Consider the following 69932-nt stretch of genomic DNA (forward strand, 5'->3'; position numbering starts at 1 on the left):
GCGCTAACGAACCCCGCGAGACCGTACGCTATGGAGAAGCTGTTGACGTTCACTTAGGCTGGCGAGAAAGCTCCCATAGTCCCAGAACGTAAACAATAACCTTACCACGGTGCTTTACAGAAGATTTTCAAATCCCTATGGATCTGAGGACTTTTAACCCTTCGAACTCGAAACTATTCTAACTCCAGAAGTTGCATCGAGAAATGAAGAGCACAATTTTTAGCAATTTATTGGACAGAAACAGTAACGGGAAAGTTGTTCCGAATTGCGGTATGGTACTGAGGAACGATTAGGTCAAAAATCGAGGAGCTCGAAATCGCTCTGCGAGCGTCGCGACCGGAAGAGGCGTACCTCCGCGTGAATTCCGATAAACGAACATTAATTCGGCGGATTCAGAACCAGCTGGGGGACAGAGGGAATCAGAGAGACATTCCGATTTCAGTGAATAGCGGCGGAAGTGCAGCAGCAGCGTGAAAACGACATGGAAGGTGGGACGAAGATTTATACTGCGCCAGACCCGGTTATTGCACCGGTTTTCCCTCGGTTAATGCACTCGGAAAATTGAACCGAACGATTCCCCAAACCTCGCGACGATCTTCCTAAACGAGTGTAAAGAGAAGAAATAGAGGGCACTCGCGGGTCCATCCATCGACACCCACGCATCTTGCCTCGATCTCCCAGAACAGAAGAAGGGAAAGTCTAGGGGAGATGTCCTCGATCGTGATTCATCGTCGCAATCCTACCCGAGCGCGTTTCATTCGGGCCCGATTCATCAGGCTGTCCACCGGAGCTAGGAACGTTTTTCAGTTCGTTTCGCCCGTTAATGTAATATTCTGTATTTCCCCCCCCCCCCCCCCCCCGGCTCGACGCGCGCTCTCGAAACGAGAAAATAAATAAATGTCGAGGGAGAACGTTCGCGCGCCACTAATTCCCGCGTCATCGACGGTGGTGCACGGGGGGTGGATCGCCGGGGATGGAACGCGTTCCAACCCCCCGGTCAAGCAGAAAAATCGAGACGATCGTAGATGCGCGCAAATGAGACAAAAGGCTTGCCAAATGCAGCGAGAAACGACTGTTAACGTCAGACATCGATAAAAATTAAGTGTGCGGTTTACGGGTCGCCGAATTCGTGCTCGAGCACATCGAGTACGAGTTTAATGGGTCGTTGAATTTTTACACAACTGCGCCAACCTGTAATCTTACTGCAAATCGTTCGCGCGATTCGTCACAAGGATTCTGATTCGAGGAAAACGGTAATACAACGACGCGCAAACAATACGCCCACGTCCAAAGCCGAAAGTGCCCGATCGCAGCTGCTTGCCTTGAATGGGGGAAACACGGCTCCACGAGTAAATAAATAAATAATTCAGGGGCCCGGAGAATGTATCGAGGTTAAGGAGAAGTACACCGATAAGGAGGAACAATGTGCCGTAGTGTTTCGCGTTCTCCGGACTTTCGCGAACTTGCTGACCCTCCGTCGCTAGGTTGGGATCCGCGTCGCCTCGGTTTTGGCCGAAAGTCGGGCGACTCCGAAGAAAATACAGGATCGACCCCGTGACCCGGTTAACTCGAACGACGGTCGTGGCAGTCAGCTGTTCGAAAATGTTCGTGTCGGAATTATATGGGGCCGCGGATGCACGTGCGCGCCATAAGGCCCGATGAAACCGAGAGCCGTGTACATGATCGTTCGCGCATCTGGAGCCGTCCGGATAATTCCGTAAATATTGGCCGCGAGACGTTGAAGAAACGGTGTACACGGTTCGGCAAGTGCATGGCTTCTCCATTGTTCCCTCGTGTTTTCCACCGTGATGTGTTTGCTGGATTTCGCGCGACGACGAAGAGAATTCTCTTGACGATGTCTTCTATTTTAGAATTTCATTCATTCGTAACTTCATTTATTTCTTTATCGTATTAACAAAGGGCAAAGATGCAGAGTTCGTTTGCTGTTCGGTAACGCTGCTGTTGATCTTAACACTTCGTCTACCGTCAGCCAATCGGCTATTAATAAATAAAATCTTCAATAAATCACGCTGCAACAGAAGGAAGCTTGAAAATATTCTTTCGCACAATAATACCGAACTATAAATTCTTACTGGGGGTGACTTGGTATACGATAGAAGTTGCCATTGTCGGTCGGAACGTAGAACATAAACGCCAGTAAACCGGGCGCAGCCTTAGCAGACTTGGGGAAATAGTGAAGTTCGATAACGACGATCGTAAACAGGGTATCACCGTTTTGTTTAATTTAAGGGCTCGCGAAAGGCCGCGGGTATGCGTTATCCAGGATGTATGGCATGTAGATAAAACGATAACCAGAAGGTGGAAAAGGGGGTCAGAGCGATACGAGCGGATTGCCGTGGAATCCCGGTAAACACGGTAATCTCGTCGGGATTAGATGGTCGTTGATCGTTAAGAGCGGCACGGAGGCGTAATGAGGCGTGGTCTCTTCATTAATAAAGTTTAAATGAAGCGACGCGGCCGGGAAAAATTGTTAGCCAGTTAATTACCGGCGTGATAAAGGGGTAGAGTCGCGTCCAGCGAGATTGAGAAACTTCCCTCACAATGCCGAGGATTTTCGTTTCACCCCTCGTTTCCCTGGATGATCTTCGACGAGGCTTCCGTGCCGGAGACACCTGCGGAAGCTCGTGAACGTAAAATCATCCTTCGGGAGCTCCTTCGACCGAACCCACCGAATTCGACGAACGACGGTCTAAAGTGCTCGATTATGGGAACGACCGGCGATCTTAGACAATGTGTGAACTGTCAACAGATTGGCACCACTGGCATTTCAACCATTCGCGGTTAAATTGCACAGGATTCGCAATTTGCCAAAATTGTAGACAATTGGTTCAAACAATTTGCAGAATGTCGACCGAGAAAGTCTGATAAAGATTCGACCGAACGAGCTGCTAGAAAACACGCGTGTTTATAACACGTAAAAGTTTGATTGCATGAACGAACCGTTTCTTTAGCTTTTGAAATGTCATTTGGTCAACGTAGAGAGAAATGTCATTTTGCTCAAAATTGGAGAACGAGATGAGGGAGACAGAGAGTAAACCCACCCTTCTTGCAAGGGTTGTTTTGTTTTATCACGAACAGGAACCGATCGCTTCCTCTAGCAATGATCCAAGGACCTGGCCTAGATCCTTGGCACCCTGCTGAGAACCACGCTATCGAGAGTGTTCGAGATTCGAGGAGGGTGCACGTGCGCAAGACTCTATTCCGTCTGCGGGAAACGTTTCGGTTGGCTCCAGGGACGGTCCCGTTCGTCCCTCGGCTGACGTCAACGGGGTGCATTCATTAGAGCCTCTATGCAGAAGCTAGACAAAGAAACGCTGATTGATCCTCGACCTCGAGAATCTTCATTATCACTTCAAATATTACACCGTCACTATTTATTTCGATTATATTTTCTTTCTAGAATGCAGAATCAAAATCTGTTTCGCTGATTACCTTTTTGCGTTTGTGCACCACGGGGGTGGGATTTTGGTGATCGACAGGATCACGCGTGCACTCGCGCGCGCGGCGTGCACGCAGGCGCAGAGTCGCCTCGCGATCGACCGGACCGCGACCAAATCGGCACGCGAATTTATCGCGGGGGCAAAAAGCGCGAACACATTGTTGGAAAGGCGCCAGGTAACGCCACCATCCCAAAGTCGCATTCCGCGGGACCGAATGCTGCGTCCTGTTCCAGCCAACACGATAAATCCTCCTTTCTTTCCTTATCCAGAATTTGCGGGACCCGATTTGCGACCGCCTAGCTGCTGCTGCACGCGTCAAATTTTTTTTTCCATGTTCGGATCCGCCCCTCTTCCTCCCACTTGGCTCTGTCATGTAAATGAGAGAGAGATTTTCTTGACCATCGGTAGGACACGTAGCAGAGCGTCTTTCATCGATTACCGGCACTGTTGCAGGCTTACTTTACCTCTGTTTTTTTTTCTTTGTTCCACTGGTCGGATCTTAAGCTACCCCTGCTACACCCTCCCTCTTGTACAAGATTACAAATTTTGTTTTTATTTAGGAAACCTGCTTAACCACCATGATTTATTTCACAGGTACAGTAATTAAAATTTCTTTATCGTTTAGAACTAACTAGAAGAAGAATAATTACATTTATGCCCTCTTTTATTCACATCATCCCCCTCTAACTCAAAAAATCCAACAACAACCAATTTTCCCATTCATCCCTCTGTTAAAAACGCTCCCGGTTCCCAAAGCCTCTTTTCAAATTATTCGTGGAATAATTCATCCCCTGTTTCATTCGCATCAACCCCCTCAGAATTAGAAAATCGTGCAGTAACAACAGCAAATCAACGATTTCCCTTTATTCCGACGTAAGCCACGTATTTAGGAGATTATTATTCGGCGTTCCAGCATTCCTCCAGTCCTCCACGGAGCTTGAGCTACGTAGCGTGAGGGAATCTTTCACCCTCGGTCGCCAATATTATGCCAGGGCGTCGCGTTCTCGAAAACTGGAGCGTTTTCGAATGGCCCGACGGGGGTAGCTTTCTCCGGAGCCAGCCGACAATGGCCGGTCGCCTCGGGAACCTCGCGTCTGATACACGGTCTTTCAAATATTGGACCGTCGATTCCGGCAGAATCGGGGATTATTTCCCGGCTCTGTAAATATTGATCGGGCTTAATCGGCAGGCTGTCCCGGCCGAGTCTTCGTCAATGTTTGAACGGTCCCAGAGTGGAGCAGGGTTACCGAAGCGCTTCAAACTCGCGGAGAGCCTCGAAAATTATTTCACGGATGGTGGGCGGGTGCCTCTGCCAGAACTGCGGCGTGGGCGGACCTCGGGAGGGAAAAAAGAGACCGGAACCTACGAATAAATACGGACAAACGCCAGTCTGAGGTGTGCAGGAATGTTGGCGGAATCGATTGGTAAAATCGATGGTTCCTTTTCAGTTGGGTTGCTTTGTTGCAGTTGTTGATGTGCAGACTGATTCTTTCTCCAGGTGATCTTGGTCACACCGGTGAGCTGTTTGAGAGGAGAACGTTTTGGGGAACATCTAAAGAAATTAATGGTTCCTTTTTGCCTGGACTACTTTGTTATAGTTCCATAATAACGCTTTCTGCAATGAAGTCTAGACATAATCATAAATAATTTAAAAGAAAAAAATTGTCGGAATATTCAACATGGTTAAAGTTTCGGAGCGATGAAGATAATCCTAGTGGAGAGCGCAGCTTGTAAACTAGGGTGTAGGATGTGCATAATTGCTGGTAAACCAATTTTCGCGGAGCAGAATGCTTTAGGGTGAGTAATCTCTATACGGAAAACTAGAGAATGGACCGCGTTAGGCGAATTTAGACAAATTTCGTGGGAAGTGTACACAAAATAATGGTGCGCTAACTCATAAATTAGACTAAACTCATAAATTTTCACCAGTTCTGACCCTGTCCACCCTCTCCTGTACACTCGGTTGCATTCAGCCCTACAACTTGCGCAATTATTTAAATATCTTGATAAAATTTGGCTCGAAATGTCCACAAAGAATGGAACTTTCAACACCAGTACTGAAAAGTTCGATTTTCTAAAATCTCGACGACCCCTTCAAGAACGAAGAGAAGAGTCAAACGAGTCCCGCAGAGTTCGTTCCGGTGACGAACAATATTTTAGTCCGAGTTCCTCCGGGACTTCGAGATAAAAGGAAAACGAGGCAGTCAATCGAGTACGTTCCTTTCCCCGCTGGTCCACCGGCCCGGAAAATTCGGCGACGTCGGATTAACCCTGGAGCCGGGGATTAGCGGGCAGATCCACCCCCTAGATCACCGGGTCCGGCGTAACTGTCCCCTTCGTAGGTACCTGCTGCCGCTTTAGTAACGACGTTTTGTAAAGCGGACACGAGCGATCGCGATAGTCCACCTCATAATACACGAGGTAATGCATCTCCCTTATCGCCAAGACAATATTCTTTCCGTCCCCGTCGTCGTTTAACCACCCACGCTTCTGAACTCGCGATTCGTCCCTCTGTTTTCCCCAGGAACTGGGCAACTGGATTCCTGCAAGACAAAAGGGGACGCACAGAAAAATTGCTACCGCAAGATGCAAATCAGAGTGCAGCTGGTTCAAATCAGTGTTCTGGTAGTTGTCTAATATTTATTTGTCTTAGTCAGTAGACGTTTAGATAGATATGCATTTTTCTTGGAGGAGTCCCTTTTTGTAGATCTTTACCAAATATTTTAAGACCTTGGAAAAAATCGTACAGCGATTTTTGAGGTCTTATTTTAATGGACAAGCTTCGATCTTGAAATCCATGTCGGATTCAGACCGGAAAAAAATTTTCTCACTCTTGTAGAAAAGTTTGAATGTATAAAACTATCGACGAAGGTAACCTGCGCTCTTCTCCCTTGCCATATATTGTACAAAAATCATAAAAAGAAATTAAAGAGGGGTTCTGAAAGTAGAATCGTCACGCTTTAAAACGAGCTCAGGTAGGTTATTGTACGATATTTTTTCACGAAGTTATAATAGTTCGAGTATCTAATAGACGTGAGTGTGTACATCACAGTATGTCGCACAGCGCGTATCCTCGAAGAGTGTAGCTTCCGGGTGTCTTTACCGAGGCTAATTTCTCGCAGCGAGCGGGTGGAAAAAATTCAGATTGCGCAGAAATAGTGCAGGTCTTCTGGGTGGAAGGCATGAGAAGTTGAAACGCGAGAGTGACAAGGGGCCGCGGCGAGTGTCGCATCATTATCGTCCGTCGTTCGCCACCCTTCCCTTATTTAGCGTCCGCGCTTTTCTCCGTACTTTTGCCACTTATGCGCCGCTCATCAGCATCGCCTTCTCTCCCTCTTTGTCGTGCCCCTCTCTGGTAACTGCAGAGAGAGAGAGAGAGAGAGAGAGAGAGAGAGAGAGAGAGAGAGAGATGAGAGCTACACTTTCTCAACCCTTGCACTTTCTCCTACGCGTTCTGCTCTCTCACCTCCGTGTTATTCGCACACAAGCCCGTCCCAACAGCCCCCTCCTACCCCTCCGAGCCGCCACAGTCCCTCGCACTGCCCTGTTTTCCGGCGCAGAGATTGTTTTAATACCCCGATGGGCAGAAACTGTGACCCAGTTCCGTGTCGGTGAACACAGACACAACCTCACCGTATTCAGAAGTCGGCCGGAGGCACGCGCGACGGCCGTCCCGTCTGCGAAACACCTACAACGAACCTAATCCTCGGCCACCGGGCCATAAGCTGCCCGAACGCAGCCCCGGAAGTCGCCCGTGAAACATCTTTCCCGCAGAAACATCGAGCAATTCGATATTCTCATCAGCGGACCACGAAACTTGGAATCTACATTTTCTCAAGAAATCGCGTGCAGAATTGCTTTTTGCACTATTGTTGATATTACTTCTTCGTTTCGCGTTATATTTTTGGGAAACCCTCGCCGGAGTATTGCTGACATTTTTCTGATTAAAATGATACCAAGCACGGCACAGCTGGGATTCTGTCTGCTTCTTTAACCCACGATATAGTAGAACCTCTAATTTTGTCTCGACTGTAAATTATGCACATATACATTTTCCGTAGGACAGTACTGTACACTGTTCTTTATACAGCAGTGCCTTTTTGCACAACATTATGAATATTTGAACAAGTATAAACAATGTTCAAAGACAGCTAGACGCTCTGGTAGCACGTTTGGTACCGTTTTAATCCCTCTCTATCCCTTCTGCACTCAAAGTCATTTTTCTCTTACTAAACATTTTATTTCACACAATACCTCACTATTACCGACAATTATGCCAAACATACTTTGATTCCTACAAACGAAGTGTGTTTCATGACAGAGAACATCCTGAATATTTCTGTACTGCACGATTACCCGACATCAGCTCGTCCTTCTGTTTTCCCAGGGATCGAGGGAACTGGTCACAGAAGACACTTCTGGATCTGAACTGCTAGTCCTAGAGGAACGGAACGCTCTGCAGGATCTGTAACGCGAGAGTAGATGAAGAGGAAGCTAGCGGTTTCCGGGAATGAAAGACAGCACTCACCTCCGGATGAGATTTCACATAACACTTGGCCATCTGAAAGGCCTTGTCGCAAGGTTCGGTTCTGTCTGTAAACAAACGGCTCGGTTAAAATGCATATCCGCGCGGTATCCGCAGCCGCTCGGACGATACACCGGCCAAATGCACTCACCGGAGGATTTGCATTTATTAAACAATTGTTTCGAGGATGCCTGCAAGCTCCGGGGGATGTGTCTGAGCGCTCGTTGCACGTCTATGTCCGCGGTGCTGTTCATGATCCCGTTCTTCACCATGAAACACTTCACGTAGCACTTCAGCGTCTGGTCCTCCTGCTCGAAGTCGCCGGCTTTTAATTTCCTTAGCGCGGCTGGAACAAAACGCAACGTTTTCAAACGAAATATTCCAGATTTCGTTATCCTCCCAACAGCAAACTTCATTGTAAATTACAACATCTGGATTAATCATTGCAAGCTAGATCATTGCTCTATTCAAATCATTATGCACTAATTTTTTCAATGAAAAATTCAAGATCCTATGTCCTTTGCTTCGCTATCTGAGGGTTAAGCAACTTATCTTATTGATATTTATTTTTGACTTTTGAATCGGGTGTCAGACGCGGGTCGGATAAATCAGTTAACCGCCGCGAGACCCTCATGACTGTTTATAGAATAAGACCGTGTGAAGTCGCTGCGGGAACAATGAGCCTTTTGACTCCGGCATCAGTCAGACGAGAGAGTTTTCGAGAGAGTCAGTTCCGGCGGAGCCGCAGACCACAGTCGAAGATCGGATTTTCAAACAAACATAAGTACACACAACACCCTGTCCCCTTAAAAAAGCAAAACCGATTTTTCTTCAATGTTAAGTGACGGTCAATAATTTTTTTAGACACTCTAGACCAAAAGAACAATAAAACAGGCCGCCTGATCGTCTTTCCCATCTGTGATGATGCGAGAAGTGTTTCCGAAACCTGGAATTTCATTCGAATCGAGTTTCATAATAATTTAAAACTCGTAAAGTCCATAGATTAAAATGATACCATTGAAATTGGAAACTATGTTTTCAAATAATTCAAACGTCTCGTAGTATGAGATCATTTGGTGGTCAAGCTGCTATACATAAACGAGTGTAGAACAGTGTTAGCTGTGACAGAAAATAGACAAAACTACGTCCGTCTGAATAAAAAGTTCCGAATAGAAGGTCCTGGAGTGGAAGATAGATAAGATTCCGAAAAAGAAACGTTTCTCACGTCACGACAGAAGACAATTAGTTGGCCCGTTTTAGATGGAGCTCCGGCAACTTCTCTCAGCATTTCTATGGTTAATTTACGACCATAGATTGAACTGGACTGTTTCTCGCGAAGAATCCTACGAGCCCAGACAAAAGTGAAATCTTTCCAGACTCTCCCTCGAACTTCCAAAGCAGATTCGGCGCTTTCGCAAACTCTCGTCTGCCGAACTTTCGAATGCCTGATAGATTACCCCAGGAAACCTTCGACTCCTTTCGACAGTCTTTCCTGATGTCGCCCCGGATGGAATCCTGGAACAGAAGCAGCCTCATTGTGAAACTTCGAACTACCAACAGGACGAAAACTAAAACCTCACCAGCGAAATTAGGACGACAATTAGGAACAGCGGTAACAAACGATATCCAAACATGTTGCACCACGCGTCTAGAATCCTGAAGATCGTGTGAGCCTCGTCCGCAAGAAACTGGGAATTGGAGGAAACTCGAAACGAACCAGCAGAGACTTTATCGAATCGATAATCGGCTTTGTTGTTCGGTGCAGATCGCATAAACGTCGAGATTATCGAGCAAAAAGAGGCTGCCGGACGTTTTTTTCTTTTCGCAATCAATCACGAAATGCTAAAGGCGATTCGATAACGAGGCAGGCCTCGAGCAAACCGGAAGTCCTCGCGTTTTAGGCAGCCATTTCGAAATAATCGGAAATCGGTGTGCGCTATCGCTTATCGCGCTATTCGATGATCGGATAAGTTACAGGCTGTCGTCCTTCCTGATCGGATTAAGAAAATCAGCATTTCCCGACCACACGGTCTTATCGAGCCCGGACATTAATCATAATCCTGTCAGGGGCTATCGCTGATAATCGAGATGCACTAAATTGCGAAGGCGTGGCGTGTTATGCCGAGGAAGCTTCCGGTTCACCGACACTGATGAAAGTGGAACGCTTTTTCGCCCACGGAGAAAGAAACAGGCCATTTTTTCGCGGATTAAATCGAGTTTGATTCGCACGGAGAAGGGGAATCTGTTTTTGCGAACTGGGAACGCGGAGGCTTTGAAAATTGCTCGTGCTGGTTTTCTTTGACCTTGCTTCGCGCGAGCAATCTTTATACTTTGCGGGAAGTAGCCGAGATGCGTGCTGTTCTTCTGGAAATTTCTTTTAGGTATAAATACGTGTAGGAACTTGGCAATGTAATGTAGAATCTGCCAGGTGTTGTACATTATTTGAGCAAATATATCTTCCTGTACTAGATGCATTGCTAACTAGGAAATAGGTTTAAAGAAATAGTTATATGCTACGGAGGAACGGTAAAATAATACGCCAAATTCTACCAGAGAAAAATAATAATATAAGGCTTGCGAGAATCAAATAACAGTCACAGCATCATAAAGCTATCAATAAATTAATTGATTTCAACCAAGTGTACGAACGTTTCTGTGGTCTACTGTGCCCATTATAATGCATGCTGTCATGGTCATGTAACCAGTGACCATGCATATCGAAACTCTCGGGTGAAGAATTATTGAAAAAGGCACGTAGACGATTACAAATGCAAAACAGTAAAGCACTGCTGACTCGAAGAGGATACAACGTATCACCGAGTCCCAGATGAAACCCGAGAAGAGAAGTTCGTCCACTCACATATACATATACAATGTATGTATCCCCATCCGGCTGATCTTCAGTCGGTTTTCGTCGGTCGATCCGGTCGCGATCCACGGTTCACTCAGTCTTTCATCGAACGCGATCACGTGTTCCTCGCCGATAACCATGAAAAAGAAGTCGCGGAAGCAACAGTCCAATTGTTGCAATCTTTTGCACGATATTATTCACGGGTTTCGAGAGCGGGTGACAGTGCATGGTACAGACTTTGTGAAAAAACAAGCGCAATTGCTACCTAAAAACGGATTTGTTTGCAACGTTTGTCGGCCGTTGATTCTGGGTATCAAGGAGGTTGAAACCGTCGTCTCAAGGTTCAACTGCTGTGCATCTGGAAAGGAATTTCGTAGTGACGGTACGGTGAATTGCTGTTCGATTAGTATTGTACCGCAGAAAGATAAGAAACGTTATAAGAAGAAGCGGTCAAGGAAAAGTAAGCATCTTGGACATTTTTATATTTTCTGACTATTTTAGACATTTCTTCCGTTCGCGTACTCATGGAAAATGCTGGAAATTAATTGAATATGGCCTGTAAACATTTTTTGAAAGTGGTTTGATCCTTAGATAGATAAATATAGACGTTTTATAGAATTTTTTTTAACTGTTTACCATGCCATTTTACCATAATTTTAGAAAGTTAAAGACGTTATAGATGTATAAAAATCCACGGTTTGATAATTAGATAAATACTATTTATTTAACGGTATTTGTTAAAAATGTTGACAAGTGTCTGAAGATGTACACAAAAATCATTTTTAACACTAGGTTTACGGGACCCGTCAAAATGACGGATTCTAATATTTTTAATTCACGAATATTGCGATTGCAAACATGGATCCGTGAGGAATTATTTAGCAAATTGATTTCTCTAGGTATATATTATTTAAAAAATGGTTACAGGTTTTGATAGATATATTCATGTTATTTTTATAAGGAAATGTAAAATAGTCATTTTTAGTGCTCCGTAAACCTACATAGTGTTAATAGCCTTTGTGGGCACAATTACTTTGTTCGTTTTGTCAATGTTGTATTTTTCTGTGATTAGTTGCCACAGTTTTCTTAAATAGTAAAAAAATATACCCAGGCAAATTAAAGCGTAAACCGGAAGTATTTGTAGGGATCGTACGAGCGTTACAAAACTGCTAACTTATTTTTAATCAGTGCTGGATTAACCAATAAGCAAACTAAGAACGTGCTTAGGGCATCAAGAGAAAGGGGGCACCACGGAAATTTTCTGAATTGTACATCTTTTACATGGTAATAATATTTCTAAGTGTTTATGTGCATGTGTCGTCGAGTGGAAATTACTGAAGTGTTAATCCGGCACTGTTTATAATATTGACTGCGTGAATATCTCGCTAAGCTTCTAAGTTGATCCATGTTCATTCTACCACACCAATTGTCGAAAATTGAGCCTGAAATGTTCATTTTCAACGAGAACGGCCTAGGAGACAATTACAATTATTATGGAGAATTCCGGAAAAGGCCGTGGGAAAGGGTGGGGGTAGGTACGCATCGCGGCAGCCGTTGATAACCGCGGGAAACTATTTCTGGCGTTCCCCGAGGAGGATTGTAGGCATGAAAACAAGACGTGGTATATATGAAGGTGACGGTGTGTCTCCGTCTTCGTTGCACCTGAAACTTTTTGCGCATCGTTAGCCCGATTCTCAGAGAAGAGCGCTTTCCGCTGGACTAGAGGCTTTCAAATCGACTGTAGCCGCGCCACAGTTTTCCTTGTCGCGTGCGCGGTGCTCTGCGCAGATAGTGGTTCCGCGTTCGGCACGCTGGATTGATCAACGAACAATCCCGTATTCGATCGAATCCTGTGTATTTTCGTTTCTCGGCCGATCGGAAATCGGCCGGGGCGGCTCTCTCGTCGTTCCCCCGGTGTTCTCTCGTCTCTCCTCGGCTCTCCCGTTTCGTCGACGACGATGCTCGTCGAGGCCGTCGTCGCCCGGAATTAGGTTATGTCGGTCGTCGTCGGAGTCGGTGGAAGCAGCAGTGGCGCTGCGTGCATCGCCACACGAGTATAATTAAAATCAATGTAACGGTGCAGTGTTTCGGGACGGACATTCCTTGGCCGCGGTTTTCCACCGTTCTGCCTCTGAAAAGGAGAAATGTCGAACGGCCTGGCGATGCTGAACAATGACAAAGGAACCACGGAGACAAGTATGAGATCCGCACAGCGTATTCTTTAATTCATCGTTAACGAGTTGCCTCTATGCGGCCCCCGTTCCGAACCTCGTGTCTCTCTTGTTTAGAGTACAACCCGTCCATCGTCGATACGAACGCGATACCGTTCCCGGCGGATCGGTCGCAGGAGTCACACATGATGGGGGTGAGCACTTTTTTTCATTAATTGTTGTTATTTATGGACCGGATACCCGTCCCCCTTGAGCGTTATTAACCGAAGCTCGGTGTCCTATTCACAGATGGAGCAACCAAATATGTCAAGGCCCCTGCTGAAGAGGCCCGCTGACTCTGAACTCGAAGGTCAGTGGCTGGTCCCACTACCCTTTACATTCCTATAGACCGACCCTTAGTTGTCCTGCATGCATGTACGCGAACTGTGTACTTTTCGATAGAAAAAAACTGAACACGGATCACCTTAGAAGTATTCCAGATTCTAGATCTTTGGTCCTAAAGGAAATATAACACAGATTGTGTAATTTGATTTGTATATTTTCTATTTCGCCAGGTACCATCAGTACAAAGAAAAGGCACAAGAATCCACAGCCCAAGAACGCTGTATGCGCTTTGAACGAGTTGAAGACCGGTGCTATATACAAGGTAGTGGATCAGACTGGCCCCACGCATGCTCCCATTTTCACGATCGCCGTGCAGATAGATGGACAGACCTATGAAGGGAAAGGGCGCACCAAGAAGATGGCCAAGCACGCTGCGGCAGAACTGGCTCTGAGGAACATCGTTCAGTTTAGGAATACGCCGGAGGTACACCAAGCGATCAACACCTGCCAGCCCTCCATGCCTCTGGAGCCTGACTTCACGAGCGACGTCACAGAACGCGACAATCACTTAGTAAATGCTTTTAAAACATTGACACAGGAACCGAAGAGCCCGAACAAGTTTCTAGAGAAAGGACCCGTGGCGTTGATCAACGAACTGTACCCAGGCGTCGTCTACAAATGCGTGTCCGACAACGGGGAGAGTTATGCGAAGTTCACGATATCGGTGACCATCGACGGTGAGACCTTCGAGGGTACCGGGCCAAGTAAAAAGCTGGCGAAAGCTGCGGCGAGCAAGGCGGCGTTGGCCAAGTTGAGAAACGTGCATAGCTCCTCGTTCTGCATACCGCTTCCCGTTCGCGTTCTGCCGAACTTCTCGAGCAGCGGTCACTGGCAAGACCAGATGCAGCTGCCGCAGATGCTGGCCGACAAAATCGGGAAAATGGTAAATCAGAAGTTCAGCGAACTCATACAGTCCAAACCGCAGCATGCTCGCCGCAAGGTCTTGGCCGGCATCGTACAGACCAAGGGCTCGGACGCCGAGCTCATTTGCGTGACGACTGGTAAGATTCTTCTTCTACAACACAGTCAAAAGGTGCCGATACACAAGCAAGTAAGGGTGCGAATACACTACAAGAAATGTCAAAGTTACTTGCTAGTGTACCTGCACCTTTACAAAGGATCTATCTACATAAACCTTTGTTCCGCTTCTTTCAAACAAAAAGGTACCAAATGCGTATCCGGAGAGCACTTGAGCGTCAGCGGAGGTGCTCTAAATGACTGCCATGCGGAGGTGGTGGCACGAAGGTGTCTGTGCGAGTACTTGTACAAGCAGCTGGAGCTTCACACAGAGGAAAGAATCATTGAGTCCATCCTGGAACCCGCAAAGAAGGGTTTCAAACTGAAACAGGGCATCCAGTTTCATTTATACATAAACACTGCCCCGTGCGGTGATGCTAGAATCTTTTCTCCGCATGAGGAGAACGAGTCTGTTGACAAACATCCTAACCGGAGAGCTAGAGGACAATTGCGGACCAAGATTGAGTCCGGGGAGGGAACGATACCTGTGAAAAGCAGCGAGGGCATACAGACGTGGGACGGTGTTCTTATGGTAAGCACTCGATCGAGGACTGCACATGCGAGCTGTACATGAAGTGTACGCACTAGGGCTGTAAATGAAGTTCAACCTTCCGATTGCATCAAGTATTTCTGATTGTTCGGATGTTTGTTTAATTAAGGGATTAGCAGCGATTGTATTTTGCTTGCCGATCAGATAGGATTGAATCGGTAAGCAAAACCGGATCGTTTGGTGGTTCTCAATAAGTAGACCGCGGATCTTCATGCAAAATAAAAATTGCAAGATATAGAGTTCGCGGTTGATCCGACATCGATCAAAGATCACCGTTAATCTTCGGTATGAATGCATAAAATCCGCAGTCTATTGATAAGAACATCCGAGCAGTCAGAGATACTTGGTGGAACAGAAAGCGGGAACATTGGCGGTTTTACAGCACTAATACAAATCGTTTGCTTGAACCACCAGGGCCAAAGACTGCTGACGATGTCGTGCTCGGACAAAATAGCTCGATGGAACGTACTTGGTGTGCAAGGTGCACTTCTAAGCCACTTCATCGAGCCAATTTACTTCCACAGCATCGTTTTAGGCAGTCTATTGAACCCAAGCCACATGTACAGAGCGGTCTGCGGACGTATCGAAAACACAATTCAGGGTCTGCCGCCACCGTATAGGCTTAACAAGCCTCTAATGAGCCTCATTACGTCCTCGGAAGTTAGGCAGCCAGGGAAAGCGCCTAACTACAGTGTAAATTGGACTATCGGTACGTCAGGTCGGCAGGTGGGTCCAATTAAGAATCTCACTGTAAATATTTCATGCGTCCCTCAGGTCAGGCGGATGCCGAGGTGATAAACTGCACCACGGGAAAGGACGAGCTCGGCAAGCCGTCTAGAATATCGAAGCAGGGATTGTTCAGACGGTTTTACAATCTGCTAGGTAAAATCGACACTATCGACGACGCTGATCAGAATCAGTGTCGCCACTACCTGGAGGCGAAGTCCTCCGTGCAGAATTACTCGGTGAGTACAACTCTGTTGTAAAAAGACTGCGGATCTTGTGCATTCATTACTACAGTCAAGATCTTGTACGAATATCAGAATTTAAGATCGCTGCTATGTTACCTTCAACCTATTAAAATGATTAAAAGCAGAAATCAATTTAAGGGCGGCAACTTGTACGTTCTATCTTTCTTTAAATATTTTTTCTTTTTTACATATATCTGAGAGCAGGGCAGATTTGTTGCATAAAGATCCACAGTCTAGATGATTCATGTGTGGCCGAGTGAGGTCACGAGTCGGCGGTTCGTCATTGTTCTCTTACCGTTTTTCTTGTGCGACAGCTTGCCAAGCATCAGTTGAAGGAGGCTTTCGTAAAGGCACATCTTGGGAGTTGGGTTAAAAAGCCGATCGAACAAGACATGTTCGAGGTCGATATCTGACTAAATCAGAGTAACGACAAATCGGCGACCAATGCTACGAACTTTCGGGTGACAGATTATGTGGTTCCTACTGCAAACTAGATCGCTCGTTCAGCGTGTTATGATATGGCAGAATGCGGCATCAGTAAAGCATAAATCGTAGGATCTCACGCGTGGCTCACCTTTCACTTTGCGTTGGGTGATATATATATTTTATACATACATATTGCATGTAGATTCTATACATACAATATGTCTCTTCAGAGTGTGCATGTATCAGAGAAAAGGGACGATCAAAGGCAAAAGGGGAGGAAAGAGTATACGAGAGGGAAAGAGAGAGAAAGGAATAGAAAGAAAGATAGGTAGAAAGGGTATGAGAGGGAGAGAGAGAGAGAGTAGAGAGGGGTACGAATCTCGTAATCAGTTTTGGTCTTCGTCGGAGGTTTTACTATTCGATAGTTGCTCAGTTTAAATAATAGGGTTTATCATACGCGGCACGTTTCGATACTTCGAATTTTAATCTTATATCGTTTTAGCGTAACGTCAATTTCGACAGACTTTATAGACTGGTAGTAGAACACGCAGACCAGACAGAATGAGAATCAGAAAGAAAGATAGTGAGAGAGAGAGAGAGAGAAAGAGAGGGTTTCACGTAGTGAACAAAAGAATTTTACGTTGTCAGAACGTATTCGAGGCATCTGTTTTCACGAAGCAAACGATTGTGCACATATCCGTACCGTCAGTCTTCTCTTTTCTTCCAGAAGTGTCTCGACACGAGAACGACGAATAGAGCACATACCTTCGTCCGTGGTTCTCTCACGACACACTTCTTCTATTCATTTGTAGTCGCTCGAACGCAAACGAGGGAGAGGGACTAAAATGAAGGGAAAAAAATATGGAAAAAAGGAAAGCATTCGAAATGGGGGGAGGGGGGCAAATCCCGAGATTTTACTCGTGCCTGCCTGTATTTTTTTCGTAAGCGTTATAGGTATATAAACAGTGATAATAACATGCATCACGTTACATCCCCGAAGGCTGTGACCGAGTGTAAAGAATCGTCGACGTGCAAGTAAATTACGTACTTCGTTGCGGATGTCGACGAAACGGAACTGGAATCGATTCCTTGTCGGCGTCACGGATACATATATTCTTGTCTCGCTATTAATCATTGAAGGGTTTGCAGTAATGAGGCGGCTCCACTTTTTTTTTACACATTTGATTCCATTCGGACACGCGACTGACCTTTGGGTCTGAAAAAGAGTTCTAATAAGCATTGATATTTAATGCTGTTCAGGACGTTCCATGCGTGAAAGAGGCAACTCTTTATATTTCATATTTCTAGATAATATTATCCATTATACGTATCATCTGTCATACATATGTATATTTATATAGAAAGTATTTGCCTTAATGGTGAAGGACAGCATAATGATAAACTCGTAGTGTGCAAATGTTTAAATGTTTGTGTTACATAGTAATGAACATTGTTTCATATTTGGTGACAAGTCCATATAATAGTTTGTAAATATTTTCTTCAACCGTTCTTCTATCGTATTTGTTCAATTTTCTGTTAGGGTTAGTACTTAGGGGTAGTAGTAATGATCACAATAAAATATATTCTCTAATGATTAATATTTTTTTTTCTACTTTGGTACAAAAAGTACCAAGTTGGAGCATGATTTGTTTAAAATCAGAACCAGGAGATTATCTCAGTTTAGATCTACTTACTAACGTGAGCATAAAGTTTATAAGCATTTATAAAACCTTAAAAGAACAAGGAAATCATTTTTGTATTTATTTAACTGGAATTGTGAAGTGGGGGTGCCTTATGATTGCAGCAACCTCTTCGATAGCAATCGGTTCTCTAGCGAAACTAGTCGCTTGGGGAACGCTCGCCAAAGACATACGTTACGGTTTAGGTATGATTTTTTCTTTTTGTGGTGAGGGTGGGAGGAGCGGTGTGCAGGGTATTGTTTCGTACGCAATTTCGTTTCGCAATCGTCGACAACGAATCGGCCCTCGAAAGTTCGATGTTGTCACCGCTGAGTTTTCATATAGGGAACAAATGAGAAATATATATAGGGTGAATGGTTTAGGATCGAGCGGAGTGGGTGCGTGAATGTATTATACGAGTCAATAAGTAAATTAATAAGTACGTTACGGTTACTAGTTTAGAGAATCCTAAGATCATTGCCTCACTGTGCCAGTTCTTATATACAAATTCGTGCGATTCTGCCGTAGTGACACACTGCCCGGTGTCGGTCCAGTTTTGCGTGAGAAACTCGACGGCTGCGAGCGAAGGGAAGCGTGAGAGTGAAAGCGAGAAAGAAAGAAAGAAGATTCGCGCCGTCGAAGAAGCTCGGTCAAAAACAAGTATTATATCCATACACGTATTATTAGAGAACCACTTCTTCCCAGAAGTGTTGTCAGTCGGTTAGTGCGACTCCTCGATACTAAGTTTAGTACAAATCTCTCGGGCGTTCTTCGTTTCGTCTACCTGATCTCTTTAGTTACCTGAAGCTTTACTTTTACTAGTTTAACTCGATCAAGCATAATACTTTAATAGTTCAAGCGAGAAGAAAAGACAAAGAATAAAGATAGAAAGAGAGAGAGAGAGAGAGAGAGAGAGAGCTTGAATGTGCGTGATAGAAAAGAGTGGGCAGGAAACACGTGCCAACAAGGAGGAACGAGAAACGAAAACCAAATAACGCAACAACGCCAATGGATTTCCGCAAGACTAAAAAGAAAGAGACGCTTGTGTTCGCTTGTTTTCTCTGTACCTAATGAATGTTAGTATTAACGTTGCGTGCCATATATTAACCATTTAACTTTCCTTAGTTTCTCGTTAACCTAGCCGGAAATAACGGAACGATGCCAGAGTCTTCTAACGACCATCGTTTTCTTGCCGCATGCTTCTTGTGTCTTCGCGGTAACAATGTCGCACACGGTCTTCGCGAAACGACGATGGAATACCCGGAGAAACGACAGCAGAAGTATAGCGTTTGCGCTCCGGTTAATTTCGCGGAGCTCGTTTCGGAAGCGACGACGCGGAGAAAAATCGAAAGACAAGGTAGCAGATTTTGCCAGGCGATCCGGGTGCCGGAGAACGCGTGTTAAACGGTATTTTTTTTTCACGAGTACGGTCGCTGAATCGACGACGGCGGATCCGTCGATGACGGAGTCACAGTATTTTACATTCTTAGGGTATAGCGTTTTTATTCGAGTAGAGGATAAGGGGACGCGCCGGAGGCCGCGGTTTTTTCTCTTCCGTAATCAGTCTCTCCGTGTCCACGCCGTGTCCCAAAAGTACACAGGTTCGATACAAAAGGTACATCTACACACACGTACAGAGACCCACGCGCACACACACGGTTTCTATATTACATGTATTGTTACGACTAAATATCACAGTACACAGAGACATCTACAGATACAGAGACACACGCGTAATTACAGAAAGAGGATAAAACACCGCCGAGGTAATTCGGGCATAACCGATTATAGCGGAACCACTTAATGGTCTCAGTGATCAAAAATCTGGAGTGAGCAAATATTACTTAGTTTAAACGAGGTTAAGATAATTAAACAAGAAACACGCTAGTTCTAGTCTACTTCGACTTTACACCGTTTTTTCGATTTTTGTCGCCCCGGGGGTCTCGTCGCGCCGGGGAGAGCCCATAGTCATAGTGAACATCGAGCATAATACGAACTTCGTAGTCAGCTAGAGTTTAAGCTTGACTAGTGCCTCTAGTTGTAACTTCTGTCCGAGCAGAAATTAAGTAAATACGATAGAGGAAAGAATGACGAATAATAAACCTTTATTTACCAAGCGTGTTGTTCACCGTTTATCTCGCGAGAGATCGTCCACCTCTGTCTCCACCGATCATTTCCACGCTTTTGCGAGACCGTAGTTGATCTTTGCAAGACTGATTGTCTTCAAGCACGATGCAATTGCTTTTTTTTTTAATGGGATACTGTGTTGCGGTAGCATTTTTATGTTTTAAGTTGACAGGCTCAAAATTTTAGAGGCTGGGAACCTAATGGTGTAGGTTTCTTTTAGATGGTTTTTGTCTGTATTGAACATAAGATAAATAGCCAGAAATTTATAGTGGCTGCTGGATAATTGGTATTTATTTATAATATTTAGACTAAAGATAAGTTAGAATGATTGTAAAGGAGACTCTGCTAATATGGACCCAAGGTTGGTTGATGTCTATGCTATATTCAAAAGAAGATCGATAGTATTTTTGCTAAATATTAATCCCGGAAAAAATTCTTAATTTATATTGTTCGAAATCATTTTTTAGTTCAGAAATAAAATTGTTATGGCTGTTAGAAAATTGATAGCATTGACGATCGATCGTTTGAATACTGTAAAGTAACCACTAGTAGGTAAAGTGTGTTCAATCAAAGTTTATTGCGGTAATTTAGAAAGATCAGAGTTCTAAATATTTTGGAAATCGATAAAAAGTATTAGAATATTTATTTTCGAAAAATTTTAAGTTTCGAGACTTCAGTCGGTAATGTCTCGACAGATCTTCATTGTGTTAATTTGTGAATGCTTGAATAGTTTTTGTACAAATTTTCCGAGGGCATTCTGTCTCATTGTCAGTCTTGGAAAGTTTAACAGTGCCATTTGTGCATGCCGAGTGCAGGATCCATTGAAACCTATTATTTAATAATAAGTCACTGTTAAAAGCGTTTATTGCGACGCGGAGTGTGATTATGGCAGGATACTAAAATAAGTTACTAAAGAACTGCATGATCCACCGCATCCGAATGCAATATAACTGCATGTAACAGATTCAATATTGTATGACAACGTATTAAATCATAGCCCAGTGGATAAGGGACAGAAAAATCAAAACTTGTCTTTTTTTTCAAACTGTATATTAATTACATCGTTACTGTATATTACTCTTCTTCTGATAATCATCTATTAATAGCGCTATACCTATAGTACAGCCGTCGTTATCGCGCTTCGCACATGTCTCCCTCGGCAGATCTCGAATTCATTGAACTCTTACGTCATCGACAATTACGCTTTCCGAAATTTCCACAAAGACCTTAAAAACCACTCGGATCTGCCTTCTTCCAAAAATGAACAAATTTTTTCCTTCGATCCGTAGTTCTTTTATTGTTTGAATTATTGAAAATTTTTCGAATCGATGATACCTATAAGCCTATCGTTATTAAACATTGTAACGTTTCAAGGAAGAGTGAATTCCCTTATAGAAATTTTGAGTAACTTTATAACAACTCGGAACAAACGATTTTCTCCGTCAGTCTTAGAGCGTGTACCGATAGCGACGTTCTTCTTGGAAAGATTATTCCCAATGCGACCGATCTCGAGTCTTATTTTTATCAACAACGAGAGAGCACAGTAGAACGAAATATTTTCTTGAACAACAAGCAGACATTTCATATGTAACTAGACTATGTGGAGATAACCACGCCAATTAGAAACACTCAAAAAACAAAAGTTCTAGTTGGTATTTGGATTTCAACTAAGGTTAAAAAATTTGGACGATCTTGAAATTTTGTGGAAAAGAAAGAAAATTCTCTGTGCAATGCATCCGTGGAAATAATATAATTTAGAATTGAGCAATTTTTCGATAAAATCGGGAAGAGTGAAGGTAATTGGTACGTCCAGTTGTCTCTTAATTTCAATTATTCTGCTGTTCGTTTAATTTTCATTGTTCCACTGTGCGTCGACGATATCCGACGAGGCGAGGCGACCACGTGCGAAACGTTTTCCCTTCTGAACGCAATATCGATCCATTCTTCTCCTTTCTTCATCCACTTAACTCCTATATGATATGTATCGAGTTTGCCGGTGGTATCTTCTGCCGTTTTCGCGTTTTGTGTGTGTGTGTGTGTGTGTGTGTGTGTGTGTGTCTCCTTAGAAAACCACGTGTCCGTTTATGTACGTGTCTATGTAGGTCCTGGGTGAAAAGTATGCTCGGAAAGTATGCTGCGCGGAGTAATAGATCGCGATCGAACTAGAGATAGTATAGCTTAACGATGCCCGATAGTAGCCCGCGAATCGTAACAACGTGGTTGTAAGTCGGTCACAACGTAACAAATCGTTCCATCGTAATTGTCAGTCCGTCAACGTTATTCCTCCGTCGATACTGACGCGCTCTCTGCGTACAATTGAACGTCTGCCTTTTTGCCTCGCCGAACCAGAATCCGAAAAAATAGTTCGCTAGTTCGTGTCTACGTATTAGGGAAGACTTCGTGTGAACGTCGTCGAAGCGTTGCCCAGCGATGTTAATCGTTAGACTGCGGATCTTGATGCGAAATAAAACTGTTCCGTATTAACTGCAACAAACAGAGCTGCTACTTAGAAGTGTCTTTCATTTTTTAGTAATTTAGAAATTTTTTTAATTTCAATTACAAGTGTTACTCATTTGCGTCATAAGTGCATAAAATCCGCAGTCGAGTAATCATCGTGTCCCGGTGTTCGGGGAGTATGTTATTAATCCCCAGCGAGCTTGCGTCGAAGAACGTGAAAAACAAATCGCTTCAGATCTCATTCCGTTTATTATTTCGAGCACGCCTTTCACCGGCTCTCTTCACAAAATGATCTAGTGGCAAGCCTTTGCAAACCCTTGCTAGGCGAGAACGGAAACGTCGATCGCAGGCCGGTCGTCTAGATCGGACATGGGTACAGTATTCTTGCTCCAGAGAGAACTGTCAGGTGTACAAGAAGAAAGCTTGAGTATGGCAGATTCAGATTTATTCGAGAAACTACTGGTACAAGTTCGATCTTCGATGTAGTTGTCATTATCCACGGTTCTTTGCCATTTGTCGGGTAACTTGTGGCAAAACAGCCATCGAATCAAGTTTCAAACATTTCTTTACAAGATAGTAGGTCTGGTCAGATTGCCCTTACATGACAATAAACGTGCTATTCATACTTGTTATTAAAGCTACTCGACAAAGACTTGTCAAAACGCGTTTGGGAAAGCTTTGATGTTCACTATACAATTATTCATAGACGCTTCTAGTGTTTACTGTATAAACGTCGTTATCAAAGGTACACATACGCCAAACCTCAACAAAGAACAGTACAACTGCGACTGTTTAACTTTCTTTTTGTACACCTAATCCAATTTCATGGCAAAAGACTATTCTCAGTAACGAGTCTCCGCCTCCTGGCTCTTTTTAGGACCGCCCCTACGCTCCAGAAGCTCCGCTATCCCTTCCACAGCGCGTCAACCGGTGGATGATTGGTGGAGAGAGCGTGCGTGGGGATAGCACCGCCTCTAGAGCCCCCACTCATTGTATAACCGCTCGAGTGGGCGTGGCCTCGCTGCTCCTACGCTCCCCAGAGCCGAACCAGTGCCCCACGGGGCAATCCGTGCCCATGCCTGAGGTAGAAGCTCTCGCAACAGCGGCAGCTAACAGCAGTAGCTAAGACGAGTAACAAAAGTGTAACAACGGACCAATTCCGAAACGTTCATGCCCTAACGGCGGTTTACATGATTGATTTGACACCTATTTCTGGCCTCGTGGCGCGTGCGCATGCTTTCGTAAGGCAATGAAGATTGATCCATGATTTTTCATAAACGGCGTGTCCGTCGGGAACGAATGCAAGCGAGTCGTTCGCTTTAAAAGTGTCCGCAAGGCTAACTATTTCCATAACGAACGTTTTCTGTTCTTCATCTTGTCGGCACGTTGCCACTTTGAAAGCAAACGACCCCGGATATGAGTCGCGACAAGAACGCTAACTACGGTTACGTTTATTATATCGATCTACTCAGTTTTGGTGTAAGGTGTACTCGAAAAAGTAGCACTGACCCGAAGTGTGTTCACTCCGGCGCACAATACGCGATCGGTACTGTTCGGTAACAATAACGAGCCGATCCGCTCTGATGTATACGACGATATGCCTTACGGTTAGCTTTAACTTCGATATTGTATGTAGGTACAACGTAATCTCTAGCTTGTGCCACGGGAAACATGATTTCCCTTCGTTTTACCGGTCGAGGGGCGCGGGCGAGCGAGGAGAATCGAATTCACCTTTCATTTCTACGGCGATGCCTGGGTCGTGTTTGACCCGGCTAGAAATTAACACGGCTTCGCAATTTGTAGCAACTTGATCAAGCTGGTTGCAATATACGCTGTAGTTAACACAGCTTTTCAACGATACCAGTTTATATAGGGCGAGACAAAATTAGTGGCGGAAGTGAATGGGAGGTTGCTATGGAAACGAGTGGAAAATAATTTTCTTGTGTTTCATAGTGTAAAATGATTTCGTACGGCGTCCCGATTTTAGTATCGTCGTGTTGAAAACGTCTTTCGAACAAAACATTTCACTGTTGGAAGAACAGAAAAGCTAGAAAATGGAATGCAGTTGTTTTATCCAGCTCTTTGAATCGGAAACTCCGTTTCAAGTGACTTAAGTGTCTGACTAGTATCTGAAGTGTCGGTTTAAGTGCGAAATCCACAATCTCGGGAAAGATACACCGCAGGAAAAATTTGTAAAATTACTTTTCCACTTGTTTTCGCAATACATCGCCGTCCTCTTCATCCGGTGACGTCACTGATTCTGCTTCACCCTATACACATCTGGGGAAGAAAGGATTTCCAAAGCAAGAGAGACCAATAGACTCGTCAAGAGTATCGATCATCAATGAATGAACTCGAAGAAAAAGGCAACTCGAGTCCTCCCCGGACTTCCGGTCCGTTCAACACCGGCGTCGCCGTCTCTGAGTAATCGTCCTCTATAATTCAACAGTATGATACACCTATCACGAGAGAACGTGTCTGCTTACATGGTAAAACAGTACGATACGAGCTACATTCGATAGAGTCTCTACCCGATTACAAGTGATACGTTTTACAGATTGCAACACGGAACGAGCAACGTTCAGCCTAGGAACAGAAAACAAGGGTTCAACGAGAGACACGGGTTTCGTTAATATCCACACAAGAGAGAGATAGAGGGAGGTAGAGAGGGGTAGAGATAGAGTTAGAGAATTATTTACAATGAGTGCTGCCGATTCTCGTGCTCTTTCCGTCGACGGTATCAGTTCCTTTGATCCCGGAGGATGCTGAGCACAGGTACGCCCGGAGAATCACGAGGAAACGAGAAGCAGAGTACGCGTAGATACACAATAATACATCGAGGAGCTTGCACTCGAGGACACGGACTCGTTCGAACCCTGCGCTCTGTTCTCTTCAAGGTCTGTACCGGTTCACGAAGGTCCTTTCTGGATCGCCTAGGCTCTGGAGATTGCTAGGGATCGAACGATTCCGTGGACTGCAAGTCCGTAGGATAAATAGTTTCGTTGAAGCGACCCCGCAGATCCTGTGTTGTGCCGTACTACACGTGTCAGGTATATTAAGTATAGTTTTACGTCACGAAAGATATGGTTACTCTGCTGTACAATTGTATTTTCACCTGGTGATGGCCCGTGTCGCGTGTGATCCTCTTTCGGGGTGGATTTTCTCATTTACTGTCGCGTCTGGTAAGGAAATTTCGAAATATAGACTGGTTTGATATGGTTTGGACTGTGTACATGTTTTACAATTCAGAAACTAGACAATTTTGATATGTTTGGGACTGTGATTTTGATATGTTTGGAAGTGTACATATGTTCAAAGATTGCACGGGAAAATATTGATCTTTTTTTTTTTGATATGTTGTTTTTTCAGGAAGTGCATTCATCTTGATGTTTGATATTGCACCATTAAAGATGCTATCCACAAAAGTCTCACAAAATTAAAGCAATCTGTTCAATCTACTGTGTCAACTTTTATCTCACCTCAACGATCCTATCAAAATTGTATTCATAAGGTATATCACTATAAAAATTAATTTTTAAGTTCAGACATACAAGTACATCGTACATGAAACGATAAGGTGACACGCAAGGTATTCCACAAATCTAAAAGGATCAAAAATTCTATTTGGATTTGAGAAGAAATTGTCCTACTGAACACTCAGGGGATGATATCACCCCAAAGAGCAAACGATCACGAAAACCGACCTAAAACCTTAAAAAATCTGTCCTAAAATCCCAGAAAAATTTCAGACGTTTCCTCACAAGACTTACTACCAATATAACCTTCCACTGTCAACAGGTTCCCTCCACCAAGGATCTACATCACAGGATCTACGCCAGATACTTCGATCCTTCACTCCCCTGATATCCAAAAAAGAATCACTCGCGACAGGACACCCGTCGCTCTCCCAACGTGAAAAACCTCGGATGGCGTGTCTTCCTCTCTTGGTTTCGATCCTCGATCCAGGAACTTCAATTTCCGTGGACGTCGATCCCGATTCCACCCCCGATGCCCCATAGGTTGCGATCGAGCTCGCGAGGATCACGCTGACCGTTTCCGCCGGTTGCGTCGCCGTTATGAAACCGTCGTCAACAAACTAAGAAAACTGCATAAACAAGATAACAATCCGAGCGTTTGGCGTCTCGAGTACCAGGCACTTTCGAATCGTCGGTCAGTCTTTTTCGCCGATCTCTTTGGCTCGGTGAGGAACGCTAGCATGAAGGGCCAGAATTTGAACATGAGGAAAGAGAAATCTAGATTTTCAACTAAAGATTAACTGGACAGGACCCCGTTTAAGTTCAAGAGGGAAGATTAGGCTCGCGATCGGCTTCACAAAGGCGCAGCGGGCGGTAAATATGCCGTATTTACAGAAAAACGCGAGTTGATGGGACACCGTGGAGTCTATACCGGCGAGAGTCTGCTGGCTCTGTAAGGTGTTGCCGGTTGTGTTATCGAACCTGTTGTTGGTTCTTGGTTCTCCGGAGAACGAGCCGGTTGTCGACCAGCGTCCCATGATCATCCTGATCGCCTCAGGCAGGATCGATCGTCCAGGACTGTTACCATTCGTAGTCGTGCAGATGGAAGGGGTTGGTGCATGGTTGTTGAGCGTGTAGGTGGGTCTCTATCGGCGGCGGCTTGATCAGGTCCATCTCCGCTCGGTTGATCACTTCACTGTAGAGCTGTTGGACAGAGGGATCGAGGATTAGAATGACGACGAGTGTTGTGGGAGCGAAGATTGTCTGGTGTGAGAGTCGCAAAGACGCCTATCAATAAACCTAACAAACAATATAGAAAAAATATCGTGTTTCGTTCAGAGAGTATAGCCTTGCGTAGAAGTTTTCGTTCGTTACGGACGCTTTCCTCGCGGGGACGTTCTAATTAGAACGGTTTTACTAAACCTGGAAGCTCCTACGGATATACTCGTCCTCGCCTATGCCAGTCATACCGTAATTATATCCACCTCCGCCGCCGCCGCCGCCGTTTAGAAATGGATTCGTCGGGTTCACGGGACCTGTAATTAAAATACAGCTAGACATTTTAGGAAAATGAAGTTTTCCAGGTTGGAAGATCATGATTAGATTGATTGTGTGATGGAGTGATTTGGGAAAGTTCGCTCTTTGTGAAATTGTACTAGTTGAGGTTCTACATATTGGAGGTACTACCCATGAGAGACGAGTTAGGGGTTGAATAACAACCTTAATCGAATTAATTCGGCAGTCTCTGTTCAAGATACAAGATCTGCGATCATGTTGAATAGAGATCGCGTTAAGTATCGCAAGGATCTTACCTCCGTTCGCGCCAGGTACACCAAGATTATTGCCCGACGTCTGATAAGTGGCGCCATAGCCTGTGTCCTGATTAGCCAGCTCGTGCAGACGAGTTGAGCTGAGCGCCCTAGGTATGGCGTTGCTTGGGACACCATGAGGAGCCAGGTGCGTGGCCTCAGCCACCTGGTGAGGGTCCTCTGTCTGTGGCAAGTCGGACACGAAGCCGGTGTCCTTTCTGTAGAAGTTGATGAATATGAACCCGGCGAGAACCACGAGGCAACACAATCCGTACACTCTGAATGTTGCAGTCGTGCCTGAAAAAGCCATCAGAATCAATTAGTTAAAAATATATGGCCTTTTAGAATATTCTCCGAGATTTTTCTCCGGGTAGGAGGATATTTAAGTAACAGGGTCCTGCGTTTGAGAACCTCGACCAATAATAGAGCAATCCCTCATGAATATTTCAAGACAAATCAATATCGAAGCACTTGTCATCTTGACGAGGATCAATAAAGCATTGTTTCCACAGTTGTAGAGTCGGTAGACTGTACTGTGAACGACGGTTGCCCCGTGGGGGCACTGCCCTGACCCCAAGCAACCAAGCCACGCCTACTCGAGGCTCTCTACACGCCAATACACCCCAACATTTGAACAAGCAAGTTACTAACTTTGTTATAAACATTATATGATAGAACTTTTACGAACGACAAGACTGCATTTATTTAGATTTCAATTTCAAAGGCCATTTGCTCGAAAGCATTCCTCCCAGGAGCAATACACACACAATACACACTCACCATAAGCGTCGACGAACATGCCACCAATCATAGCGCCACAACCCCTACCCAGACCATGGTGAACACCTTGCAGCACACCTTGCGCGCTGGTGCGCAATTGAGGTGGTGTATTATGGGCTATATAACTGCAACATGCAGCCCACACTGCAGCATGAGTGATACCTTGGATGAACTCGAACGGCAGCACCCACCAGGGCGACGTCAGCCAGGAAATGTACAGGAAACGAAGCACGTTTCCGCCTAGACCCATGCACAGCACCTGCAACATTGAAATGAGGACATTTTTTAAATTATTAAGCGATGAGATGAATTTTTATTGAACTACAGTTTCCCGAAATCGATGCAGACCGCTTTTATTTTGCATAAAGATCTGCAGTCTAGTCATCGAGAACACGTATAAAATTTTCAAGACAAATTGTATGCCAAAGTAGCAATTATACGCTAAATCAACTGACCAAAGAGTTGAATGGTTAAAAAACGTTCGGAATTACCTTGACATGGCCAATCTGTCTGATAAGCTTGAAGCTGAAGAAGTACGCGAATATCTCAGAGATATGATTGATCACTGAGGCAACTCCAAAGAGGGTAGGCGAGCCTCCATAGTCCTGTAGATGCCAGAAGAGGAAGGTGAAGATGAGCCCAATTCCGAAACCCATGAACCAGGCAACAAACAGGAAGGACGCACACTTGAGGTCCTTGAACTGCTTCAGCACGGTCACCCATTCCGGGATCTCCCTCATCGTTTGAGCAAACATTTTCGTCTGCAAGTTTGGACACTCATTGGCAAGAGTCCAAGGAATCTCTAATTGACACGACGAAGACAAAAATCAATTTGCTACCTTCCCTTCCGGAGGCTGAGGCTTGGGGTTCACCGCAGCCGAGGAATCTTGAAGACTTGGCAGATTCAGCTGCTGAGACAGTTGGCTCTGCAGCTGCTCCTCCCTGGTGGGCTCAGCTGGCGGTTTCACCACTTCCTGGACACAAAGAGAATTTGCAGCTCTTCGATTCTGATCTCAATGGATTTTGCTACAATTAGCGATACACGCCGATTTTGATGGAACTTTGGGGAAAGGTAGTTCTTAGAAAAATATTCGACACATTTTTTTCTATCGGTCATTGTCCACATTGGGGTGAAAATGTATGTTTCCTTGTCAACAGCGTCACTCACCGGTTCCGAGACTATGATGTCGTACTTGAAGTTGATCTGCGTGGCCGTAATCAGAGCGGCCCCCATCAGCACGCTGAAGATCGCGAAGCAGATGGTATAGTTCTTTTCCCTCAGGTCTGGGCCGCAAGGGTGGTCTGGGAACGCGGTGCTGTGGTCCAATGCGATACCCACGAAGAACATAGCAAGTCCCCATCCTAAGCTGCCGAACATTCGCTGGTGACCATACCTGGAAAGAAGAAAGCTCGAGAATTTGGAGGCTAGCTCGGACCTTGCAGGGAACGTTACCTGTCCGCGTCTTCTCCTAGTAAAGTGATCACTGCTGAGTCCGCTAACGTGATTGCTGGGGCTGCGAAGAATTCACCGACTATGACTAGCAGCAGCAGGAGGAAGAACGTTTTTTGGATGTCCTGTGGAAAGATTCAGCAATTTTTGTTAGGTATCATTTGCAACAACCTAACGGTATAGTAGTCCAATATTGCTTTCAGAAGAAAAATAAAATTCACCGGCAATCTGTAGACGATGGAGCTGAACAGCGGCTTGACCCATCCCCTGTTCTCGTTGGCGTCATAATTGGCAGCGTAGGACACGGTGTGAGGGCTCTGACGAGAATGCATCCTGATGTACCGTTTAGTCCTGGACAGGGTCTTGTCCCTGCGTCTGGTCCTCGCCATAGGCACCTCAACGTCCTCCTCATCTTGATCGTCCTTCAATTCATCCTCGTCTCCATTTTCTAAAAACGGCAACTTGCGGATGTTCTTCACCGATTTCTCTTCATCGTTAAGTTCCTTCTCCCGTGACGCTTCATTCTTTTCGTCTACGCCTCGTTTCACCATGATCTTCGTTGGGGGCGGTTTCGCCCTAACTTTGGTGTGCGTGTACACTTTCTTCGGCGGTCTTCCATCTTCCAAAGGTTGATTCTAGACCAACAGACACACTCCATCATCAGAAATTTGAGGGTTACCGTAACAGTGAGAAATGTACTTTCTTCATGTTTGAGCATAAGTGAAAAATGTTACAGAACTTACATTGAGGAACCGTTTGTACTCGAGCACATCTGCTGGACGGTTTCTTCGTTGCAGAGTTTCGAAGTCTATGGTTTTGGCTTCAGGGTGGGTCTCCGAGTCTTCGAACACCAGCTGTTTGTACTTCAGGTCCTCCACAGGGCTCTCCTCAGTAGTGAGTACCTCTCTTCTGACTCTATTGTTGTCGTGCTGGTTGTTATTGTGGTCTGGGACAGTCTGCCCGACTGGTGGTGCTTGTTTGCTCCTGAGCCTCGATCTCTGCCTGATCAACAACGCCGGGGTGTCGTCTTCCTTCCTCAGCCTCTCGAACACCACGTTCTCAGCAACTTCTAGACAGTCTTCATCGGTGTGGTACAATTCTTCGTGGTTGAGGGATCTTTTGACGATTCGACGCTCGGGATTCGACGCTTCCAGGTACACCGTGTTGTTCCTCATCACCATGCAGGACGTGGCCGGTGGCTGGATGAAGCCCAGAGGCAGGGTGAAGATGATCCAGCAGGAGAGAGAGGCCAGAAGTATTAGTTTGCCTTTTTGCCACCTGCGGAGGGAAATGGATCACTGGAAATCGATTGGCCCACTTCAAGGCAAGCCACGGATCGCGAGATTCTCTGTTCTTCGGAGATGAGGACATTTCCTACCCTTGATTGGGTTAATCGATAGGCGTAAACCTACATCTACTCTGGCCGCGTGGGTATCGAAATAATCGGTTTGTCATGAAATAATTACTTTGATTTTGTGTTATCTTTTGGGGATGATTGTTCGGCAGTCAACGTGTTAAATACGTAGACCTGATGTCGCCGATCTGACGACGATCATCCTCAACGGGTTGATCATTAGAACAAACCATATGGTTAATATAAACTTTTTAATAATGTGCACTTCTTCCTCTAGAAAACTGTGAAAGTCGAAGTGGTACCAATCACTGTGTGAAAGAAACCGTATGACAAGGGGCTAAAACATCAAACTAGGTAATTCATGCAATCATTAGGAAAAGTATGGGCATCTGACAAATATAAATTTTTCCTTGAGGAAACTACAATCAAGGAAGAAGTACCAATCATTCTAGCCAGAAAACAAACTTTCTGCTCCAGGAAGGTAGCATCAGCGGAGACTTTCCAATCACCATAGCTACAAAAGGAAACCCTACAACAAGCAATTAACCCGCCACCCCAAGTTCACCAGGTGTCCACGCTCACCTGTCAGCAAGGGACCCCCAGAAGGGCGCGCTGAGGAACTCGATGAACGGCCTGAGTCCGATCAGCAGTCCGCACTCTCCAGCGTTCATGCCCATCTGCTTGAAGTAGACCCCCATAAGCGGGAACAAGGATCCAAAGGCAGAGTAGAAGAAGAAGTAGAACGTCTTGACAGTGAGCAGCTCTTGGTCAACGGACCCGAACAGGTACTCGATCACGTCACTCTTTCCCCGGATCTTGTGGGTAGCCTCTTTAGGTTCCGGATAGAGGTTCGGGTCGACCTCTCCGCTGGCATGGGGATCCACCATGGGCCTAACACCTGGGACCTGGGGCAGCGATCTGCCCTGTTGGGACCCTTGGTCGCCCCCATAATCATACTCTTCGTGACCATAGTTCTGCATGACTCCGGCCGATGACTGGTCTCAGCCACCAGAGCCTCTTCAACGTCCTCTTCCACCAACGAGATCACTGCCGGCCACTGTCAGGAGACACGAGCACCCTTTTCACCCTTCACCTTGTCGTCACCTGGCGACGATCTTCAATAGATCCTCGATACCTAGCTAGCCTAGATCTCCTAGCTAGCCTAGGTGTCCAAGCCTAGACGATCCCTCCGTTGACGACGGTTCTACCGTCTTTTCGACAATCGCCAGCCACAATCCTTTTAGACCAGCGTCGAATCGATGGCCAACCGTGTGGCACCTTTCGCCACCGAGATCGATAGTCCTGCCACTGCGCCCGCGCAACTTTTACACCCCCGCACGACACCCCGCCTGAAGCCCGGTTACTCAAAGCTGCGATGGCCTTCCGTTCGATCCTCCCGAGTGCGAGCTACGAGTGCCGGCGATCTTCGTCGTGATGGAATCTATAGATTCGATGGCCCTCCGAGGGCGCAGGAAATTGTTGCGTTTCGTAGAAGGCGTTTGGAATCTAGGGGTTGTGCAGGGTTGGGGGTTCGAGATTGCCCCTGGAAGATTTGACGATAAGAAGTAGAGCGAGAAGTTGTATGTTGTAGGCTGAGGTGGTGGAGGAAATTGTTGAGTCTTAATTGCATTGGTGTCGCCATTTGGAATTTGGGGCTTGGGGTAGTTGCCCCTACGAAATTTATGAGGAGTATTGTGGTGATATAATTTTTTTATTTTTGCAGGAATTTCTGCTGTTGATTGATATCCCTAAAAAATGGGAAGTTCAGAGTCGTCGTGAATTGTAAACTGTAGAATGTTAATCAGAGGGAATTATTGAGCTTTAATTGTTGTAGCAGCATTTGGAGTCTTCGGATTCTTGAATTTCTAAAATTTCTTGTGCTCTTAGGGTCTTGGGCTATTAGAGTCTTGAAATTTTATTATTTCAGGGCCTCGGAGTGTTTGCCTCTTCCAATTTTAGGGTCTTGTAATATTGGGACCTTGTGGTCTGGGAGTTTTGGAATTTTGTAGTTTTGGAGTCTTGGAGTCTTAGGGTCTTAGGGCCGCGAAATGAAGGGGTTTTGACGTCTTAGGGTCTGGGGGCCTTGAAGTTTTGAAATTTTGAGACTCAGTGACCTATGGGACATGTTCTGTCTGAACACGTTCAGTCCCATCGCTAGACATCTGGTCTCCCACCCCCAAGGCACTAGTTTCCATTTCCTCCGACTCCGCTCTGTGTCCTGCGATGCTTGCACAGTTGATTATGGGCCGGATATCCGGCTTCTGATGACCCTAAGCAAATGTCACCGGCATACGTTCGCGTTTACTCTTCGTCATCTTCTTGTACTTCTTTTTCGTCTCTCGTTTAGAGAATTTAAAAAAAAATGAGTCATCGTCGATTACATACCGTGAATTAAAGAATCATGTTTAGTCGCAATCTGTAAGATTACGTTCTTCGAAAAAATGATCCGAAACAAGTAGCCGCGTGAGCAGATAAGCTACGTAGCCTCAAGATTTGGATTCCTCGAGGTTAAAGCTCAACGATCTGATGTCTAGACGTTATTCTCCTTATGTTTAATCGCTTCCACCCTTGTTTATTTGATCTAACTTCCATTTAATTAAATTGTATAAATTACAAGATAGTCGACGGACTTTAAGCGTTCGATGCACATACCAACGTTGGAGGTCTTCGTTTCTTAGAGTCCTCAGGTTTCAGATTTGAAGATTTTGAGATCTTGGGACTTAGAGTCTGAAAGTGCAGGCGATAAATGCATTCTAATCGAATAAAACGCATTTCCCTGGGAATATCTATCGACTAATTCACAAAGGATCTGCACAAAGCACGCTAATCAGAAACTGGCAGCTATCAGAAACTGGCAAAAATTGCGACCTTGAGGAGGTTAATGTAACCTTTCTTCCTCTCAGCAGATGTTCGCTTATCGGGGCCGAGTCATTAGCAAATAAACTGTCGAGATACGAGCGCTGTTATGAAGCTATCAAAAGAGCTGTCTCGCGCGTAGAAAATGTTCCGGGAGTAGAATGGCCTCCAGACGCGTGTTTAGGGAAACCTTTACCGTGCTGGCGAACGACAGTGCGTTGAATGTCGCTAACCTTGACCCGCATCGTGACTCGTGCCTGGCTCTTTTATCTCGCGAGTACAGGAGCTCTGCTTGCGAAAAATTGTTATCGTCAGCTGCGTCGAAGGAACACAGCTTCGGACACGTGAGATCAAACTCGAGCTTTGAGTGGTATGTCAACGGACAACTTACACCAACGTATCAAACAATTATTATTTTTACTCCGACAATAGGCATACTGTTCTGTCAAATAAAAATTTTGTTAGCTGCTTCAATAGTGCGGAAACCTACCCTCGCAATTCCAAATTAGTTGCTCTTATAGTTTCTTTCCAAAAAATTCGGAAACATCGTCTACTTACCACCTTATTCCCACCGTAAACGTTAACAAATTAAAATCGCGGCAATGAACGTTTTCTTTCGTCAATTAAAAATATTATCAACTACTTCAATAGCATAATAAACGACCCTAAAAATTCCAAGAAGTTAGCTCACAAGGTTACCTCAAAAAAAATTTCCGAAAATCACTCTGAGCCAACACTGAATTAAATGACATTCCCCACATATTTCTTATACTAATTCCAAAAAAAAAAACATACTGTCCACAATTTCTTACACACATAATCTCAGGGGGGAGCAATCCACGCTGTCGACTCACAACACACATCACTCAAAGTCACCACAGCCAAAAAACAATATTTCCTCTTAATCTGCAAGCTCTTAGAAAAATGCATCAGAGTGCATTTTCCCAGCGGATAAGTTCATGACGCATATTGCTATCAGCGAATCGAGCATGTAACATCATGCAGGGCACGATGCGTGTGCGTGATTGCGAGTTTTTTCTTGATAAGACTTCCTCTGTGCTTTGGAAAGCAGCATGGTCGGTGCAATGATCAGCGCGAGAGTTTGCCGCAGGTGCAGCGCTTATCGTCGCAGCTTCCGCGTGTCCGAAGTTTATGGGACCGGATTGTGGCAGCGGGACGACAGCGAACGGGTGTTCGCGTGGCAGGATTTGCGTCATAGTCATTGTTGACAATGCGGACGATACCGGATAAAACCGTATATAAGGAGAACGCTTCCAGATGCACGATTAATAATTATCATCTCTGAAACAGATCCGGAGCACAAGCTCCTATTCTCTAGCCGGTACCGCTGACGCAAATCGACTTGACCTTATTTCAAAGTTCAAGTATGAGCGCCGCGGTTCGCCTAATCGTCAAGAAGAAAGAACCACGCACTCGGAAGAAATCGCGGCAGGTTGCACCGAGAGGTCAACATTCGCTGTTCAAGGGGCTCTTCTGGTCGAGAAATTTGTAAATTTTGATATGGCACCATTTTATTAAATAATTAAATACTTCATTTTTTTTACTCTCCTAAACCGAGTTTCATACTAATTAAACTAGTAGTTCATATTTTCTTTATTTTAGACTAGTAGGACACTTTTTCTTTGCGTGCCCCTCTTTGAGAAACCATAACACTTACAATTTTGAGTATTGTGCCCTCAAAAAATTCTATCATATAGTCCACATAATAGAAAATAAGTATGCAAAACCTCGATGGAAAAGAGTGGTTCGATTTCTTTGAAAAAAATGTCCAAACAAGGCCTTTAAAGAAAATAAATATTGTATTTATTCGACAGTCTCGCCATCGGCGTACAAGTAGTTAGTATATAACTTAAATTAATAATAGCTATGTACAAGTCTAATTCGTTCTACAACTATGTACAAGTCTAGAAGTCGTCATCCTTGAGGATGCAGTCTCTTGCAACCCCCCTCCCCTCCCCGTTTTACCCCAGTTTTTCTTTGGTTCAGTGTCATGTTGAGTGCTGGCTAGTCCCGTTTGCTGAGGACCGAGTTCGGTATCGGGTCGATGCGCGATTGACCTTGGAACGTGGATGATGGCGCCGGTTCTGGTGGCCCCTGGAACCTGCAGGTCTTCGCTGTCTTCAGCAAGCGACCATTGTTCGCCGTTCGCCAGTATACTGTGCGGACTGCCTGCTTGCCTGCTACGTAGCTCACTGCTCCACCGATCAGCATCTGGACAGATGATTCAGTAATTGATTAGTCATTGTTGATAGAACGTTGGTTGTTTAGGCTCTTGGAGAAATGGGTGAAATCACCAGGATTAAAACGAATCCTTTCGTTGCCGAAGGCGTTTATGACAAATGCTTGACGTGCTTCTTGGGTGGAGCACATTGTTGGTTTATTCCGAAAAATTGTGTAACGATTCTAGTGGAGCTTGGTGTTGGAATTTGATTATTCTGGTGTGTATTGGACGTGTTTGTACAAAGGATGAAGACAAAGAGAATAAAAATGCAGAATTGTAGCTAGTGGCAAAGAAAATCAGCTGAAAGATGTCATAAGTAGACTAAGGATTTTAAGTAGTAAGTGAATATTACTGGCACATTATTTACAACCTATTAAAATGATTAGGAGACGAATTGAATTTGCATGTAACTCCCCCTTCTTGTACAGTTACAGAACAGTCAGCTAAGAGGAGCCTAACTAAAGTCCCAAGAATCAAACATCGAGAATCTGGAGTAGAGGAAAACTAAGAAGAAAATTAAAAGGAAAGTAATAGAGATTGAAGAGCCAAGGTAGGATTCTGGTTTGGAAGAGGTCTTGGAAAATAAATGCTTACCTTTGCGTTATACTGTAGAAATTGACTAGACTGTTCAAGTAGAACCTTAGCAGTTCTATGGTTGGTTTGCAGAGTTAGAGCGTTGCAGCACGGTAACGATCAGTGTTGTTGCAGCAGATGTGGATCTTCTGCCACGCTCGCGTTCTTACGAGGAGAAGTTGTGAACTGACGAACAGACCTCCTCGGTTGGATAATTTATACGATTAGTACAACGTCACGGGGTCGGTGATAAGAGATCGTTCGCGCGTCATTCATCGTGATCGCCGAATCCTCGTTCGCGCACGCTTCTCGATCTACGGTGGGGGTTGGTTGCGTGGGGGATTTTCAAAGAACCGAGATTTCGATAAACACCGGGGACCTAATCGTCGCCCACCTATAGATGCATCGTTATCGTATAGTAACCGATAACGCCAGCCGAGTGTGGCGCAATTCCGCGAGCCAAAATACGGATTAGAGTCCACGATCGTTCAGCAACGCTAAGCTGGAACTTTGACTACTCCAAACATCCCGAGCATCGACCTTGTTTGTTTGCGATTCGATCACTTCGCTGTCTCATGCACACTCGACCGTTGCTGCGCAAAGAAATTGTTAATTTCCGCTATTAGACAAGAATGATAATTATGATTAGATAAACATGAAGTCAGGATAGGAAGTAGGTGACAATAATTCAATAATTTTGGTCAGCGAAAAAGGAATGTAAAATTTTAAAATTCTTTTAATGTATTCACAGTTTCGTTTTTCATTTTTAAGATAAATGCACAACATCCGCAGTTTATTCGTTATTTCTACTATTTCTGCAGTTATGTAAATGTGATGACTCATGATGGAGAGGACAAACAACTCTTCTGAGAATGTGGTTTATTTATTTTGACTGCGTTTCCTGAGAAATAGAACTTTTAGCGAATTGCAGGCAATTGTTTGTTTGAATGACTGTGGTTTGTGGAAACCGCGGCAATGGTTGTGGAAAACCAGTGAAAAATATATAGAGCCATTGACATAAAAGTTAAATATGAAGAAATCATTTTGTAAGCATTGCAGTAAGAAATATGTTCTTATTGCGTCGCTTTTATTATTGTCAAGTATTTATTTAATTAGTTAATGTCGATAGTATACGTTGTTTCATAAAATATAGTAAACAGATCGTTCCTCGATGACTGTGTTTTAGATAATGTAGGATGGAGATAAAACAGGGACGTTGATAATAACAGTAGCGTGAGCGTACGAGCATAATCGTGAAGGGATGATTAGAAATTATAATAATTACACAACATTTTATACTAAAACGTAATAACGTAGGAACACGTTTTTCTAAAAGCTTGAACGAAACTAATCCTTTCATCCCTCGAGAAATTGCACTTTTGCATCAACATCAACCCTGAAACATGTGAAAGCTTTCCCGGAACCTAAAACAAAAGGTTTCCTGCAAAATATCTTTTATATGATTAAAAAGGTTCAAAAAAAGGTCTGGGGTAAATCTGGAACAAAGCATAAGAAATTGCAAATATTGCGAAATTTTAATTTCTGTCAAGCTAGTATTATCTACTAACACTCGTTGTTGTTGGAACGGGATAATATTTTGCCAAGAAACAACAATGTTCCGCAGAAATATATGGCACAATTAGCAAGCGGAAATTTTAACCGAGACCTTGATACAATCCGCACGAGGCCCCACGCGAAAACACCGCGATATTTTTTTTCCCGTTCTCAGTATTGTAAGACCATTATCGGTTGTTTATGCCAATACCGTTGTTTCCGCTAAATTGCGAAATAACACAACGTTCATGCATGACTAAATTTCTCCGTTTCGCCTCGCGTCAGGTGATCTATGATAAATCGATTCGGGCAAACACGGTTAATCTTGTGCACGCATTTTTCTCTCGGCACCGCCGACGAATCACTTGACTTGCCGAATGTTTGCGGATATTCGTCGCTGCTCCAGATACGCTGAAATCATTCAACAATTTTTCCATCGGCCGCGTGCACCGTTTGCGACGAAGCTAATTTGCTAAGCATTAATTGCGAATCGTTGTGCAATTAATGTTTCTGCGTTGAGAAAAATTGTCTCCCGACGGTGCGACGAATGATAAGTGTGTTGTGGATTTTTGCGAATTTATGGTTTGTCTTTGTGCGATGGTTGGAATTATATTTTAAGTTAAATGAGAGTTTAAGTCTCTAAATTCTATAATGTATTATAGTAGAATTATATTATTAAACAATTGATCAATGAGTTCTGTTTAGGACAAAATTTTGCAAACACAAAAAAGAATCAATAGGTATGATAGAAGAATTTTTAGAGAACAGTGACAAACATGTTGAATTGCAAGAAAACTGTCTGAAGAATAATGATAGAAAAATAGCGTTAAAAAATTTGAATTTGCGTAGAGCTGCGCGGCCTAGTGATGACATTCTGCTTGTATCGGATGCACTTTGTTTCTGACGTCACTTTTTCTTGCGTCTCATAATTACTCGCTATCATTCACTAGCAAACCATTTCGCCGAACATTATTAGCGTTTCGTCAGCACGTGAGAAACACGAGCATCGTTCATGTGCCATTCCAGCATGCTGAATTCGTGGATCTCTCGTCAAACACGGTTCCATCTAAAATTATGCGACTGATGTAACCCGAGCGAATATTCCTCGTGATAGGGAGAAGCTTAGCGTTGTTAAGAAGGAGTTCTGGGAATTTAGGACGTCGTGTAAGTTCTCGACAAAGTCCTCCTGTAAATTCACAGTTTTATCATACCGCTCTCCTCCGACCATAGTTTCTTATCAAATAGCGACGCTCGGCTCACTCGACTCGCTCGAATCGCATTGGTCTGGATCGTCTCGATCACCTGATCCGGGTCCCGATCCCCTGATCCAGGCAAGCTGGAAAATTCATGGCACTCCAACGTGCCGATCGATCGCCTCCCGATTATTTTCACGATGCTTATTTATAGGTCTCTCCTCTTATCCACGCGTAACGAGTCGTAACGAGCCTTATCGAACGATGTCCGTCTTCGAGTGCAGCCTTATCGGTTAATCGTTCATATCGTCGATTTCATCCAACTTGAGGATCATGCTCCGTTTTTTCTTCTCTTCCTTGTGGCGCAGGCTGCTCGGAAAATAGCGCTACGGGATTATCGCTTTTCGCCGGAAATGAAACATAATTTTAATTCGAGCAAGGTTGCTCGTAGGGCAAATGGAAGAAATTCTCGCGTGCACCCCGACCCGGAAAAATTGGAATATCTTCGCTCTTTATTGCTAGATGTCTAACCTTCTTAACATTTATTAAATTCTTTCCTTTTAGGCCGATTGCGTCAGCCCCACATGCTTGATAGCATTGATAAGAACTCATAGACGCGGAGGGACGCGGATCTCTTCCTCTCGGGAGAATGAAACTTTAATAGCTGTTGACTGAGATGTACGTATTCGCAATCTTTAATACTCTTGCTTCTTTTTAAGCTGCATTGCGCTTCGTTGCCGATGCGAGAAATTAATTGGCGTGCATCGGCGGTAAATTAAACCTAACTAGTTAATTTGGTCAGTCGATTTCTGACGTACCTTAATCGACTTCCGTATATGTTCAGTAGATTTTTTAACAAGATTTTTTAGTTAATACGTAAGACCAATTTGTTTTTTTTTTTTAATAGTTAATTAAAGTCGAAGTCTCATCCGTCCAGTCTCAATTAACCCCACTATCAAATTATCATCTTTTGTACTTTCCAGTCTTCCTCTTCTTATCAGAAAAAACTTTCCTGCAATTAATCTCGCAAGATTAACGTAGCAGACAGCGAATCCGCTGATGAAAAATTTCCGAGTTCTATCTCTTTGCTAACAGGAAAGTCAACGCGGAAAGTCTCTTGATCCAGGGATCAACCCTTAAGAGTCTGGAAAGAGAACTTCTTGAGCCCTTCAGTTTTAAATTGTTAATTAAAGCTTTAGTGATACACCGAGTCCTCTCGTGACCTCAAAAAAAAAAAAATATTTATAACCATTGTAGAACATTTTGCAGAATTATTTCAGAAATAATCCTAGACATGAGAGAAATAACGAGAAATAATATTTCTCACGTCTATAGTGTTGACGCATCAAAAATAAAATTCACAGCGTCGCAAATTAATAACGAATAAATAGCTGCGTCCGTGTAGGGTGACTCGCAAAAGTGAGACGCGGTATGAATCGCGGAAAAGGAATTAGGCGTTCTACGCGCACTTATCGGAGCCGGGCACGTTCCTCGTGTTCCGAAGAAAGTTCCACCAGCAGAACAGCCAATGGAAAATTTGTCAGAGCTGTCTGATTCGCGAGTTCATCGGGGCCATGCGGTCTGTCTATGTAATTCTTGTCGCCGTTCGACGCAGAAGTCGGCTGCGCTGCGTTATCCGGGGATAATACGCAAAACGCGTAACCGGGGCGGAGAGGGCGAGCGACATGGAAGTCGCATGATTCACGTGAATCTTTCGTGGCGTCGCGAGGTGAAGCGAGCAGACGTCGTGATCGCGATAGAGCGATCGCGAATTGATAACGGTCTCGATTATTCTCGATAACCACTCGCAGGCGATAAATTCGCCGTAGTCTCGACCATTCAACCGTTAAAAAATTATTTCTCTACAAGATTAGACCATTCAACCGGTAAAAAATTATTTCTCTTCAAGACTGGACCATTCGACCATTAAAAAACTATTTCTCTTCAAGACTGGACCATTCGACCATTAAAAAATTATTTCTCTTTAAGACTGAGCTGTTCAACCATTAAAAAATTATTTCTCTTCAAGAATCGATCATTGGACCATTAAAAAATTATTTCCCTTGAAGATTCGACCATTCAACTATTGAACAATTATTTCTCTTGAAGACTCGGCCATTGAATCATGTGAAAATTATTTCTCAGTTTGCCAACTGAAAATGAAGGACATCTCCGCAGTTTTGAAAGACATTACGTAAACGTAGACGTACACGTGAAAGATGAGGTCTAAATGGTGGTCTCTTCGCGGGGGGCAGGGTATGCTGTTTGATTGAAGATGATATGTTATCACTGTAGGTACACGAGTCTGTAGATCGTTTCGGTTTGTCCGTGTTTTCGGATTTAGACAAAGTTCAAGACACCGTTGCCGCCTCTCCGTTTGATCGAGGATCAAGTATGATCGACTGTCTGAAACGCTGCGAGCTGATAAGAGTAATCGATGTTGATCGAACATCGATTGTTGAGTGCTACAACGTGGTACGATTATGTGGACGAGAATCTGAATTTACTCGTGATACGCTTGAACGGTTAGCATTTATTAAATACAAGGACGTGTAATAACGTAGGAATTGTTTTGAATTACAGTACAATAATTTGTAGTGGTGCTTCGTTGAAGACAATCGAGTGCTATTATATCGAGAGTCTGCAGCTCTCGTTTCAGCATTGCGGTTTGAAAATGTTATCGCTGTCTTCCGGGACAGTTTTGATTACGTTCTATTGCAATATAATTTCTCATTGAGTTGTCAGAGGCCTTCACGGTTAAATCCATTGAGCGGGTATCTCGATGCCCGGAGATACGGTTCCAATTATTTCCAGAACAAAGCAGGTGACGCACCGTTATCACTGGGAATTAACCAGTCGCCGAGGGTCCTTATCAGATGCACGGTATTACGTGAGCCTAGGACATTGTTATTGTTTCCAGCTCGAGGAGAACGCGTGGCAGCGATCTCGTTATCGTGAACGCGGCTCGTGCTCGCTGCCAAACGGTGGGAACGAAGCGTGGATCATGCGAACCAGCATCGCGACACTGGTGCCACTATGTCTGCCATCGACAGCTTCCTTATCGCACGCAGATTCGACTTAATCTTATATAATCGACGCGATCTTTCGCTTTCCAGACGCAGCGCGAGGCCAACACGTCAAATTTTTCCACCCCCTGTGCTGTCACGCTTCCGGCCATTTAATTATCTCGATCCCCGGTTAATCCCATGTTGGAGGCTTTCAATCTCTGTCCATTGGTGATCCTGTTTGATCGAGGCATGGATCAGCTAAGTTTTTATTCGGCGGTGATGTGGGATTGATGATTCGAGGGGTAGGTGCGGATGAGGTCATCTCGTAGGGGTAACTTTGGGATTTTCTTACTGTAGGAGCACAAAAGAAACCGATGTGAGACTTTTATGTACACTTCTGTTCATGTTTGAAGAATGTTCACAAATTTTCTTACCTAGCAAAAATCAAAATTAAAATTGTTAGAAAATACAACCTGCGATTACTTGCAGTGTGCTCGCACTATTCGAACTTCAAATCGCCATAACTTCGTAATTTTTGGGAATTCAGGGATACCCCGAATATATTCTCAAAACCTTACTCCTTGTGTATCTACAAAGAAAAAATTCCAGGCTAGCATATTCTCTTAATTATTATAAATTACTTCATTTTTGTCAATACTTTGAAGTAGCAAGCAGTGGACTTGGATATTTTCCTTCATCAAGAACGAAGTTCACTTTCCTATCTCTTAATTATTCATCTCGTTAATCCCTCACGATCGCTCGGTTCTAAATTTAGCGATAAAAAAGAACGTTTCACCTTGTCAGGTAATGGTCCAAGCTTAAAAAACAATTAGGCTCGAATGTTTACCAATACAGAAAAAATAATGGTGATCATCAAAGTCGTCAATGTACGTCACTCATTTTTCAATGTCTGTATAATTATCGATCAAGGTAGCCACATTTTCCCGAGCCTCCTGGAAGAAACTTTCCTCCAACAACCCTTCTCCCAAGTAGTGATGCACGAAAGCTTTTTTCTCGTACATCATATCGAATTTTTCTAAGAGCATGCTCCACGTTTGTTTGATGGCAGTGTTGTTGCTCAGCATAGTGACTGTTCTCTTCGAGTTGGCTATATCTCCACCGGGAACCGATGTGGTGGGCTGAGGATTGATTCCTACCTGTGGATGAATTCCATCTATTAATTTACTCTGCGTTGCATCGTGCTTCCATCTTGTCATCTTTATAATCATTTAACTTTATAATTATGTAGCTTATATTTAGCCCCCTATAGATTCTAATCGTAGCCACCATTGTTCATCCATATCCAAAAGCACTTCATAGCGCCAGTTTTATTAAAATAAATGCTGTGAATTTATTACAGAATTTAGTACAGAATTTCAGATTAAAAATAGACTTTGATCCTACTTCAAATGCAGCCCTTCATATATGTAAAGGAGCTTTGAACTTCTAATGAAATTCAACCACAAATAACATTTAATTTTCTGTTCCCAATTTAATTTAACTTGAATCAAAATACCACTGTAGAATTTGATACAGAAATCAGACTTCGCTTAGATTTACCTTCCCACACATCGTCCCTTTGAACCCACTTCAAATTTAGCACTTTACCTACGTTCTAAAGTTACTTTGAAGCGTCACTTTGATTGAAGTGCTTCCACGAACTGCGTCCAATTTTCTGGCCCAGATTTCGTCGAATTTACATCAAAGTATCACGAAAGAATTTAAGATCAAACAATTTTTTAAAACGTTAGGGATGACATATCGATTAACATGTTTGACGTAACGCTGACGTATGATTAATTGGTAGAAAACTATCGAACCGATGACCCGCCGCGTAATTTTTCTCTAACAATTGCGCAAGTGTTTGTTAACAATGTCTGAGCACCTTGAACCCTGTCGGACTCCAGTCGACGAATTGAATGGACTTTTTCCCTTTCAGCGACGCGATTGCACTGTTGACATCACTGGGATTGACATCGCCACGGTATAGTAAACAACAACTTGTGTAAGCGCCGCTGCGAGGATCGCACTTTACCATCTGCAATTTGGTTCATTCAATTAAACCGATGAAGGACAATTTCAGGTCACTTTCGAGAAGTTTTAATTAGCACCTGGTTCGAGGGCTCGAAACAATCGTAAGTGATCTGCTGCGTGCTTATCTCCGAATGAAAAGCCATTCTAGGGCTTATCAGTGGAGCACACGTGGATAGACAATAGTGAACCCTGGGAAAGGGTATTAGGTTCGTTTGCAGTTCGCTCAGGTTCAAGTTCACGGATCCTTGGAACCTCATCGAAGCTGTGATGCTGGAAATTACTTGAGCGAGGATACTGTTCAGGTTTGTGTACTCTGCGTCTTTGAGTTCCAAGCTTCTGAACGTGGGTGATTAAACAGTTATGAGTAGACTGAAATTGACTTTGATTTCAGGCAATTTTATATTTTTCATAAAAATACTGACAGTACTGTAATACTGTATTATGTTTCATTAAAGAGTGACGGGTTGAACCTTTCAGAGATGTTATAAAGAGCTTCGTTATCAGCGAGAAAGCAACAATCCACATGCTCCACGCTGCCATGGGTAGCTAAAACAGCGTTGTAAGGCTCGACGATGACAGAGGATAGATTTGGGGCTGGACAAATTGCAAAATCTACCGTGACGTGCTTTGGAAAATCGCATGTTAGGCGTTCTAGTAGCTTAGTGCCAAATCCTCCTCCAGTACCACCACCCAGCGACCTTAAAAATGGAGAAATATGATTAACTTTCATGTATCCATTTTTATCATAAATTCATCAAATCCGCAGTGTACTGACTACACAAGGAACCTGTTGATTAGACCGGATCAGTGTCCAAACACTTAAAAGTCGGAAATACCTGAACACAATGAATCCATTCGGATTTGAGCACCGTTCCCAGGTCCTGCAAATACGATTTACTACTAAATCGATCATCTCGCAGCCAATTTGACCATAGCCGATTGCAAAATTGTTCGCAGCATCCTCTTTCCCGGAAATCAACGATTGTGGGTTGAACAGCTTGCAATATGGACCTGTCCTGATCTCGTCGATCACCGAGGGCTCTAGATCGACGATTATCGTGCGTGGAGTCCATTTTCTTTGCTGCGAAAATCGCAGTTTGTAAAACAGTTTTACAAAAGTATATTAACATTTTTCACTTACACCCAGATTCGAAAAGAACGTGCAAACAGAAGTTTCCTGAGGATTGTAGCCAGGACAAAGACAGCCGTTAGGTAAAATACCATGTTCTAAACAGAATAGTTCCCAACAGGCCATCCCCAGTTGGGCTCCAGCTTGTCCTATAAAAATTGTTACTACTTCGCCCCTTGGATCCATCGTTTATTGGGTGCCTCCCAGCCACGAATTTTCCGTTTCTCGATCGTGACGAGCTTGCAGAGATCATTTTACAAATTGTCGATCCGATTAGTGGTCACACGAAAGATTTAGCTCATTTCCGAACATTTTTTTTTAATTTTTTAACGTCCCATCTTATGTAGTTTGGAATAGCATTTTAGGTTCGAGCCTTGAAGCTGAAGGCGTCGACTTGTTGAACAGTATGTCACATTTTTTGGATACAGTAGAGTCGAAGACAACTTCTTGTTTCAAGACAACTTTTTTCTGTTCATTTGGTTCAACAATTTTTTAATTTCTTTATGAGTTGTAATATGCAGTAAATGTTAAGGGGGAAGATGGAACTACAAAGTTGAATTTTTTTGGATTGCTTACGCTTTGATTATGATAGTTATACAATATCTTTTTTACTGAGAAATGTGGTATACGCTGACACAGATAAAATGGTGTATATTTTTATAATAGTGCAAATTTTAATAAATATGCGTTGGCTAGTACAAAAGGTGTAGAAAATACTGCGTTTCGAGCAAATGTTTTATTGAGCAACATTGCATAGTATACAATAAAGTATTCCAAAGGTCTCACGTGTATTTTATGGTAACATTAAAACGGATCAAGCAACGAGCAAATTACACAACACGTAACTGACGGTTAACAACGGTTATACAGACACACATACATCGACGCTTTGAAAAACGACGACAAACATTTGTTACTTATCCTATATTCGTAGTCTGCCTAAAACGCTCGATTGGCAGTACAATATCATATATCGATCCACAAAAATCGTTCGTCCTCGCGCGTAAACGTAGAACCTTGCGAAATGGGATGGCTACACGGTACCTACATGATGATATGTATTTTGATCCCTTCGAATAGCATCAAACAACGGATGAACATAAGTACTACGTTAATGCTAGATACGAGACAAATCCTGCCATTGTATGACGCGAGAAAACTCTGATTGTGATACACTTGAACTTTAATATCTTGTGCCTAGAGACCGAGCGCACCGAGAGGAGAACGAAGTTCGTTTTTGTACTATTGTGAGTGCTGGTTTGATTTTCTTTGCGGTACTCTGGTCTCGGGTGTCATGGAAGATTCGATAACGGGGGTACAGGGTAGAAAAAAACGGAGAAAACGATTGCGCAACGTTTTACGTCGACGAGAAGTCGAAAAGGGGCATCTCGAGGGGAGTCAGAGGTGGCAAAGGCGTGAGACGCATCGAGTGAGCATTATCTAATCTGGTGTCGTCGTTCGGATTGACGGTAACAGCGTGCAGTTGCTCTGTCAGTTGACGTATCTCCTCCTCCTTGGCCTCCAACTGGCCGAGCAAGTTGCCAACCAGAGAGCGCAATTGGTAATTTACAGTTTTCAGCTCCTCTATCACCGTGCTAGTGTCTTTTGGGTACTTAAAAGCTTGGCCATGGTCATCTGGCAATGACATCAAAGTCAACAGGCTATCTTGCTCTTCGATAGTTCTATATATGGCTTGGCGAAGAGTTCCATCATACTTGTCATTAGTTTCCTCCTCTAGCTTTTTAGTTACCTGCTTACTGAGGATCTCCCTCTGCTGGTTTTCCAGTGCGGCTTTGTACTCGTCATACTGAGCTTGTTTCATTCTATACAGGGTGGTAAGTCATAGTTAGTAGGGTATAGAGCGCTTTGGTTGATCAAAGAATCAAGCGATAGTTACCTAACTACAGCAGCCTGTCTTTTGTGGTAATCTCGTTGCAGTTTCAGAGATTCTAGAGTGACCAGAGAATGAAATGAGTTGATCACAGTTGGAGGAGTTTGACTAGATAAGCTGGAGGTCTTAAAGTGAACGTAGTTGGACTCGAGTCGAGAGTGTGCCTCCCCTAGAAGACTTGCTACTATTTCATGACACTCGGCTGCCTCCTTGAATCGTCCCTCTTGTAACAACGCTTCCGCTCTCCTTTGCCTTTCGTGAGCCTATGGAAGAGAAAATGTTACACTAATACTTGCACCAATGGAGAAGGAACAATGATACAGAGACTGTGTACGGTAGCTTTGGTAGTAAAGCAAAGAGCTGGAAAGTAGCAAACAACGTTTGAAGAGTCAATATTGAGACGATGTAACTCGCACAGTCACATACTCGGGAAAAATCTGGCGAAACGCCTTGCGCAAACGAGCACCGTAAACGATGACTAATAATCACGATACGAATAAATTATTAACACACAAGGTGGAGACAGAAATTGCAGTTTCCGCGGGCCGATAAAAGGCTCGACAATACGGGACGACCTCTTACCGCGTTCAAGATTGAAGTCTCCATGGCTGATCAGCTGATCGAATGACAACGAAAACAGAGAGGCAACATGTGGGTTATTTTCTGCGATCGTGCGTCGGAGGAAACTTACGGCGGATGTACCGACCGAGCTTGGAAATCACAGACCACACACGTCATTCCTTGTCACAGTTTGAAAATTGTTGGATCACAGACGAGGTATAATCTGAGGTCGGATTAAGTGGGATTTGTCGGCTTTCGTTTGATAAAAATGTTTAATTATTAGTACTTTGATGGTGTGAGGTGTAAAGACATTGTTGGAGTGACTTGATCTAATAATTACCGTGCGATGAACGGTGCTAGAGTGTTTAAGCTATTGAGGAGAGTAAGTTACTTTTGTTATTGGATATTTGTTATTTATGCAAATATGATTGAAATCTATGATTGGAATCTGCTATTGAGACATCGGATTTGTATTTATTGAGAGATAGAGCTTTGGATCGTCTCTGATCCATAACCCGTATACATGTAAATATATAACATTTACAAAATTAACTGTTGTTATAAACTGTCACTTGGCATAATATTACAACATAATCTTATATCAAAGAGAAATGAGAGTGCTCACGCCCGGGGTTTTGGCGTTCTCACTTTTGTGATATTATCTTTTTAGCATAGAACAGATCCCACATTATCTTTTAGCCTGGATCAGATCCCACATGAGGTATACGTCTGTGGATAGTAGAGGGCAGCACTGTATCGGGATACCGAAACCTCGGGCGTGAGAATTCTCATTCCTCTCTGCTTATATATTCGTGGAAGGTACGGGTAGAGCCATCGGACCTTGCATGGAGCAACCTGTTCTTGCCATTTGTTATCAATTTAATTAATATATTTTTCTAATTAATTTTAATTTCTTTCTGATTGATGTAACTTTTATTCAGTCAGGAAGAAAATTTACTTCGAAAATTGAAGGGAAGTACGTGATCTAGGGAAAGGAAGGGGGGATCTAGGAAAAATAAGGGAAGGTGTAGATCTGGGGAAAGGAAGGAAGGATCTAGGGATGGAAAAGGGCGATCTAGAGGTAGAAAGGGGAAGGACATACCTAGGAAAAGAAAGGATGGGTTTAGGAGAGTAATTTATTGCGATATTGCCTTATTGGACGGCAGACGAGCGGTTACAAGCAGCGGCCGGACAGCTGTACATATGCGACCGCCACATGATTTAATACCATTATGAATTATTAGGGAAATTCACTTTACGAACCTGTTTTTAGAAAAGCGGGCACTTCAAAATTGACGAAAATAAAATTACTTGAAGTGAACGCTGCCTCTCGGGTTTCTACCGTGCGCCAAGCTTGCGAAGCTGTGTATCAAAGTGCAGCGTTCACTTCAAGTAATTTTATTGTCGACAATTTTAAAGTGTCCGCTTTTTTAAAAACAGGTCCGTAAAGGAGACACTTGGGACTACAACCTCAATTTTTCCAAAATTGTAAAAAGGTAGCTGCTACGAAAACATTGCATTTGTTTAAAATAATTGTCACATAAATGGTGAAAAAAACATTTTCGCCAAGAATACTTCGTACCAGCACTGACACGGCGAGGACCGTCTTGTGTACTCTGACCCTAAAAGGGCGAAGGGGAGGATCGTGGGAGAGGAAGGGGGATCTGGCACATTTGCAACCTGTCATGCCAGTAAGCAGAGACAGTTGCAGTGCACAAGGCGCCGCTTGAACTCTCGCACATGATCGCTAGATGGCCATAGTAGCCCATGAGCTACCAGACGCTGAAATTCAAACTGTCGGACCAAATCGCTCTGCTTCTTTCAAAGCCATTACTACGATTACTACATTAAGCCATTCTACGCTTACGAAACTATAAAAGAGCAATATAAATTTCGAAAATCCGGTTGCACTTTCCCGGCAGTTAGCCAGGAGTTATTTCGTCACACTCGAATCTCGTGAGAACGGTCACACCGTGGCACCGATAATACAGATAACAGGCCGGGCGATCGTTAACGAGATCCGCAGGCGTGTTACGAGTAAAACATCATTAGATTCTGAATCGGCTTTGCAATCACGGGTCCGTGGTCTCTCACGAGAGTCGAAAAGGAATTGAGCGTGGGCGCGAGGCGATGCCTTTATAGGAATATGAGAATCAACGTGGAAACTTAATTATTCGGGTTATCAGGCGCGCGAGTGTGCGTGTGCGCTTTCGTCGAGCGTTTCATCTATTAGAAAATAACGTTGACCTCATCTCTTCCGACGGGAAGGAAACGATTCTTCTTTGCAGCAGAATCGTGCCCAATCTTTTAATGTGACGCGTGTCGCGCCGATTCTCGATTTCAAAAGTCCGTCGAGAAAGAGGGAGAAGAAGAAGAAGAAAAAAAAAAAGAGAGAAACTCTATGCAAAACGATGGAAAAGAGACCAGAGTTGACCCGTATCGCTCTTAAATTCGCGTGGGCGCTGCCATATGTCCGCCGACAGCAATTAATCTCCGCTGGATCGTGAAAAGCTGATCGTTAACCCGTGACGGTGAATCGGTTCGCATGAATTTTCATCGTTCGCGGGGGATATCGCCGCTCGCTGAATATGGTCGATCGAAATCGCGAACGTGATTGATCAGGGAATTTGTTGAACGATCGGCGAAAATGCAAATTTTTTTAATGCTCCAATAATTCTCTGAATATACAAATAATTCCAATGGTGGATGTGAATGAAATTTATATGAAATCCGCAGATTTCTTACTGAACTGAGAGGTACGACGACGCCCAGGGAATGTTTCACGTTGTTTTTCACGAATTAGTGAGATCCCGGCGTTTGTTTCCCCAGCGCATCAGCCGTGTTAGCGTCCGATTAGTGAGGGTACCCACTTTGGAAGCCGAAAAAAGATTCTCACGGTCCAGAGGCCGGCAAAGGGATCGGTGAGAAAGCAAAGAAACGTTTCTCGAGGTACATAGTAGAACTGAAACGGAGCCTGTTAAGCAACGAGCCATGAAATCCTTCTGCGAATGCTTGCAACTTCGAATTCCGTGCGCGCGCGCGCCTACCGCCGAACGGTGAAACTGATTAATGGCGCGAGCGCTTTTCTGAATCCTAATCCTGGTTCCTGCGGCGCGGTGTTGCGCAACACAATACAGGGTGATCCTACCACTGTTCTAAATAATCTCTTTAATCCCCTCTCAGGATTTAATTAACAGCACTGTGCACCTCGCTGGGTTTATTAATTTAATCTGTTGTATGGCTGCGAAATTGATTCAAGGATACCGTCTATTTTCACGTCTGTAGACTAGATAAAAATTCTACGTGGTCGTTGGCGATCCCGGAATGTTGTTACGATATTAATATTAGACGTACAATCTTAAGATCGTCAAAATGCAGGTATTCGGCCTGGAAGGATGAATTTCGATGGAAACGGTGAACTTGGCGAAGGATCATCGATCGCAGGGTAGGACACCCGTTAGATGGGCAGAGATCGAGCAATACATCTGGCGTCGGTGTTACGCAACCAGGTATAATCCTAGATTACGGCAAATTACATTTTTTCCGGTGGTGTGCACTCCCATACTGGCATACTCGCATCCGAATCATATATGGAGGCGCTACCCTATCGGCTCGCCATCGGGCGCGAGCGATCTGGCATGCGCGGCCGTTCTCGTGAATGGGCACGGCTCGTGGACCAAGCGGCGGCCGGTATGAATGAAATAGTAAATATAATTGACAGAAGGGCAGGCGTGGGCAGGCCAGTCAGAACAGGCGAGCAGAAACAGGCGGAACGAGGTGCAAGACGGGAACGCCGTTTTATACGCGGCAGGCGTAGGATCGAGGTCATCACCTTTCTATCATCCGAAGAGCCTAGATAGCATTTTTTTTCTCTTTTCTCGCTTCTCTCTCTCTCTCTCTCTCTTTCTCTCTCCGTCTCTCTCTCTTCATCTTGCTCCACCTCCCATGAGCGTCTTTCTCGCTCTGTCTTTTTAACTGTTTCCACGGGTCTCGACCTTGGAGCCACCCTTCGGGAAGTACCAACCGGAAGTCACCCTTCGCGGCGACGTTCCGCTACCCTCTTGCCCCTTTTTGGTTGTTGATGAAAAGCTAATTCGTTCTATGGGGGTTTTCTAACAATTTGAATCGGTTGGTCTAGGATTCTCTTCACTGTTATTGTATATTAGCAGGTCTATTTTTTCAGTGAAATCGTACTTGTCGAAGTGGGACATATTTTTAGGACTAAGCAATTTTTGGAATTTGTTAGGATTTGGACCAAGGTTTATATTTATTCTACGGCTATGTTTAGAATGGTTTAGGGTGGCTATGTGGAAGGGATAAATAATGTTTATCTTTGAAGAGGTCCACGAGGAGACGTCAATTTTAATGATATCTGAGATTAATTGATTATTAGAATGCGGATTTTATGGATTCACTTAAAGATAGTGTTATATTATATTATATATTAATCTGTTTTTCGAAAGAAGATGCCTGAATTATTGCTGCAGGCTCGCACAGGTGTACAGTGGATAGTTATTATCATTATGAGGGTATCACAGGTATCCTCTTGCGAAAATCACAGTTTTAAGGAGGCATTCCGAGCGACGTTACCCGCAATACCTGTTCTCGTCGATTACACTTAATTTATTAACTTTTTACTGAAAATTATCATGACCCATAAATGGTACGTGACACTGTGATCGCGTTAATTCTACTTGTAGTACTTGTTGTCCTCAATTACGCGAGACTTATTAACTTTTTATTTAAAATCGCCGTGACCCATATATGGCGCGCGGGACTGGAACGTGTTACCCTCAAGTGGATTCGCCATTTTCGTTTAATAGATGGTTTCCTCGATATTAAAAACGTAACGATTCAATCGATCGATTGAATATTATTGAAATTACCGTTTGGCACGAAACAAAAAATCATTCGGACAACACTCAATTTTTAAAATGATTCTCTTGAAATTTACAAATTCTTTTCTGATGTAATGCAGTCATTGAGAATCGTGCTAAAATTGGCTTCTAGTCACCAATGCACAGGCTACAGATTTTTTGTAATCCACAAATCCAAATTAAAAATTTGGAAGCAGTATTTCCAACTCGTTGAAATTATCAAGAAAATAAACAAAAGTCTATGAAGCTCCTGTATCTCGGTACCAACGCGCACAATTTTTACTTAGCACAAAAATCCCCGGTCTAATAGTGTTAGAAGAAGCCAGGTGATTGCAGGATCCAAAAACTCATCCTCTTTCCCTACATTCTAGCCGAAACGTTGGATCAGCGAGCACATTAATGAAACCAGCGCCTTCATTCATACGTCATGAAATCCCCATGTCCACGGCCCGAGTCCGAGCAACTTATCTGGCATAGTATCGCTCGCAGGTATCCAAATCGCAGCGGATACTCGGCGCAGCTGCAAATTGCTCGTTTACCCACACCATCGGCTCCGGTCGAAGCCAACTTTCACGCGACAGCCAATCGTCGGACAGCCGTGAAACCTCGGTCCTTTTACAGTGACCCTAGACCGTGGACTCATCAGCGACGAGCCTCCATTGGTCCATCGCCGTTAGACTCTCGGTGGCGCAATCGTCTTCGACGGCTCTGTTAATCACCATTTTCTGGAAATTAGCTTTTTTACCAAATTTCCCATGGTGGCCGATTGTATTAGACGCCTAACCGCAATCCTTTTACGGTGGCCATGGACCCTTGACGATCCTCGTCAACAACATTCAGTTGGTGCATCATCGTCTGTGTTTCAATTCTTTTGGCAGGTCGTCAGTTGATCACGATTTTCTGGAAACGGGGAAGTATTTTTAAAGAACTTTCTACGTTGGCCAATTGTGTTAATCGTCCAATTCTTTTACAGAGACCCTGGACTCCATTGATCCTTCATCGTTAGACTCCCTGTGTTTCGATCGTCTTGGACAGCTCGTCTGCAGATCGTCGTTGTCTAGAAACAGGAAGCTATTTTAAAGGATTTTCGACGTTGAGGGAACGTATTGATTATCCAACTAGAATCCCCAATTGGTCCCCACTGCGTCATAAAACAACAGTGAGACCTAGAACCTTCTACGGTGACCATTTCACCCAGACCTCTGATCAACGACCATCCTCACCGTTTCTTCTGCCAACCGTCTCTTGTCTGAGACAGGGTAGCTTTTCTAGAGGATTTTCCAGGTCGGACGATCAAGTTCGTCCACCTGGGAGTCCCAGTTGGTCCCCGGTGCAACGTCGGACTGGTAACAGCGACGATGAGGACAGATCCGCCCTCGGCCGCGGGTACTGGCTGGAGAACGTTGAAGGAGAGCCTGCGCCAGTTCTCGGCCGGTCTGCCTTTTCTCTCCTCTCCTCTCTTCTCCTCTCCTCTCTCTCTTTCTCTCGCGTGCGTGCCCCTCCCCGCAGCCCGTGCACCCCTTCCCATAGCCGAGTCGTCGAGTGACGACCAAAGACGGTAGGAAGGTACGGTTTCCGGTCGCCCACGCGACAACCTAGCCGGAGCTCTCTCGCGTCAGGCAGCGCGGCGTTGTGAAAATCCTCTCGATTCAGGTGTCCAGATAGCGCGAGCCGAGTGGTAAACCTGGCGCAACACCCTGACCAAGTGGGGGAACTATGCCTCGAGCCAGGATGGAGAACAATTTGTTGATTTCTAGGAGGAAAGGGACGATCGTCCTTTGACCCCTGCGCCACGGAGGTCCTGCGACCCCTATGTATCCTGCATTCGAAGTATCCCGGTTTTTCGAGTCTCTCCTCGACTCTCTCACCTAACTTTTGACGTTTACGGAGCACTCACAGCAATTATTTTACATTATAAAAATGACCAAATTGTATTCAAATTTTTCGCTGTTTTCTCTACACTTTTTTTTTGTATCATTGCAGGTTCAAATTCAAAGCTGTTAGGAACGTAAAGAAAGTTCAGTTCAACTTTTACCGACCACCAAGAAAAATGTTTGGCTGTAAACGAGTCGGACCTTCTCTGGCGACGTTACGCGTTCCGGTGAGTAACTCCGAACGTTTTAAACATGTCGAATGTTTATTAACGTGTTCAAGTAGCCGATAGATGCACGTATGTGTACGCAAAGGTTCGACGTTCTAGCTTTCCTCGTCACCTAGAACTGTGAACCCGATTCATTCCGTTTCGATTGATCGAACACCCAACACTGCCCCGGCAAGTGTTACGTTACAACGGTAGCCGAAGTTGAAGTGAAACTCCTGGAGTATGCATACTAACGAGCCGGAGGCTCACCTGTTTTAGAGCGATAACGCAGTCGGTGATATACATAGTTCGGATTTTAATGAGAGTAGAAAATCGGCTACTTTCTAGCTGATACGTAATTTATACGTTCGTAGGCACAAAGGAGATTGTGACTGAGAGTTACAACGACCAAAATGAGGTCTCTTGTGAGGCTTTATTCATGATTGAAAGTTGCAATATAGCGGACAATGATAATAGAAGTACTAACGGCTTCGTCTTTACATCCCATTCGCTATTATTAGACTGCAGATTTTTATATAAAACAAAAATGTTGATCAATTACAACGTACGGCAGTCAGATAGAAATTTCTTTCTGTCTTAAACAGAAATGTTCGCCTTGGCGACATATGTGGAGAAATCACTGTACACATTTTACTTATCGCGGAGTATATTATTGTACTAAATTGAATTGCTTAAGGGCAATGAATTAGGGCTGTTGCGGATGTTTCTGCAATCTGCAATTTTTATTAACAAATCTGAAGAAAGTGGAATCAAATGAAATCCTATTTTTAGTGGGAACAGCCTTCGAAAAGGTAATTAAAAATTGTACTAAATTCTATCGAATATTATGTTCTAGCATTTTTTGACAATTTTCATAGGCCTTAAGATGAGCGGTCCAGTCCTTGAGAATAACTTCGAGAAATAAAGTAACGAATTAAGGATCGCGGTGCTCGAATAAAGCTTGATAAAGTATTTTTTGGTGTGTCCGATGATTCGGGTCACCAGCTGCGAGGGTGTAAGGCATCTGACAGCATTCTCTCTCCGAAGAGAGTCGTAAACGCTCGGGTCCCCGGCCGATAATTAGCATTTCGTTCCTCTGCACGGTGCCCGATACAACGTTAACCTACTAATTATTACGTTCGGGCGTTAAACGAGTTGGAAAAAAGACGTCCGGTACGATCCGCGTCCGGAATCATTGTTGATCGAACGGTTTTTCTGCGGCTCTGAACGTTCACAGCGACCTGACGTGACTGCACGATTAATGATACGTTTCATACTCATTTTCGTTGATTGTCGATACGAAATCGATTACCACGGTGCCCCGTGGACGAGTTCGTGGCCGTCATTAGTTAAGATCGGAATAAATTTCGGGTGAAAGTGTGCGCGGCGCGTCTAGGGGGCCCCGCGAGAGAGCTCCTCGGGGTCTCCCTCGATCATCGATCCTGTCGGTGATAAATTCACCTGTCAATTAAGCTCATTTCAGCTTTCGGCCGGTTGAGAAAATGGAGTGGACGGTGACGTGCCACGTCCGGTAATTAAAATCCCGCAGGACCCGCTACGTTTGTAAACAAATCGATCGACGGCACCGTTCTTCCGTTGCATCACTGAAATCGTTGGTCTAGCTGCATAACAATCCCTCCGCACGATAATGATCCTTTAAACGGATAATTACGCACTCTTACCTATTCCTGGCCTATCGACAGGCCACCTTCCGGTATTGTTAAGTCCTACAGTGTTCAATTTTAAAGTACACTAGATTCACTGTCTCCGCTTTTGATTGCTGTTCTAGCTGTGTCATAATTCCTGGGCATGATTGTGATTGGAAATGGACAGTTACATTGGAGGATGATTGGAGGACCTTTCTGTTGTTTAGACAAAAGTTCTTTAATGGTTCTACCTACCAGTTAAGCTCAGCTTGCAACGTCGATCATTTTCAAGATTGAAAATGAAAGCGAAGAGGACGAAGCTGGAACTTCGGAATTAAATACTGTGGGACTCATCCGCAATTTGGAAAGATCCTCCGTCCAACGAATAAGAACCACTCTCGGCCGAACGAAACAGCCTCGCCGAGGCTTCGTGGGCCATCTCGAGCCGATTCCCCGTTCAAAAACGGTTATTTCCATCAACAGGTATCCGCGGATCGCGAGCGTACCAAGGGAACAGGAGTCGGCCGTTCGAATCGCGGAAGCGGGCTCGTGGAAACGGCTGCGGCGCGGCGGCCAGGGAGCTTTCGTTATATTTGCCGAACGCGAGGCGACTTCTTCATTTGCGCAGAAGAGAAGAGACATCCGCCGGCCCATGTTTTGTCCCTGATACTTCTCGGCGAAGTGGTTGTTGCGGAGGCGCGTGGGCGACCGGAAACTCTCCCTCCCACATTCGCGTGCCCTACCTCTCCGAAGGGACTTTCAGAGAGGAACAGCATCCAACGACGAGGAGAAGCGGGAGAGGAGAGGAGAGGGGACCAGGGGAGGGACGCGCACACCGAGGTAGACACACGGAGAGGAGAGAACGAGGGGAGGGGGATAGAGTATACCGGGAGAAAGAGAGGAAAATAGAAAGCGAGAGAAGAGAGAGAGAGAGAGAGGGAGAGAGAGAGAGAGAAAAAAGGAACGAGCAAAAGATGTATGTTGCGGCGTCACGCTAAGCGAAACCGAGAGAAATCCTCAAAACAACCGGGAGAACCGACGGCAAGACGGATCTTTCTTCGCCTCCTCGAAAACGGCTAATTGACAACCGCGATCCGGCGTTTCCCGGCGGTCCATCGATCGTTTGCACGTATTTCCACGCGAGGAATCGATCCTCGGTTTTCGGCCGGTAATTGGAGAGGATTTTCTACGGAAATCGAGTCCTGCGCGATCTCTTTGAAGCTTTTTGGATAGGCTACGACTGTGAGTACGGTAGGAATGATGAAAGGTTGCGAGGTTTATTTGTTCCATTGTTTTCTACTCATCGTTTTAGAGTAGCGATTTTCTCTGTAATGTTTACTCGTTCCAGATGTTGCTTCTAGAATATGAAACGTGAAACTATTAATATTCTTCGTTATCTAGCTAAAAATTTTATCGAAACGGTAAGATCGTACATAATCCTGGTTCTCGTCAATCAATTCTTAAAATCGTTTTCTGGTAGCCCAAAAGATGCACCAACAACTATACATTGAAGAAAAAGAACGTTTTACCATCTCAAGGAGTGTATCAACAAACACCAGAAAATTCGTCACGCTACCTCGCACTCTCTTCGCTTAAAAAATTCCTGAAGCCCACCTAATGAAATCTAAAATACGGTGTAAACTTGTAATTAACCGTGATCTTTATATTCCCCGAAATATAGGTGCGAGTATGAAGCTGGAAAAGAAGAATCCGACCACGGGGGCCCATTAAAGAGCCCGTCATCAAAGTCAGAATACACCGTGATCAGAACCTTGGAATTAGGACCTCCAGGATTGCGGGTGAAAAACGATGGAAAATTGCAATGCAGAGTACAGAGCAAGCCTCGCAAAGCCCACGGCCCAAACCGAAGGCCGCGAGAGTCCTACGAAGGGTACGCTCGCCGGTTGGTCGCGGCGGAATAGAAAGGTAGCGCTTAAAAATAGCAATGACGACTGATCCGTCCACGCGTGGTCGCTGATCGGTTCTATTTGGACTCGTGGGCTAGAGGCAGGTCAAGGTGTGTTGGCTGTGACACGATCCTGGATCCACCCCTCGCGACTGCTCGTGCTGGATCAAACCCACCGGATCGCTCGATCGCGACAGGATACCTTTATTCGTGCTGTTTTCCTCGTTATTCGAGCTGTCAAGTCTCCCGTGTACGTTGAAACGTGTGCCCGTGCATGCATTGGCTTCTAAATTTCACGATGCATGCTGCACTGCATGCAGTTCGACGTCAGGAACAATTTGGATTTATGTGGAAATCGGAATACTGCATCGGGTTTGGTGTAGATGAGGAAATTTAGAAACTCGGTTCCTCCAGACTGATTATCCTTTCGTCCATTTGTTCTTAATCTTCAGTCTGATGCAGGTTGCACGAAACTGATTTAGACTGCGGATTTTTAGGACAACAGAAAAATTCGACAAGCCGATTGCAAACCAAAGAATTTAAATGAATTTCTCAATTCTTCCAATGCCTTCACAGTTTCATATTTAACCAGGCCATTTTTATTAATATTAGTTATTTTTGTTATTTAGAGGCCCAGGACCTTTTAATCAGTTCGGATAACAGGGGTTCTACAATATCGTGGATTACAGTCGCAAAGATGATCCAAACTGTACCATGTTCGGTATCATTTTACTCGGGAAATCGTCGCGAACATGCTGCTGAAACTTTTATAAAGCAAAATCGTTATGAACAACCAAGTTTTATCAATAAACTATTATTATCTCGCCGCTACGCTGACATCAATGGTACAAAGCATAGCGTCTGTACACGATATAAGTGACACATCGGTCCCGAAATTTTTGCAGTAGACATTGCTGTACCTAGTGAACCACCCTGTAGAATCTTATGGGAATATCACGACATGCTCCAAGGTGTACAGGGATCTTTGGTCGGATTGAGCGATCAGCGGCAGCCCGTCTTATCGGTTGCTAGCCCGCGGCTGCTCTTGGGGACGATCCGCCGGCCGATAACCGGCGAATTAAGCCGGGGATCATCGAGGGGACGGGTTTTATTCCCATCGGCGGTTTCCCTGGGTCCGCAACGGAATCTATTAGGGAAATCGCCGACCTCGTCGCCGATAAGAGCACACCTGGGCAGAGGTGTCTCTCGCAGGGGACGCCATATTTATTTTTCACGGCTGCCGAGCGGGAAATTCTTCAGCGGCCGATTCCAACGGTACATCGGGTCCACTCGAGGAACAACTCTGGCCATGGTACAAGGCACCACCCACCACGAAAGTACTCGAGGAACGTGGATTCGTTCGCGTTCGTCCTTCGAGAGAGGAGAATTCGGCGTTAAAGCCACCTTCCTCACCGGGCCCCTCACGACCGTTCTTCTTCTCCTCTCTTCTCCTTTTTTTCTCCTCCGGTCCTTTTTCTTCTTCCTCTTCCTTCTGCTCGCGTTGATTCGCTTTTCTTTTCTACCTTTTTCTCTAGATTTTATTCTCCCCCTTCGGAGGGAGAGAGAGAGAGAGAGAGGGAGTGTGTCTAGAGAAAAAGAATCCACGGGATTTTTAGGGGGCGGAGATGGAGACCGTGCGAAATCGGTCTCGGCGGTCGACGTGATCACCGTAATATTGAATAATGATATGATATAATTTAATAACCGTGCCGCCCGATGACGCTTAATGACGATAATGCCCGAGTAGGACGGCCACCTAAGATCCGGGCCCGTCCGCCGCTGATCTTTGCACGTTGTCCCAGGCTAATCGACGTTTGTGTGTTTACACGCACCGGGACTGAATTTTTTACGGACGTACTGCCAGTGCAATCTTAATTACAATGATTGGACCTCTTAGCGTGGACCTTGGGCCACCGTTCACGTTAATTTTGTAGAGGTTGGTCAAGGTGATATTTCGCGTCGCACTTTTTTCGTAACATATCTGACACTATCTTCGACGGCGATCAAATTTTCATTACGAATTTTTCTCGGACGTACTAACGACGCGATCGTAATTCTACCGATTGGATCATGTAGCGCGAAGCTTTGGCTACAATCTGTATTAATTTCATCGAGTCGATTGGTCGCATTCACATTTTTAAATGTAGTTCATTGAGGTTACCACAATTTTCGACAGGGGACAAATCCTGGAGTCTTCCAGGATTTCTCCCAAACGAACCACCAACGCGACCATAATTCCACCGACTGGAATAGTTAGTCCGAACCTTTCACTACCTCCCACAATAAATTCATCGAGTCCAGTCTGTATTTCGTCTACTCATTCTTCCTCGGTCCTAGAACCGTCTGAATGAACTAGGCGCGCCTCGCTCCGTCTTTTTCTCTTCAGATGTCAATGGGCATATCGATCGGTCTAAAAATCGTAGGTACGTCCGACCGTGACCTTGATCGGCCGGTTACGTCCGATTTGATCGAAACTTTCCAGACCGGCGCGGCGACCCATTCACGATAGATCGGAGGCTGTTCTATGAATACACGACGCGGCGGCGGCGGTTATATCAGGTAACCGCAAGACTGGCTCATAATCGCGATCATACTGGCTCGTACGATGTCCCAACTTTATAGTCGACGTGTCTCCGGAACGTATGCCCTATACCCTTTCCAGATATAGCCTCTCTGAAGAAGGTACGATCGAAACTCCTTCCCCCCGCGAGACACCCTTTGTTCCCTTCCCTCGGAGGAACACGTTTTCGAAATCGTTCGGAGATCCGAAGCCGTGAATAAATAAGAATAACAAGAGGGACAGATAAAAACAAAAAAAAGAGAGAGAAAAGAAAGACAAAATTTGTCACGTAGAAGAAGCCTGGAGAGCCGGCGACCGAGTTCTGAGAAAATCATTTGTGCAAAGTGGTGCGGGTTTAATTGCTTTAAACGATACTCGTCTCCGGGGCTGCAATCAGTGTTACGTCACGGCCGCGGCTAATACGCAGCGTTTACGCTCGCGTTACCGTGCTGCGAACATGCAGGATTAGGTGAGCCGATCTTTTTCTTTGTCTACCGCTTTATATGGCGGGCTCGCTGTCGTTAAGCTAACTGTTCACTCATCGCAGCTGTTGTCACGGCTTTGTTTCTGGTTTCTGTTTCACATTGTCTCGAACCGCGAACAAAGTGTATTTCGCTTTGTGAACCAAGTACATTCGTTCACGAAGACATTAAGAAAATGGCTTTCACGAACCCGAGGCTTCAAGAATGTTAAGCGTCTCGGGAAATTGCCGGTCATGTTCAGAATCAGATAAGCACGTGACTTTTCGACGCATCTTCGTGTCTTTGCGTTCAAATTTTTGTTCTGCGATTAACTTGTCATTCCACGGTTTAAAGTTCATGGCTAATTCAAAATGATATGATTTTAGGAATCTGTTTGCAAATACAGTGACTCCTCGATACATGTCAACAGTACGGGTCTTGCCAGCGTCACGTATCGTGCAGGAGACATACCGGAGCCGTCTTATGTTTACACTCCTCGGCCTCCTCGCTCGTTGCATTTATTGCTGGAGTAAGTAGCTGTAAGTCAAAACAGAAAAATTTGAAAATACCGTTGCACCATTTTCTACCAATTAAACATATTAAGGAAGAAAATAAATTTCTACTTCACTCGAGTTCGTTGCAATTCAGGTAGGAAATTTCTATTTTGCACAAAGATCGTCTGTCTAATGCTCATACTAATCCCCCAGCGAATTTCCAGCAATAGGAAGGCAAGAGCCCGAACGAGGACTCGTCGGGTTCACGAAATTCGCGAGCGTTTCGCGTGGTTTCGCGTCGATGCCCGGATAAAACCTTTAGCGGGGCCCGGATCGTACCCCGATGGATTTACATTGGCAGCCGATTAAATTTCTCCGGGCAATTTACATCGACTGGTTTATCCATCGAATCGAGGGAATCGTAAATAAGTGTACGTTGGTCCGTGCCCGGGACCGGGGCCCCGGGGGCCGGGCCCCTGGGCCCGACTCCGTTCCGGCCGTCGGAATATCACCGTTTACGACTGAATCGTCGGAAAAAAAGGAACCGGGGGAGGGGGGCGTGAACGGGGCACACAGGGGGGGGGGGCCAAACGAAGGAATCCGGGGAAGCGACGGGCCCCGAAGAGTCGTAATTTCGGCGCGAATCGCGAGGGTTGAGAATCTCTCCGAGCGAGTTCGGATGGGGAAGTGCGTGCGAGAGGATGATAAAAAGAGAAAGAGAAAGAGAGAGAGAGAGAGAGAGAGAGAGAGAGAGAGAGAGAGAGAGAGAGAGAGAGAGGTAAATAAGAGGACACGAGCTGCACTGACTCTTATTAATATTCGGGCACCCTTTAAAATCTAATAACTTGCTCGAAATTGGACCGGATGGACCGAGTTGGCTCGAGAAGTCGCTCGTTGAAGCTCGTTTTTGACGACTCTTTCGGACAACTCATTTAGATCTGTACGAGCTTCAACAAAATTTCGGAGTTCGTTTTGTCCGACAATTGTATACATTTCAACGATCCGAAGCTGTTTATGCGCGTGTTTCATGTTAATGGCTTAGGTTGTTGCGAGATCGCGTGAGGTTGTTGAGGATCATCTTTTACAACATTTTTGTCTGTGCCTCTATTGGAAATTCAACAGAAATTCAAGAAACATGTTCTGTAGATTTGTATCAGTTGTGTACAGGCGCGTCATTCAAAGTTGTAGACGTACAAGCGTCATGTTAATGACTTCAGTTAGAGAGTTTCTTGTGGATCGTTTTTTGAAAACGTTAAACAATTTTTTTCGCGACTGAATCTACCGTAGATTTGAAGATTGAGGCATTCCCCTCACAATGAAACCGTAACACTGATGTACGAGTTTTTTTTTTTAGCTGATTCATAGAATAAAAATGAAGAACAAGTTCTGTTTTGCTGAGCCCGCATGGTGGAGGGCTACAAATCAATTTGTATGGGTACGTAATATTAGCAGAACATCATTTATGATGTCTGACTTCAACCAATATTTATCATTGGACTACGGATTGAAAGCACAGAACTACCAAAGTGATTAAAAACAGAAAAACATTTTTAAATCTCACCTACACCTTACAGTAGATACAGAACATTTTGCGTAAATATCCGCAGTCTATCATAAAAGCAAAATAATTGAAGATAAAGGTTCTTCCGAACTGTTCACGTCCCTAAAGATTCAATCAGAACCGCCTCCATCAGAATAACTTCAAACTAATTTTCATTCAATACCAACACATCCAGCGACGCTTCTATTAAACACTGCCAGCCAAAAGCCACGGTAACTCGTCGAGAATGGCCAGAAATCGCCATTGTCAAACTACAGCTCGGCAGAAAACACAGCGAGGGGGGAAAAATACCGAAAAAAAGAGTCTTGACTAAAAGAAAAAGGAAAACCGTCCGTGTAAATAAAGATCGAGGCGTCTCCCACGCCCGTGACCATTGTTATTATATATCCCGTGGGGTATTGTTCCCATGGGAAAACTGGACAGGCCCGTTCTACCACCTATAAGACACCGTCGAGCCGGAGAGTATGCAACACGCGGGCACGCACGCACACAGCTCGGGCCGAGCTGCAGCAGCAGCGAGAGGCTTCAGGTAACACAGTCTCGTGGACGGACGTGTGCGCGTTGCCCGCCTCCAAGACAAGACAAGACAAGCCGAGACACGCACGCACATTCACAGAGGACAGATTCTACCTTGCTGCCGGCGTTGCTCGCGTGTGGACGCACCTGGGTTTCCGTGTGTGTGTGTGTGTGTGTGTGTGTGTGCGCGCGCGGGGCACACTTACGAGACAAGCGGCACACTCGAGCGCAGATTTGAGATATTGTGGGGGGCGTTCACCTCGCGTCTCGGTCCTCGTGGTGCTGTTACCTGTGTCGGTGTGCTCGTACGCGCGCAACACAACCGAGGGAGAGTTGTGCGAGTGAATGTGCAGGTAAATGTGCCGCAACCCGTTGCACTGTCCCTACGGTGGCTGTGTGCTCCATGCTGGGACGGTTTTATGCGCTCGCTGTGCCAGTGTGCGATCCGCCGACACATTGACGGAGGTCCGTGCGTGTGGATTTATATATATTTAGATTATGCACGCATACAAGGATAGAGGCGGTGGATGCTCGAGGAACAGGGTGCGGCTCTCCAACCCACCTCGCTTCACTTACCTACCCGTATTAACAGTCTAGGTGGGTATATTTCCAGGCGCGAGCCACGCAGGATACTATGCCATATTTGCATCCGTGATCCAGGACACGTGTGTATCCGCGGGAGCGCGTGTGCGTCCTTTTTTCCCCGCCTTTCCTCTCGCACGAGAGAGCTCGCTTCCTTCCACCGATATCCTGTCGCGATTTCTCTCTCTCTCTCTCTCTCTCTCTCTCTCTCTCTCTCTCTCTCTCTGCCTTTCTTCCTCTTTCTCGCTTTTTCTTTCTTTTTCGCTCTCTTCAGTCGAGTCGTGTTGGTCTTGTCCCTCCTCCCCCGCTTGGGTCTCTCTCGTGGTTTTTCTTTTCATTTTTTCTTTTTGTAGCCCGTCTTGTATCGGTTTTCGTCTCTCTTTTTACTGAATGGCGCTCCTTCTTTTTCTGCTGCCTCAACGGCTCGTTCCGTTCTCTCGCGTGCCCGTGGATCTTCCGCGGGGATGCGTGCGAGAGGAGAGCAGTCGAGAGAGGAGAGAAGACCCGGTGTATTTGTGCGGGATCGTTATAAATCTGGGAGGAAGTCGGATTTGGATGAGTTGTTGGGCTGCGGAGTGGGATTGATGGTGGATCTTCTTTTTTGGTGCGGTGGGTTTGGTTCTCAGGGATTTTTTGTGGGAGTTGGAGGAAGAGCCCGACAGTGTGGAAGTTGATGGGATTTAGTGGGAAATTTGTCTTGTGACCTATATTTAATTTGCTGGTTGTAGATTGGATGTTTTGGGATGGTTTGGCTCTGGTTTGATGGAGTTTGAGAGAGAGAAAGAGTTGTAGGCATCGACGTTAATGCTGTCCTGTGATCTGTATATTTCATAATCCTAATTGTATTTGTTTGAGAATATTATACAGTGTATATGGAAATTGGAAGGTGTCATGGTCAGTGTATGTGATCCTGTCCTTTGAGGATTTAGAGGCACCCTAGAAGAGGTGTAATTAACACTAATCCAGTGACGTATGCTTAACAGTCCAAATTATAAATTACCTTCTCTGCAAGTTCTTATCATAGAAATAGAATCAGTTGTAGTGCGAAAATATCTAATTTTATGTCCCCTTTGTTTGGGAGGAATTTAAATAGAAAAGAACTTGAAAGAAATTGTCCTCGGTACTGCCCTGAAGCTAAAAATAATTGTGATGTAATAATCAATAAGTTGTCTGCTTTGGAATATCTTGTAATAAATAGAGAATTGAAAAGAGTCCCGATCAGTTTATATTGTTTAGGAGGGTGTCAGAGGAACCAAAGAAGAACTGAAACCGACTCGAGCATTGTCCTATTCACCCATATTGAATAACTAATCACAAGCTGTCCGCTTCGCAGTGTTTTGCAAGGGGCATGGAAGTAGAAAGCGAGGCTGCGTCGAATATAAAAACACAAAGTATAACTCGATACTGTTATTAGCTTCGCCAAAGAAGAGTAAAATATAGAGTGCAACACTGTAGACTCTCGATTAACCGGTCCTCGGGTGACCGAGCTCGGGCTGGTTAAACGAATCACCGGATAATCCGAATACTTATGCAGACCGCCATTTACAGGCTGTAAATTAGATTACGAAGAACACGCGTTGTTTATAAACATTGATGAGACATCCTCCTAACAAAAGTTCCACGTATTATAAAATCAGTACGATGCACAGTTCTTTATAAATAGCCTCAGATTACAAATTAGAAAAAACGAAATCAAAAGATAAAGTAAATTATTTTACTGAGAACTCAAATTATAGAATTTTGTTAATTTGAAAACTGCCCGCTTATGAAACCAAAGATTTAAATGGTTTTGGAAATTGAAAATCGGGATCCACGAAGATCCCAGAAATTTACATTGAAAACTGTCCGTTTGTGGGACAAAAGTATGGTTTTAAAAATTGTTTTACTGGTTTTGGAAATTGAAAATCTAAGAAGATCACAAAAAGCCCTGAGTCCATGGCAATTTTGGTCCATGGCCTTGTTTAGTCAAGTATAGCAGTCATACTCCGCGTAATTCGCCCCGAAGCCATTTTGAAGTGAAGGTGTGACATTATGCGGACTTTGAAGAGCCTGCATTTTTATCGCTCGTAAAAAGACACGTTGTTTCTGTGTCAGGTGAAGCTCACCTGTGAACATGCTAGTTTCCATAGCACTCGGTTACACAGAAGCGTCCGATTAGATGACGGTTATAGCGACCATCGTTCCACTGCCACGCATCTTTTCCCGAAAAACAGACTATAACCCACAAATCGGGACTGATCATCCGGAGATACTCGTCTCGGTTCCATAATGAACCGATCTAATAGCCGGTACCCCGTTTAATTAAGACACCGTGGCAGCGTTTTCAGAAGCGCTCTTCACGGAATCGTGGCAACCATAAAACTGAATATGTTAATAAATCCGCGCGAGGATTCCTAGAGACTGTTCTACAGATTCGGAGAGGTCGGTCTGGGATTCAGGAATAAATTAGCCTAGTCTCAGGCTCTTTCGTTAACCCCTTCAGTTCTGGGATTGTGGAGCAAGGTTTCTATGCACCATAACTTGCTCGGCACTTGACCAATTAGGGGACTCGGGCATTTTTGTTGGACATTTTATGCTGTGGGTTTCAGTAGCTGCTTACGATCTTGATTGGAGGTTTATCTCGCTATCGGCGCAATTAGACTCACTGTGTAACACAACTGGTTGCAACAAGACTCTAAACTTTTATCAGAACAACTTAATTTACAGTTTGATGCACTAATTAAAATAGACACAGTTGAAGTTAAAATTTGTATTGTGACGATATAGTTTCAGTGCAATTTAATGTAGAACTTCGATTGGGGGACACTGTTTGTAATTTTTGGCACCATCAATTAACAAAAGTGGATGCAACGAATTCGAAATTTTTATCGAAAGTTATGGTTTCTAGTGTTCAGTTCACCGTTTCCCAAGCTACTAGTTTTCCACAGTTTGTCCAGCCTCCAAACTCTGCACGATCATCAGTGCTAACTTTCGCAAAGGCTGCTGTCTTGTTAACGCATATTGCAACCTATCATTTAGCATGCAACAGTTGTTTATTCTGTCCACATTCCTCGCATACTTCGTCTATAGTTTCAGTCTCACCTCTATAGTCTCGACTTCCATGTCAGATATGAGAGACAACCTCTAATCGCACCTCGGCCTTACGCAATGTAGTACAGACTATGTACTATTATATAGCAATGTTTGTGCTCAATTATCACTGTATTGCAAATTTTCACGCAAGCAATTTTTGTTCTGCGATTTGGAGAATCTGGAATCCTGGAACCTGGGATCCAAACGCTGGCTCTGGGTAGGAGATCGAGAAAAATGATTTTCGGGATGACGTTGCCCGAGGACTGCTCGACGTTGTTATAAAAATATTTCCGTATCAAAAACAACATATTTTAGAGAGTATCTCTTAATTTTTTTGTTTAAAAATATTTGTCTATTATAAAGTTATGACTGATTTTCTGCAGAATTAGTAATGAAGGTGGTCACCATTCCTATTGAGCACTGATTCATCTGAAATAAAAAATTTTCTTGGCTGTATATATTTTTATTGACCATACACAAACGAGTTTGTTGTTAAAAATTGTAATTTTACCACAACGTTCGCCTAAATTATATTTTTTATCAAAGTTGCACTTTTGACAGGACCTCCGGGGAAATCAGCCATAGCTTCGCAATTGTTAAAAATTTTTTAAACAAAACAATTGCGAAGTACTCTCCAAAATAAGCTCTTTTACATCCAAAAACATTCTCTGAACAAAGTCTTTACCGAGAAACAAAAAAAAATCACTTTTTTCCTAGTTTCGCGCCCGCGCACAATCTCTCGAGGGATTCATTAAGGTCTAATCAAAATGGAAAACCCTCTAGAACGAGTATAACTATTAAGCCGATACGCGTAATCTTCGAGAGCCTCGTACACAATAAATTCATAAAGTCTACAGACTAATTACCGCTCGTTAAATAGTGCATAACGCAAGCGAAACCTTGGGAAGACCTCGGGGAACAGAATTTTTCCCTAATTAAAACCGAAACTGCGTGAAAGACGGTTTAAATCGTGGATAAATGCCATGGCGGCGTGTCACGATTTACCATCAGGCACGGCTTTAGCGTTAATAAGAACGGCGGCGACGCGACGAGCGGATTACGCGGAAAAAGTGGTCTACACGCGAGCGGAACGCGATCTTGTTGCAAATCCGATGAAAAAGCGCGGATAAGCACGCTTTACCGGTGACAAATTAATAGCGGAGGAGCCGTTTAATAAACCAACGTAGGAACACACGATTCCTCCGCAATGTTGAGCGTCATTCGAATATAATTATACTTGAATAACTGCGTTGCCTTAGGAACTTCTTTACAGACCCTTCTCATGCAACAGACATCTGAGAAATGGACAACAAAAGCTCCATGGAAACAAGTTACCCCGGAACGTGTACTAAAAATGATTTCTCAGAAGAAACATATAAACAAGCTTCGAATAAAATAGTAGGATAAAAGAGTGTCGATAATATTATTAGAATAGCATTCTTCAATATTAATGAACAAATTTGCTGTAGGAAACTTTTTGGTTATATATTTCATAGTTTCTATTTAAAAAAATGTTTAAAGGAGACTATATTCAATGTAGCTAGATTTTCGTGTAAAAGAGGATTGTTTTAATACGAGCACGTCAATTTGTGCTCAAGTGGCTCGAATGATTTGATTAATCGCTATACAAATCATCCTTTTGTTCAGCA

At 44.3% G+C, this 69932-nt stretch overlaps 6 protein-coding genes across 8 annotated transcripts; 1 reads left to right on the top strand and 5 right to left on the bottom strand.

Annotated features, from left to right (window-relative positions):
• Window positions 1-7761: 7761 nt before the first annotated feature.
• Window positions 7762-9592, bottom strand: Obp9 (odorant binding protein 9). Its single transcript, XM_076794472.1, has 4 exons — window positions 9444-9592; window positions 8138-8332; window positions 7990-8054; window positions 7762-7926 (listed from the first exon to the last, which is right to left on the bottom strand). Exons 1-4 carry the CDS (start codon window positions 9520-9522, stop codon window positions 7900-7902), a joined length of 366 nt encoding a protein of 121 aa, XP_076650587.1. The 5' UTR covers window positions 9523-9592; the 3' UTR covers window positions 7762-7899.
• A 3065-nt stretch (window positions 9593-12657) lies between these two features.
• Window positions 12658-20152, top strand: Adar (adenosine deaminase acting on RNA). 2 transcript variants are annotated; one of them, XM_076795177.1, is made up of 9 exons: window positions 12658-13033; window positions 13126-13202; window positions 13297-13357; window positions 13563-13816; window positions 13931-14393; window positions 14556-14941; window positions 15374-15668; window positions 15734-15924; window positions 16245-20152. In XM_076795177.1, exons 1-9 carry the CDS (start codon window positions 12982-12984, stop codon window positions 16341-16343), a joined length of 1878 nt encoding a protein of 625 aa, XP_076651292.1. In that variant the 5' UTR covers window positions 12658-12981; the 3' UTR covers window positions 16344-20152. The 2 variants fall into 2 exon arrangements, with proteins under 2 accessions (XP_076651292.1, XP_076651290.1); XM_076795175.1 differs by having other exon boundaries at window positions 13563-14393.
• Window positions 20153-21171: 1019 nt separating this feature from the next.
• Jef (major facilitator superfamily domain-containing protein 6 jef) lies at window positions 21172-32802 on the bottom strand. Of its 2 annotated transcripts, none has more exons than XM_076795174.1 (11): window positions 32070-32802; window positions 30877-31411; window positions 30355-30768; window positions 30137-30258; window positions 29852-30077; window positions 29523-29657; window positions 29175-29444; window positions 28684-28942; window positions 27907-28200; window positions 27565-27630; window positions 21172-27298 (listed from the first exon to the last, which is right to left on the bottom strand). In XM_076795174.1, exons 1-11 carry the CDS (start codon window positions 32465-32467, stop codon window positions 27288-27290), a joined length of 2730 nt encoding a protein of 909 aa, XP_076651289.1. In that variant the 5' UTR covers window positions 32468-32802; the 3' UTR covers window positions 21172-27287. The 2 variants fall into 2 exon arrangements, with proteins under 2 accessions (XP_076651289.1, XP_076651288.1); XM_076795173.1 differs by having other exon boundaries at window positions 27518-27630.
• Window positions 32803-36144: 3342 nt separating this feature from the next.
• Window positions 36145-37366, bottom strand: LOC143358364 (uncharacterized). Its single transcript, XM_076795451.1, has 2 exons — window positions 37180-37366; window positions 36145-36575 (listed from the first exon to the last, which is right to left on the bottom strand). Exon 2 carries the CDS (start codon window positions 36573-36575, stop codon window positions 36369-36371), a length of 207 nt encoding a protein of 68 aa, XP_076651566.1. The 5' UTR covers window positions 37180-37366; the 3' UTR covers window positions 36145-36368.
• A 5141-nt stretch (window positions 37367-42507) lies between these two features.
• Window positions 42508-46700, bottom strand: LOC143357814 (tubulin alpha-2 chain). The gene is made up of 6 exons (XM_076794437.1): window positions 46089-46700; window positions 45784-46028; window positions 45418-45645; window positions 45025-45283; window positions 44799-44951; window positions 42508-44070 (listed from the first exon to the last, which is right to left on the bottom strand). Exons 1-6 carry the CDS (start codon window positions 46260-46262, stop codon window positions 43810-43812), a joined length of 1320 nt encoding a protein of 439 aa, XP_076650552.1. The 5' UTR covers window positions 46263-46700; the 3' UTR covers window positions 42508-43809.
• A 93-nt stretch (window positions 46701-46793) lies between these two features.
• On the bottom strand, window positions 46794-48898 carry LOC143357815 (nuclear receptor-binding factor 2). Its single transcript, XM_076794438.1, has 3 exons — window positions 48550-48898; window positions 47974-48230; window positions 46794-47899 (listed from the first exon to the last, which is right to left on the bottom strand). Exons 1-3 carry the CDS (start codon window positions 48571-48573, stop codon window positions 47434-47436), a joined length of 747 nt encoding a protein of 248 aa, XP_076650553.1. The 5' UTR covers window positions 48574-48898; the 3' UTR covers window positions 46794-47433.
• Between the last annotated feature and the right edge of the window lie 21034 nt (window positions 48899-69932).

Source organism: Halictus rubicundus, chromosome 10, assembly GCF_050948215.1.
Source record: "Halictus rubicundus isolate RS-2024b chromosome 10, iyHalRubi1_principal, whole genome shotgun sequence".
NCBI lineage: Eukaryota > Metazoa > Arthropoda > Insecta > Hymenoptera > Halictidae > Halictus > Halictus rubicundus.

Bases quoted from the DNA above. Each gene is read 5' to 3' on its own strand.
- Obp9 (XM_076794472.1), bottom strand. From the start codon at position 9,522: ATGAGGCTGCTTCTGTTCCAGGATTCCATCCGGGGCGACATCAGGAAA. The intron at 8,333-9,443 runs GTAATCTATCAG...GTTTTGTTCCAG, and splicing joins GGAGTCGAAGGTTTCCTGGG to CCGCGCTAAGGAAATTAAAA. The intron at 7,927-7,989 runs GTGAGTGCTGTC...CTCGCGTTACAG, and splicing joins ATGTGAAATCTCATCCGGAG to ATCCTGCAGAGCGTTCCGTT.
- Adar (XM_076795175.1), top strand. From the start codon at position 12,982: ATGTCGAACGGCCTGGCGATGCTGAACAATGACAAAGGAACCACGGAG. The intron at 13,358-13,562 runs GTCAGTGGCTGG...CTATTTCGCCAG, and splicing joins CGCTGACTCTGAACTCGAAG to GTACCATCAGTACAAAGAAA. The intron at 15,669-15,733 runs GTACGTCAGGTC...TGCGTCCCTCAG, and splicing joins CAGTGTAAATTGGACTATCG to GTCAGGCGGATGCCGAGGTG.
- Jef (XM_076795173.1), bottom strand. From the start codon at position 32,467: ATGCAGAACTATGGTCACGAAGAGTATGATTATGGGGGCGACCAAGGG. The intron at 31,412-32,069 runs GTGAGCGTGGAC...TTCCCTCCGCAG, and splicing joins TGGGGGTCCCTTGCTGACAG to GTGGCAAAAAGGCAAACTAA. The intron at 30,769-30,876 runs GTAAGTTCTGTA...CTGTTGGTCTAG, and splicing joins AGTACAAACGGTTCCTCAAT to AATCAACCTTTGGAAGATGG.
- LOC143358364 (XM_076795451.1), bottom strand. From the start codon at position 36,575: ATGCTGATCGGTGGAGCAGTGAGCTACGTAGCAGGCAAGCAGGCAGTC.
- LOC143357814 (XM_076794437.1), bottom strand. From the start codon at position 46,262: ATGGATCCAAGGGGCGAAGTAGTAACAATTTTTATAGGACAAGCTGGA. The intron at 46,029-46,088 runs GTAAGTGAAAAA...CGATTTTCGCAG, and splicing joins CGTTCTTTTCGAATCTGGGT to CAAAGAAAATGGACTCCACG. The intron at 45,646-45,783 runs GTATTTCCGACT...TCCATTTTTAAG, and splicing joins AATGGATTCATTGTGTTCAG to GTCGCTGGGTGGTGGTACTG.
- LOC143357815 (XM_076794438.1), bottom strand. From the start codon at position 48,573: ATGGAGACTTCAATCTTGAACGCG. The intron at 48,231-48,549 runs GTAAGAGGTCGT...TCTCTTCCATAG, and splicing joins AGACTTCAATCTTGAACGCG to GCTCACGAAAGGCAAAGGAG. The intron at 47,900-47,973 runs GTAACTATCGCT...CACCCTGTATAG, and splicing joins AGACAGGCTGCTGTAGTTAG to AATGAAACAAGCTCAGTATG.